Source organism: Electrophorus electricus, chromosome 14 (genome assembly GCF_041902795.1).
Source record: "Electrophorus electricus isolate QZ-2024a chromosome 14, ASM4190279v1, whole genome shotgun sequence".
NCBI lineage: Eukaryota > Metazoa > Chordata > Actinopteri > Gymnotiformes > Gymnotidae > Electrophorus > Electrophorus electricus.
The window spans coordinates 7,939,594-8,011,682 of record NC_137510.1 but is presented as its reverse complement, the minus strand read 5'-3'; positions in this window follow the sequence as shown (position 1 = coordinate 8,011,682).

Here is a 72,089-nt window from a genome sequence, read left to right as displayed (position 1 = left end):
TAGTTTCAGAGCAAGAAATATTGTTTTTAACCAAACTGAACAACTTACAATATCCTAAGAAAACACATATTTCAAGTGAAAAGAGTTTATACAGGGGAGAAACAAGGTGTTTGTTATATGACAATTTAAAGTAATTGCAACTCTGTTTGTAAACCTCTAAACACAAAGAAACAGGGCTTCTATGCATTGTAATCAGCTTAAACACTGTTTCAGGGCAAGAGATTGTGTTTTAGACTAAAAGGGAATGCATTATAAGAAGAATCTTTACTTTGAAACTCTGTTCTTTACCTTTTTCACACTATGAAACAGCTTTGTATTCACCTTAAACACTGTTTCAGGGCAAGAGATTGTGTTTTAGACTAAAAGGGAGTGCATTATAAGAAGAATCTTTACTTTGAAACTCTGTTCTTTACCTTTTTCACACTATGAAACAGCTTTGTATTCACCTTAAACACTGTTTCAGGGCAAGAGATTGTGTTTTAGACTAAAAGGGAGTGCATTATGAGAAGAATCTTTACTTTGAAACTCTGTTCTTTACCTTTTTCACACTATGAAACAGCTTTTTGTATTCACCTTAAACACTGTTTCAGGGCAAGAGATTGTGTTTTAGACTAAAAGGGAATGCATTATAAGAAGAATCTTTACTTTGAAACTCTGTTTACCATTTTCACACTATGAAACAGCTTTGTATTCACCTTAAACACTGTTTCAGGGCAAGAGATTGTGTTTTAGACTAAAAGGGAATGCATTATAAGAAGAATCTTTACTTTGAAACTCTGTTCTTTACCTTTTTCGCACTATGAAACAGCTTTGTATTCACCTTAAACACTGTTTCAGGGCAAGAGATTGTGTTTTAGACTAAAATGGAATGCATTATAAGAAGAATCTTTACTTTGAAACTCTGTTCTTTACCTTTTTCACACTATGAAACAGCTTTGTATTCACCTTAAACACTGTTTCAGGGCAAGAGATTGTGTTTTAGACTAAAAGGGAGTGCATTATGAGAAGAATCTTTACTTTGAAACTCTGTTCTTTACCTTTTTCACACTATGAAACAGCTTTTTGTATTCACCTTAAACACTGTTTCAGGGCAAGAGATTGTGTTTTAGACTAAAAGGGAATGCATTATAAGAAGAATCTTTACTTTGAAACTCTGTTTACCATTTTCACACTATGAAACAGCTTAGTATTCACCTTAAACACTGTTTCAGGGCAAGAGATTGTGTTTTAGACTAAAAGGGAATGCATTATAAGAAGAATCTTTACTTTGAAACTCTGTTCTTTACCTTTTTCGCACTATGAAACAGCTTTGTATTCACCTTAAACACTGTTTCAGGGCAAGAGATTGTGTTTTAGACTAAAATGGAATGCATTATAAGAAGAATCTTTACTTTGAAACTCTGTTCTTTACCTTTTTCACACTATGAAACAGCTTTGTATTCACCTTAAACACTGTTTCAGGGCAAGAGATTGTGTTTTAGACTAAAAGGGAGTGCATTATAAGAAGAATCTTTACTTTGAAACTCTGTTCTTTACCTTTTTCACACTATGAAACAGCTTTGTATTCACCTTAAACACTGTTTCAGGGCAAGAGATTGTGTTTTAGACTAAAAGGGAGTGCATTATAAGAAGAATCTTTACTTCGAAACTGTTCTTTACCTTTTTCACACTATGAAACAGCTTTGTATTCACCTTAAACACTGTTTCAGGGCAAGAGATTGTGTTTTAGACTAAAAGGGAGTGCATTATGAGAAGAATCTTTACTTTGAAACTCTGTTCTTTACCTTTTTCACACTATGAAACAGCTTTGTATTCACCTTAAACACTGTTTCAGGGCAAGAGATTGTGTTTTAGACTAAAAGGGAATGCATTATAAGAAGAATCTTTACTTTGAAACTCTGTTCTTTACCTTTTTCACACTATGAAACAGCTTTGTATTCACCTTAAACACTGTTTCAGGGCAAGAGATTGTGTTTTAGACTAAAAGGGAGTGCATTATAAGAAGAATCTTTACTTTGAAACTCTGTTCTTTACCTTTTTCACACTATGAAACAGCTTTGTATTCACCTTAAACACTGTTTCAGGGCAAGAGATTGTGTTTTAGACTAAAAGGGAGTGCATTATGAGAAGAATCTTTACTTTGAAACTCTGTTCTTTACCTTTTTCACACTATGAAACAGCTTTTTGTATTCACCTTAAACACTGTTTCAGGGCAAGAGATTGTGTTTTAGACTAAAAGGGAATGCATTATAAGAAGAATCTTTACTTTGAAACTCTGTTTACCATTTTCACACTATGAAACAGCTTTGTATTCACCTTAAACACTGTTTCAGGGCAAGAGATTGTGTTTTAGACTAAAAGGGAATGCATTATAAGAAGAATCTTTACTTTGAAACTCTGTTCTTTACCTTTTTCACACTATGAAACAGCTTTTTGTATTCACCTTAAACACTGTTTCAGGGCAAGAGATTGTGTTTTAGACTAAAATGGAATGCATTATAAGAAGAATCTTTACTTTGAAACTCTGTTCTTTACCTTTTTCACACTATGAAACAGCTTTGTATTCACCTTAAACACTGTTTCAGGGCAAGAGATTGTGTTTTAGACTAAAAGGGAGTGCATTATGAGAAGAATCTTTACTTTGAAACTCTGTTCTTTACCTTTTTCACACTATGAAACAGCTTTTTGTATTCACCTTAAACACTGTTTCAGGGCAAGAGATTGTGTTTTAGACTAAAAGGGAATGCATTATAAGAAGAATCTTTACTTTGAAACTCTGTTTACCATTTTCACACTATGAAACAGCTTTGTATTCACCTTAAACACTGTTTCAGGGCAAGAGATTGTGTTTTAGACTAAAAGGGAATGCATTATAAGAAGAATCTTTACTTTGAAACTCTGTTCTTTACCTTTTTCACACTATGAAACAGCTTTTTGTATTCACCTTAAACACTGTTTCAGGGCAAGAGATTGTGTTTTAGACTAAAATGGAATGCATTATAAGAAGAATCTTTACTTTGAAACTCTGTTCTTTACCTTTTTCACACTATGAAACAGCTTTGTATTCACCTTAAACACTGTTTCAGGGCAAGAGATTGTGTTTTAGACTAAAAGGGAGTGCATTATAAGAAGAATCTTTACTTTGAAACTCTGTTCTTTACCTTTTTCACACTATGAAACAGCTTTGTATTCACCTTAAACACTGTTTCAGGGCAAGAGATTGTGTTTTAGACTAAAAGGGAGTGCATTATGAGAAGAATCTTTACTTTGAAACTCTGTTCTTTACCTTTTTCACACTATGAAACAGCTTTGTATTCACCTTAAACACTGTTTCAGGGCAAGAGATTGTGTTTTAGACTAAAAGGGAATGCATTATAAGAAGAATCTTTACTTTGAAACTCTGTTCTTTACCTTTTTCACACTATAAAACAGCTTTGTATTCACCTTAAACACTGTTTCAGGGCAAGAGATTGTGTTTTAGACTAAAAGGGAGTGCATTATAAGAAGAATCTTTACTTTGAAACTCTGTTCTTTACCTTTTTCACACTATGAAACAGCTTTGTATTCACCTTAAACACTGTTTCAGGGCAAGAGATTGTGTTTTAGACTAAAAGGGAGTGCATTATGAGAAGAATCTTTACTTTGAAACTCTGTTCTTTACCTTTTTCACACTATGAAACAGCTTTGTATTCACCTTAAACACTGTTTCAGGGCAAGAGATTGTGTTTTAGACTAAAAGGGAATGCATTATAAGAAGAATCTTTACTTTGAAACTCTGTTCTTTACACTATGAAACAGCTTTGTATTCACCTTAAACACTGTTTCAGGGCAAGAGATTGTGTTTTAGACTAAAAGGGAATGCATTATAAGAAGAATCTTTACTTTGAAACTCTGTTCTTTACCTTTTTCACACTATGAAACAGCTTTGTATTCACCTTAAACACTGTTTCAGGGCAAGAGATTGTGTTTTAGACTAAAAGGGAGTGCATTATATGAAGAATCTTTACTTTGAATCTCTGTTCTTTACCTTTTTCACACTATGAAACAGCTTTGTATTCACCTTAAACACTGTTTCAGGGCAAGAGATTGTGTTTTAGACTAAAAGGGAATGCATTATAAGAAGAATCTTTACTTTGAAACTCTGTTCTTTACCTTTTTCGCACTATGAAACAGCTTTGTATTCACCTTAAACACTGTTTCAGGGCAAGAGATTGTGTTTTAGACTAAAAGGGAGTGCATTATAAGAAGAATCTTTACTTTGAAACTCTGTTCTTTACCTTTTTCACACTATGAAACAGCTTTGTATTCACCTTAAACACTGTTTAAGGGCAAGAGATTGTGTTTTAGACTAAAAGGGAGTGCATTATAAGAAGAATCTTTACTTTGAAACTCTGTTCTTTACCTTTTTCACACTATGAAACAGCTTTGTATTCACCTTAAACACTGTTTCAGGGCAAGAGATTGTGTTTTAGACTAAAAGGGAGTGCATTATGAGAAGAATCTTTACTTTGAAACTCTGTTCTTTACCTTTTTCACACTATGAAACAGCTTTTTGTATTCACCTTAAACACTGTTTCAGGGCAAGAGATTGTGTTTTAGACTAAAAGGGAATGCATTATAAGAAGAATCTTTACTTTGAAACTCTGTTTACCATTTTCACACTATGAAACAGCTTAGTATTCACCTTAAACACTGTTTCAGGGCAAGAGATTGTGTTTTAGACTAAAAGGGAATGCATTATAAGAAGAATCTTTACTTTGAAACTCTGTTCTTTACCTTTTTCGCACTATGAAACAGCTTTGTATTCACCTTAAACACTGTTTCAGGGCAAGAGATTGTGTTTTAGACTAAAATGGAATGCATTATAAGAAGAATCTTTACTTTGAAACTCTGTTCTTTACCTTTTTCACACTATGAAACAGCTTTGTATTCACCTTAAACACTGTTTCAGGGCAAGAGATTGTGTTTTAGACTAAAAGGGAGTGCATTATAAGAAGAATCTTTACTTTGAAACTCTGTTCTTTACCTTTTTCACACTATGAAACAGCTTTGTATTCACCTTAAACACTGTTTCAGGGCAAGAGATTGTGTTTTAGACTAAAAGGGAGTGCATTATAAGAAGAATCTTTACTTCGAAACTGTTCTTTACCTTTTTCACACTATGAAACAGCTTTGTATTCACCTTAAACACTGTTTCAGGGCAAGAGATTGTGTTTTAGACTAAAAGGGAGTGCATTATGAGAAGAATCTTTACTTTGAAACTCTGTTCTTTACCTTTTTCACACTATGAAACAGCTTTGTATTCACCTTAAACACTGTTTCAGGGCAAGAGATTGTGTTTTAGACTAAAAGGGAATGCATTATAAGAAGAATCTTTACTTTGAAACTCTGTTCTTTACCTTTTTCACACTATGAAACAGCTTTGTATTCACCTTAAACACTGTTTCAGGGCAAGAGATTGTGTTTTAGACTAAAAGGGAGTGCATTATAAGAAGAATCTTTACTTTGAAACTCTGTTCTTTACCTTTTTCACACTATGAAACAGCTTTGTATTCACCTTAAACACTGTTTCAGGGCAAGAGATTGTGTTTTAGACTAAAAGGGAGTGCATTATGAGAAGAATCTTTACTTTGAAACTCTGTTCTTTACCTTTTTCACACTATGAAACAGCTTTTTGTATTCACGTTAAACACTGTTTCAGGGCAAGAGATTGTGTTTTAGACTAAAAGGGAATGCATTATAAGAAGAATCTTTACTTTGAAACTCTGTTTACCATTTTCACACTATGAAACAGCTTTGTATTCACCTTAAACACTGTTTCAGGGCAAGAGATTGTGTTTTAGACTAAAAGGGAATGCATTATAAGAAGAATCTTTACTTTGAAACTCTGTTCTTTACCTTTTTCACACTATGAAACAGCTTTTTGTATTCACCTTAAACACTGTTTCAGGGCAAGAGATTGTGTTTTAGACTAAAATGGAATGCATTATAAGAAGAATCTTTACTTTGAAACTCTGTTCTTTACCTTTTTCACACTATGAAACAGCTTTGTATTCACCTTAAACACTGTTTCAGGGCAAGAGATTGTGTTTTAGACTAAAAGGGAGTGCATTATGAGAAGAATCTTTACTTTGAAACTCTGTTCTTTACCTTTTTCACACTATGAAACAGCTTTTTGTATTCACCTTAAACACTGTTTCAGGGCAAGAGATTGTGTTTTAGACTAAAAGGGAATGCATTATAAGAAGAATCTTTACTTTGAAACTCTGTTTACCATTTTCACACTATGAAACAGCTTTGTATTCACCTTAAACACTGTTTCAGGGCAAGAGATTGTGTTTTAGACTAAAAGGGAATGCATTATAAGAAGAATCTTTACTTTGAAACTCTGTTCTTTACCTTTTTCACACTATGAAACAGCTTTTTGTATTCACCTTAAACACTGTTTCAGGGCAAGAGATTGTGTTTTAGACTAAAATGGAATGCATTATAAGAAGAATCTTTACTTTGAAACTCTGTTCTTTACCTTTTTCACACTATGAAACAGCTTTGTATTCACCTTAAACACTGTTTCAGGGCAAGAGATTGTGTTTTAGACTAAAAGGGAGTGCATTATAAGAAGAATCTTTACTTTGAAACTCTGTTCTTTACCTTTTTCACACTATGAAACAGCTTTGTATTCACCTTAAACACTGTTTCAGGGCAAGAGATTGTGTTTTAGACTAAAAGGGAGTGCATTATGAGAAGAATCTTTACTTTGAAACTCTGTTCTTTACCTTTTTCACACTATGAAACAGCTTTGTATTCACCTTAAACACTGTTTCAGGGCAAGAGATTGTGTTTTAGACTAAAAGGGAATGCATTATAAGAAGAATCTTTACTTTGAAACTCTGTTCTTTACCTTTTTCACACTATAAAACAGCTTTGTATTCACCTTAAACACTGTTTCAGGGCAAGAGATTGTGTTTTAGACTAAAAGGGAGTGCATTATAAGAAGAATCTTTACTTTGAAACTCTGTTCTTTACCTTTTTCACACTATGAAACAGCTTTGTATTCACCTTAAACACTGTTTCAGGGCAAGAGATTGTGTTTTAGACTAAAAGGGAGTGCATTATGAGAAGAATCTTTACTTTGAAACTCTGTTCTTTACCTTTTTCACACTATGAAACAGCTTTGTATTCACCTTAAACACTGTTTCAGGGCAAGAGATTGTGTTTTAGACTAAAAGGGAATGCATTATAAGAAGAATCTTTACTTTGAAACTCTGTTCTTTACCTTTGTCACACTATGAAACAGCTTTGTATTCACCTTAAACACTGTTTCAGGGCAAGAGATTGTGTTTTAGACTAAAAGGGAATGCATTATAAGAAGAATCTTTACTTTGAAACTCTGTTTACCATTTTCACACTATGAAACAGCTTTGTATTCACCTTAAACACTGTTTCAGGGCAAGAGATTGTGTTTTAGACTAAAAGGGAATGCATTATAAGAAGAATCTTTACTTTGAAACTCTGTTCTTTACCTTTTTCACACTATGAAACAGCTTTGTATTCACCTTAAACACTGTTTCAGGGCAAGAGATTGTGTTTTAGACTAAAAGGGAGTGCATTATATGAAGAATCTTTACTTTGAATCTCTGTTCTTTACCTTTTTCACACTATGAAACAGCTTTGTATTCACCTTAAACACTGTTTCAGGGCAAGAGATTGTGTTTTAGACTAAAAGGGAATGCATTATAAGAAGAATCTTTACTTTGAAACTCTGTTCTTTACCTTTTTCGCACTATGAAACAGCTTTGTATTCACCTTAAACACTGTTTCAGGGCAAGAGATTGTGTTTTAGACTAAAAGGGAGTGCATTATAAGAAGAATCTTTACTTTGAAACTCTGTTCTTTACCTTTTTCACACTATGAAACAGCTTTGTATTCACCTTAAACACTGTTTAAGGGCAAGAGATTGTGTTTTAGACTAAAAGGGAGTGCATTATAAGAAGAATCTTTACTTTGAAACTCTGTTCTTTACCTTTTTCACACTATGAAACAGCTTTGTATTCACCGTTTCAGGGCAAGAGATTGTGTTTTAGACTAAAAGGGAATGCATTATAAGAAGAATCTTTACTTTGAAACTCTGTTCTTTACCTTTTTCACACTATGAAACAGCTTTGTATTCACCTTAAACACTGTTTCAGGGCAAGAGATTGTGTTTTAGACTAAAAGGGAATGCATTATAAGAAGAATCTTTACTTTGAAACTCTGTTTACCATTTTCACACTATGAAACAGCTTTGTATTCACCTTAAACACTGTTTCAGGGCAAGAGATTGTGTTTTAGACTAAAAGGGAGTGCATTATGAGAAGAATCTTTACTTTGAAACTCTGTTCTTTACCTTTTTCACACTATGAAACAGCTTTGTATTCACCTTAAACACTGTTTCAGGGCAAGAGATTGTGTTTTAGAGTAAAAGGGAATGCATTATAAGAAGAATCTTTACTTTGAAACTCTGTTCTTTACCTTTGTCACACTATGAAACAGCTTTGTATTCACCTTAAACACTGTTTCAGGGCAAGAGATTGTGTTTTAGACTAAAAGGGAATGCATTATAAGAAGAATCTTTACTTTGAAACTCTGTTCTTTACCTTTTTCACACTATGAAACAGCTGTGTATTCACCTTAAACACTGTTTCAGGGCAAGAGTTTGTGTTTTAGACTAAAAGGGAGTGCATTATAAGAAGAATCTTTACTTTGAAACTCTGTTTACCGTTTTCACACTACGAAACAGCTTTGTATTCAACTTAAACACTGTTTCAGAGCAAGACATCTTGTTTTTAACCAAATTGAATGACTTACAATGTGTTAAGAAAACACATATTTCAAGTGAAAAGAGTTTATACAGGGGAGAAATAAGGTGTTTATAATATGACCAATTAAAGTAATTGCAACTCTCTTTGTACACCTCTACCCACAAAGAAACAGGGCTTCTATGCATTGTAATCAGCTTATACACCGTTTCAGAGCAAGACATCTTGTTTTTAACCAAACTGAATAACTTACAATATCCTAAGAAAACACATATTTCAAGTGAAAAGAGTTTATCCAGGGGAGAACAAGTTGTTTTAACATGGTTCTAATGTGACCCTCGCAAGTAATTGCAACTCTGTTTTTACACCTCTAACCACAAGGAGGCAACGTTTCCACGCATTATAATTGGCTTATACATAGTTTCAGAGCAAGAAATATTGTTTTTAACCAAACTGAACAACTTACAATATCCTAAGAAAACACATATTTCAAGTGAAAAGAGTTTATACAGGGGAGAAACAAGGTGTTTGTTATATGACAATTTAAAGTAATTGCAACTCTGTTTGTAAACCTCTAAACACAAAGAAACAGGGCTTCTATGCATTGTAATCAGCTTAAACACTGTTTCAGGGCAAGAGATTGTGTTTTAGACTAAAAGGGAATGCATTATAAGAAGAATCTTTACTTTGAAACTCTGTTCTTTACCTTTTTCACACTATGAAACAGCTTTGTATTCACCTTAAACACTGTTTCAGGGCAAGAGATTGTGTTTTAGACTAAAAGGGAGTGCATTATAAGAAGAATCTTTACTTTGAAACTCTGTTCTTTACCTTTTTCACACTATGAAACAGCTTTGTATTCACCTTAAACACTGTTTCAGGGCAAGAGATTGTGTTTTAGACTAAAAGGGAGTGCATTATGAGAAGAATCTTTACTTTGAAACTCTGTTCTTTACCTTTTTCACACTATGAAACAGCTTTTTGTATTCACCTTAAACACTGTTTCAGGGCAAGAGATTGTGTTTTAGACTAAAAGGGAATGCATTATAAGAAGAATCTTTACTTTGAAACTCTGTTTACCATTTTCACACTATGAAACAGCTTTGTATTCACCTTAAACACTGTTTCAGGGCAAGAGATTGTGTTTTAGACTAAAAGGGAATGCATTATAAGAAGAATCTTTACTTTGAAACTCTGTTCTTTACCTTTTTCGCACTATGAAACAGCTTTGTATTCACCTTAAACACTGTTTCAGGGCAAGAGATTGTGTTTTAGACTAAAATGGAATGCATTATAAGAAGAATCTTTACTTTGAAACTCTGTTCTTTACCTTTTTCACACTATGAAACAGCTTTGTATTCACCTTAAACACTGTTTCAGGGCAAGAGATTGTGTTTTAGACTAAAAGGGAGTGCATTATAAGAAGAATCTTTACTTTGAAACTCTGTTCTTTACCTTTTTCACACTATGAAACAGCTTTGTATTCACCTTAAACACTGTTTCAGGGCAAGAGATTGTGTTTTAGACTAAAAGGGAGTGCATTATAAGAAGAATCTTTACTTTGAAACTCTGTTCTTTACCTTTTTCACACTATGAAACAGCTTTGTATTCACCTTAAACACTGTTTCAGGGCAAGAGATTGTGTTTTAGACTAAAAGGGAATGCATTATAAGAAGAATCTTTACTTTGAAACTCTGTTCTTTACCTTTTTCACACTATAAAACAGCTTTGTATTCACCTTAAACACTGTTTCAGGGCAAGAGATTGTGTTTTAGACTAAAAGGGAGTGCATTATAAGAAGAATCTTTACTTTGAAACTCTGTTCTTTACCTTTTTCACACTATGAAACAGCTTTGTATTCACCTTAAACACTGTTTCAGGGCAAGAGATTGTGTTTTAGACTAAAAGGGAGTGCATTATGAGAAGAATCTTTACTTTGAAACTCTGTTCTTTACCTTTTTCACACTATGAAACAGCTTTGTATTCACCTTAAACACTGTTTCAGGGCAAGAGATTGTGTTTTAGACTAAAAGGGAATGCATTATAAGAAGAATCTTTACTTTGAAACTCTGTTCTTTACCTTTTTCACACTATAAAACAGCTTTGTATTCACCTTAAACACTGTTTCAGGGCAAGAGATTGTGTTTTAGACTAAAAGGGAGTGCATTATAAGAAGAATCTTTACTTTGAAACTCTGTTCTTTACCTTTTTCACACTATGAAACAGCTTTGTATTCACCTTAAACACTGTTTCAGGGCAAGAGATTGTGTTTTAGACTAAAAGGGAATGCATTATAAGAAGAATCTTTACTTTGAAACTCTGTTCTTTACCTTTTTCGCACTATGAAACAGCTTTGTATTCACCTTAAACACTGTTTCAGGGCAAGAGATTGTGTTTTAGACTAAAAGGGAGTGCATTATAAGAAGAATCTTTACTTTGAAACTCTGTTCTTTACCTTTTTCACACTATGAAACAGCTTTGTATTCACCTTAAACACTGTTTCAGGGCAAGAGATTGTGTTTTAGACTAAAAGGGAGTGCATTATAAGAAGAATCTTTACTTTGAAACTCTGTTCTTTACCTTTTTCACACTATGAAACAGCTTTGTATTCACCTTAAACACTGTTTCAGGGCAAGAGATTGTGTTTTAGACTAAAAGGGAGTGCATTATGAGAAGAATCTTTACTTTGAAACTCTGTTCTTTACCTTTTTCACACTATGAAACAGCTTTGTATTCACCTTAAACACTGTTTCAGGGCAAGAGATTGTGTTTTAGACTAAAAGGGAATGCATTATAAGAAGAATCTTTACTTTGAAACTCTGTTCTTTACCTTTTTCACACTATAAAACAGCTTTGTATTCACCTTAAACACTGTTTCAGGGCAAGAGATTGTGTTTTAGACTAAAAGGGAGTGCATTATAAGAAGAATCTTTACTTTGAAACTCTGTTCTTTACCTTTTTCACACTATGAAACAGCTTTGTATTCACCTTAAACACTGTTTCAGGGCAAGAGATTGTGTTTTAGACTAAAAGGGAGTGCATTATGAGAAGAATCTTTACTTTGAAACTCTGTTCTTTACCTTTTTCACACTATGAAACAGCTTTGTATTCACCTTAAACACTGTTTCAGGGCAAGAGATTGTGTTTTAGACTAAAAGGGAATGCATTATAAGAAGAATCTTTACTTTGAAACTCTGTTCTTTACCTTTGTCACACTATGAAACAGCTTTGTATTCACCTTAAACACTGTTTCAGGGCAAGAGATTGTGTTTTAGACTAAAAGGGAATGCATTATAAGAAGAATCTTTACTTTGAAACTCTGTTTACCATTTTCACACTATGAAACAGCTTTGTATTCACCTTAAACACTGTTTCAGGGCAAGAGATTGTGTTTTAGACTAAAAGGGAATGCATTATAAGAAGAATCTTTACTTTGAAACTCTGTTCTTTACCTTTTTCACACTATGAAACAGCTTTGTATTCACCTTAAACACTGTTTCAGGGCAAGAGATTGTGTTTTAGACTAAAAGGGAGTGCATTATATGAAGAATCTTTACTTTGAATCTCTGTTCTTTACCTTTTTCACACTATGAAACAGCTTTGTATTCACCTTAAACACTGTTTCAGGGCAAGAGATTGTGTTTTAGACTAAAAGGGAATGCATTATAAGAAGAATCTTTACTTTGAAACTCTGTTCTTTACCTTTTTCACACTATGAAACAGCTTTGTATTCACCTTAAACACTGTTTCAGGGCAAGAGATTGTGTTTTAGACTAAAAGGGAATGCATTATAAGAAGAATCTTTACTTTGAAACTCTGTTTACCATTTTCACACTATGAAACAGCTTTGTATTCACCTTAAACACTGTTTCAGGGCAAGAGATTGTGTTTTAGACTAAAAGGGAATGCATTATAAGAAGAATCTTTACTTTGAAACTCTGTTCTTTACCTTTTTCACACTATGAAACAGCTTTGTATTCACCTTAAACACTGTTTCAGGGCAAGAGATTGTGTTTTAGACTAAAAGGGAATGCATTATAAGAAGAATCTTTACTTTGAAACTCTGTTTACCATTTTCACACTATGAAACAGCTTTGTATTCACCTTAAACACTGTTTCAGGGCAAGAGATTGTGTTTTAGACTAAAAGGGAGTGCATTATGAGAAGAATCTTTACTTTGAAACTCTGTTCTTTACCTTTTTCACACTATGAAACAGCTTTGTATTCACCTTAAACACTGTTTCAGGGCAAGAGATTGTGTTTTAGAGTAAAAGGGAATGCATTATAAGAAGAATCTTTACTTTGAAACTCTGTTCTTTACCTTTGTCACACTATGAAACAGCTTTGTATTCACCTTAAACACTGTTTCAGGGCAAGAGATTGTGTTTTAGACTAAAAGGGAATGCATTATAAGAAGAATCTTTACTTTGAAACTCTGTTCTTTACCTTTTTCACACTATGAAACAGCTGTGTATTCACCTTAAACACTGTTTCAGGGCAAGAGTTTGTGTTTTAGACTAAAAGGGAGTGCATTATAAGAAGAATCTTTACTTTGAAACTCTGTTTACCGTTTTCACACTACGAAACAGCTTTGTATTCAACTTAAACACTGTTTCAGAGCAAGACATCTTGTTTTTAACCAAATTGAATGACTTACAATGTGTTAAGAAAACACATATTTCAAGTGAAAAGAGTTTATACAGGGGAGAAATAAGGTGTTTATAATATGACCAATTAAAGTAATTGCAACTCTCTTTGTACACCTCTACCCACAAAGAAACAGGGCTTCTATGCATTGTAATCAGCTTATACACCGTTTCAGAGCAAGACATCTTGTTTTTAACCAAACTGAATAACTTACAATATCCTAAGAAAACACATATTTCAAGTGAAAAGAGTTTATCCAGGGGAGAACAAGTTGTTTTAACATGGTTCTAATGTGACCCTCGCAAGTAATTGCAACTCTGTTTTTACACCTCTAACCACAAGGAGGCAACGTTTCCACGCATTATAATTGGCTTATACATAGTTTCAGAGCAAGAAATATTGTTTTTAACCAAACTGAACAACTTACAATATCCTAAGAAAACACATATTTCAAGTGAAAAGAGTTTATACAGGGGAGAAACAAGGTGTTTGTTATATGACAATTTAAAGTAATTGCAACTCTGTTTGTAAACCTCTAAACACAAAGAAACAGGGCTTCTATGCATTGTAATCAGCTTAAACACTGTTTCAGGGCAAGAGATTGTGTTTTAGACTAAAAGGGAATGCATTATAAGAAGAATCTTTACTTTGAAACTCTGTTCTTTACCTTTTTCACACTATGAAACAGCTTTGTATTCACCTTAAACACTGTTTCAGGGCAAGAGATTGTGTTTTAGACTAAAAGGGAGTGCATTATAAGAAGAATCTTTACTTTGAAACTCTGTTCTTTACCTTTTTCACACTATGAAACAGCTTTGTATTCACCTTAAACACTGTTTCAGGGCAAGAGATTGTGTTTTAGACTAAAAGGGAGTGCATTATGAGAAGAATCTTTACTTTGAAACTCTGTTCTTTACCTTTTTCACACTATGAAACAGCTTTTTGTATTCACCTTAAACACTGTTTCAGGGCAAGAGATTGTGTTTTAGACTAAAAGGGAATGCATTATAAGAAGAATCTTTACTTTGAAACTCTGTTTACCATTTTCACACTATGAAACAGCTTTGTATTCACCTTAAACACTGTTTCAGGGCAAGAGATTGTGTTTTAGACTAAAAGGGAATGCATTATAAGAAGAATCTTTACTTTGAAACTCTGTTCTTTACCTTTTTCGCACTATGAAACAGCTTTGTATTCACCTTAAACACTGTTTCAGGGCAAGAGATTGTGTTTTAGACTAAAAGGGAATGCATTATAAGAAGAATCTTTACTTTGAAACTCTGTTTACCATTTTCACACTATGAAACAGCTTTGTATTCACCTTAAACACTGTTTCAGGGCAAGAGATTGTGTTTTAGACTAAAAGGGAATGCATTATAAGAAGAATCTTTACTTTGAAACTCTGTTCTTTACCTTTTTCGCACTATGAAACAGCTTTGTATTCACCTTAAACACTGTTTCAGGGCAAGAGATTGTGTTTTAGACTAAAATGGAATGCATTATAAGAAGAATCTTTACTTTGAAACTCTGTTCTTTACCTTTTTCACACTATGAAACAGCTTTGTATTCACCTTAAACACTGTTTCAGGGCAAGAGATTGTGTTTTAGACTAAAAGGGAGTGCATTATGAGAAGAATCTTTACTTTGAAACTCTGTTCTTTACCTTTTTCACACTATGAAACAGCTTTTTGTATTCACCTTAAACACTGTTTCAGGGCAAGAGATTGTGTTTTAGACTAAAAGGGAATGCATTATAAGAAGAATCTTTACTTTGAAACTCTGTTTACCATTTTCACACTATGAAACAGCTTAGTATTCACCTTAAACACTGTTTCAGGGCAAGAGATTGTGTTTTAGACTAAAAGGGAATGCATTATAAGAAGAATCTTTACTTTGAAACTCTGTTCTTTACCTTTTTCGCACTATGAAACAGCTTTGTATTCACCTTAAACACTGTTTCAGGGCAAGAGATTGTGTTTTAGACTAAAATGGAATGCATTATAAGAAGAATCTTTACTTTGAAACTCTGTTCTTTACCTTTTTCACACTATGAAACAGCTTTGTATTCACCTTAAACACTGTTTCAGGGCAAGAGATTGTGTTTTAGACTAAAAGGGAGTGCATTATAAGAAGAATCTTTACTTTGAAACTCTGTTCTTTACCTTTTTCACACTATGAAACAGCTTTGTATTCACCTTAAACACTGTTTCAGGGCAAGAGATTGTGTTTTAGACTAAAAGGGAGTGCATTATAAGAAGAATCTTTACTTCGAAACTCTGTTCTTTACCTTTTTCACACTATGAAACAGCTTTGTATTCACCTTAAACACTGTTTCAGGGCAAGAGATTGTGTTTTAGACTAAAAGGGAGTGCATTATAAGAAGAATCTTTACTTTGAAACTCTGTTCTTTACCTTTTTCACACTATGAAACAGCTTTGTATTCACCTTAAACACTGTTTCAGGGCAAGAGATTGTGTTTTAGACTAAAAGGGAGTGCATTATGAGAAGAATCTTTACTTTGAAACTCTGTTCTTTACCTTTTTCACACTATGAAACAGCTTTGTATTCACCTTAAACACTGTTTCAGGGCAAGAGATTGTGTTTTAGACTAAAAGGGAATGCATTATAAGAAGAATCTTTACTTTGAAACTCTGTTCTTTACCTTTTTCACACTATAAAACAGCTTTGTATTCACCTTAAACACTGTTTCAGGGCAAGAGATTGTGTTTTAGACTAAAAGGGAGTGCATTATAAGAAGAATCTTTACTTTGAAACTCTGTTCTTTACCTTTTTCACACTATGAAACAGCTTTGTATTCACCTTAAACACTGTTTCAGGGCAAGAGATTGTGTTTTAGACTAAAAGGGAGTGCATTATGAGAAGAATCTTTACTTTGAAACTCTGTTCTTTACCTTTTTCACACTATGAAACAGCTTTGTATTCACCTTAAACACTGTTTCAGGGCAAGAGATTGTGTTTTAGACTAAAAGGGAATGCATTATAAGAAGAATCTTTACTTTGAAACTCTGTTCTTTACCTTTGTCACACTATGAAACAGCTTTGTATTCACCTTAAACACTGTTTCAGGGCAAGAGATTGTGTTTTAGACTAAAAGGGAATGCATTATAAGAAGAATCTTTACTTTGAAACTCTGTTTACCATTTTCACACTATGAAACAGCTTTGTATTCACCTTAAACACTGTTTCAGGGCAAGAGATTGTGTTTTAGACTAAAAGGGAATGCATTATAAGAAGAATCTTTACTTTGAAACTCTGTTCTTTACCTTTTTCACACTATGAAACAGCTTTGTATTCACCTTAAACACTGTTTCAGGGCAAGAGATTGTGTTTTAGACTAAAAGGGAGTGCATTATATGAAGAATCTTTACTTTGAATCTCTGTTCTTTACCTTTTTCACACTATGAAACAGCTTTGTATTCACCTTAAACACTGTTTCAGGGCAAGAGATTGTGTTTTAGACTAAAAGGGAATGCATTATAAGAAGAATCTTTACTTTGAAACTCTGTTCTTTACCTTTTTCGCACTATGAAACAGCTTTGTATTCACCTTAAACACTGTTTCAGGGCAAGAGATTGTGTTTTAGACTAAAAGGGAGTGCATTATAAGAAGAATCTTTACTTTGAAACTCTGTTCTTTACCTTTTTCACACTATGAAACAGCTTTGTATTCACCTTAAACACTGTTTAAGGGCAAGAGATTGTGTTTTAGACTAAAAGGGAGTGCATTATAAGAAGAATCTTTACTTTGAAACTCTGTTCTTTACCTTTTTCACACTATGAAACAGCTTTGTATTCACCTTAAACACTGTTTCAGGGCAAGAGATTGTGTTTTAGAGTAAAAGGGAATGCATTATAAGAAGAATCTTTACTTTGAAACTCTGTTCTTTACCTTTTTCGCACAATGAAACAGCTTTGTATTCACCTTAAACACTGTTTCAGGGCAAGAGATTGTGTTTTAGACTAAAATGGAAAGCATTATAAGAAGAATCTTTACTTTGAAACTCTGTTCTTTACCTTTTTCACACTATGAAACAGCTTTGTATTCACCTTAAACACTGTTTCAGGGCAAGAGATTGTGTTTTAGACTAAAAGGGAATGCATTATAAGAAGAATCTTTACTTTGAAACTCTGTTCTTTACCTTTTTCACACTATGAAACAGCTTTGTATTCACCTTAAACACTGTTTCAGGGCAAGAGATTGTGTTTTAGACTAAAAGGGAGTGCATTATATGAAGAATCTTTACTTTGAATCTCTGTTCTTTACCTTTTTCACACTATGAAACAGCTTTGTATTCACCTTAAACACTGTTTCAGGGCAAGAGATTGTGTTTTAGACTAAAAGGGAATGCATTATAAGAAGAATCTTTACTTTGAAACTCTGTTCTTTACCTTTTTCGCACTATGAAACAGCTTTGTATTCACCTTAAACACTGTTTCAGGGCAAGAGATTGTGTTTTAGACTAAAAGGGAGTGCATTATATGAAGAATCTTTACTTTGAATCTCTGTTCTTTCCCTTTTTCACACTATGAAACAGCTTTGTATTCACCTTAAACACTGTTTCAGGGCAAGAGATTGTGTTTTAGACTAAAAGGGAGTGCATTATATGAAGAATCTTTACTTTGAATCTCTGTTCTTTACCTTTTTCACACTATGAAACAGCTTTGTATTCACCTTAAACACTGTTTCAGGGCAAGAGATTGTGTTTTAGACTAAAAGGGAGTGCATTATGAGAAGAATCTTTACTTTGAAACTCTGTTCTTTACCTTTTTCACACTATGAAACAGCTTTGTATTCACCTTAAACACTGTTTCAGGGCAAGAGATTGTGTTTTAGACTAAAAGGGAATGCATTATAAGAAGAATCTTTACTTTGAAACTCTGTTCTTTACCTTTTTCACACTATGAAACAGCTTTGTATTCACCTTAAACACTGTTTCAGGGCAAGAGATTGTGTTTTAGACTAAAAGGGAGTGCATTATAAGAAGAATCTTTACTTTGAAACTCTGTTCTTTACCTTTTTCACACTATGAAACAGCTTTGTATTCACCTTAAACACTGTTTCAGGGCAAGAGATTGTGTTTTAGACTAAAAGGGAGTGCATTATGAGAAGAATCTTTACTTTGAAACTCTGTTCTTTACCTTTTTCACACTATGAAACAGCTTTTTGTATTCACCTTAAACACTGTTTCAGGGCAAGAGATTGTGTTTTAGACTAAAAGGGAATGCATTATAAGAAGAATCTTTACTTTGAAACTCTGTTTACCATTTTCACACTATGAAACAGCTTTGTATTCACCTTAAACACTGTTTCAGGGCAAGAGATTGTGTTTTAGACTAAAAGGGAATGCATTATAAGAAGAATCTTTACTTTGAAACTCTGTTCTTTACCTTTTTCACACTATGAAACAGCTTTTTGTATTCACCTTAAACACTGTTTCAGGGCAAGAGATTGTGTTTTAGACTAAAATGGAATGCATTATAAGAAGAATCTTTACTTTGAAACTCTGTTCTTTACCTTTTTCACACTATGAAACAGCTTTGTATTCACCTTAAACACTGTTTCAGGGCAAGAGATTGTGTTTTAGACTAAAAGGGAGTGCATTATGAGAAGAATCTTTACTTTGAAACTCTGTTCTTTACCTTTTTCACACTATGAAACAGCTTTTTGTATTCACCTTAAACACTGTTTCAGGGCAAGAGATTGTGTTTTAGACTAAAAGGGAATGCATTATAAGAAGAATCTTTACTTTGAAACTCTGTTTACCATTTTCACACTATGAAACAGCTTTGTATTCACCTTAAACACTGTTTCAGGGCAAGAGATTGTGTTTTAGACTAAAAGGGAATGCATTATAAGAAGAATCTTTACTTTGAAACTCTGTTCTTTACCTTTTTCACACTATGAAACAGCTTTTTGTATTCACCTTAAACACTGTTTCAGGGCAAGAGATTGTGTTTTAGACTAAAATGGAATGCATTATAAGAAGAATCTTTACTTTGAAACTCTGTTCTTTACCTTTTTCACACTATGAAACAGCTTTGTATTCACCTTAAACACTGTTTCAGGGCAAGAGATTGTGTTTTAGACTAAAAGGGAGTGCATTATAAGAAGAATCTTTACTTTGAAACTCTGTTCTTTACCTTTTTCACACTATGAAACAGCTTTGTATTCACCTTAAACACTGTTTCAGGGCAAGAGATTGTGTTTTAGACTAAAAGGGAGTGCATTATGAGAAGAATCTTTACTTTGAAATTCTGTTCTTTACCTTTTTCACACTATGAAACAGCTTTGTATTCACCTTAAACACTGTTTCAGGGCAAGAGATTGTGTTTTAGACTAAAAGGGAATGCATTATAAGAAGAATCTTTACTTTGAAACTCTGTTCTTTACCTTTTTCACACTATAAAACAGCTTTGTATTCACCTTAAACACTGTTTCAGGGCAAGAGATTGTGTTTTAGACTAAAAGGGAGTGCATTATAAGAAGAATCTTTACTTTGAAACTCTGTTCTTTACCTTTTTCACACTATGAAACAGCTTTGTATTCACCTTAAACACTGTTTCAGGGCAAGAGATTGTGTTTTAGACTAAAAGGGAGTGCATTATGAGAAGAATCTTTACTTTGAAACTCTGTTCTTTACCTTTTTCACACTATGAAACAGCTTTGTATTCACCTTAAACACTGTTTCAGGGCAAGAGATTGTGTTTTAGACTAAAAGGGAATGCATTATAAGAAGAATCTTTACTTTGAAACTCTGTTCTTTACCTTTGTCACACTATGAAACAGCTTTGTATTCACCTTAAACACTGTTTCAGGGCAAGAGATTGTGTTTTAGACTAAAAGGGAATGCATTATAAGAAGAATCTTTACTTTGAAACTCTGTTTACCATTTTCACACTATGAAACAGCTTTGTATTCACCTTAAACACTGTTTCAGGGCAAGAGATTGTGTTTTAGACTAAAAGGGAATGCATTATAAGAAGAATCTTTACTTTGAAACTCTGTTCTTTACCTTTTTCACACTATGAAACAGCTTTGTATTCACCTTAAACACTGTTTCAGGGCAAGAGATTGTGTTTTAGACTAAAAGGGAGTGCATTATATGAAGAATCTTTACTTTGAATCTCTGTTCTTTACCTTTTTCACACTATGAAACAGCTTTGTATTCACCTTAAACACTGTTTCAGGGCAAGAGATTGTGTTTTAGACTAAAAGGGAATGCATTATAAGAAGAATCTTTACTTTGAAACTCTGTTCTTTACCTTTTTCGCACTATGAAACAGCTTTGTATTCACCTTAAACACTGTTTCAGGGCAAGAGATTGTGTTTTAGACTAAAAGGGAGTGCATTATAAGAAGAATCTTTACTTTGAAACTCTGTTCTTTACCTTTTTCACACTATGAAACAGCTTTGTATTCACCTTAAACACTGTTTAAGGGCAAGAGATTGTGTTTTAGACTAAAAGGGAGTGCATTATAAGAAGAATCTTTACTTTGAAACTCTGTTCTTTACCTTTTTCACACTATGAAACAGCTTTGTATTCACCTTAAACACTGTTTCAGGGCAAGAGATTGTGTTTTAGACTAAAATGGAATGCATTATAAGAAGAATCTTTACTTTGAAACTCTGTTCTTTACCTTTTTCACACTATGAAACAGCTTTGTATTCACCTTAAACACTGTTTCAGGGCAAGAGATTGTGTTTTAGACTAAAAGGGAGTGCATTATAAGAAGAATCTTTACTTTGAAACTCTGTTCTTTACCTTTTTCACACTATGAAACAGCTTTGTATTCACCTTAAACACTGTTTCAGGGCAAGAGATTGTGTTTTAGACTAAAAGGGAGTGCATTATGAGAAGAATCTTTACTTTGAAACTCTGTTCTTTACCTTTTTCACACTATGAAACAGCTTTGTATTCACCTTAAACACTGTTTCAGGGCAAGAGATTGTGTTTTAGACTAAAAGGGAATGCATTATAAGAAGAATCTTTACTTTGAAACTCTGTTCTTTACCTTTTTCACACTATAAAACAGCTTTGTATTCACCTTAAACACTGTTTCAGGGCAAGAGATTGTGTTTTAGACTAAAAGGGAGTGCATTATAAGAAGAATCTTTACTTTGAAACTCTGTTCTTTACCTTTTTCACACTATGAAACAGCTTTGTATTCACCTTAAACACTGTTTCAGGGCAAGAGATTGTGTTTTAGACTAAAAGGGAGTGCATTATGAGAAGAATCTTTACTTTGAAACTCTGTTCTTTACCTTTTTCACACTATGAAACAGCTTTGTATTCACCTTAAACACTGTTTCAGGGCAAGAGATTGTGTTTTAGACTAAAAGGGAATGCATTATAAGAAGAATCTTTACTTTGAAACTCTGTTCTTTACCTTTGTCACACTATGAAACAGCTTTGTATTCACCTTAAACACTGTTTCAGGGCAAGAGATTGTGTTTTAGACTAAAAGGGAATGCATTATAAGAAGAATCTTTACTTTGAAACTCTGTTTACCATTTTCACACTATGAAACAGCTTTGTATTCACCTTAAACACTGTTTCAGGGCAAGAGATTGTGTTTTAGACTAAAAGGGAATGCATTATAAGAAGAATCTTTACTTTGAAACTCTGTTCTTTACCTTTTTCACACTATGAAACAGCTTTGTATTCACCTTAAACACTGTTTCAGGGCAAGAGATTGTGTTTTAGACTAAAAGGGAGTGCATTATATGAAGAATCTTTACTTTGAATCTCTGTTCTTTACCTTTTTCACACTATGAAACAGCTTTGTATTCACCTTAAACACTGTTTCAGGGCAAGAGATTGTGTTTTAGACTAAAAGGGAATGCATTATAAGAAGAATCTTTACTTTGAAACTCTGTTCTTTACCTTTTTCGCACTATGAAACAGCTTTGTATTCACCTTAAACACTGTTTCAGGGCAAGAGATTGTGTTTTAGACTAAAAGGGAGTGCATTATAAGAAGAATCTTTACTTTGAAACTCTGTTCTTTACCTTTTTCACACTATGAAACAGCTTTGTATTCACCTTAAACACTGTTTAAGGGCAAGAGATTGTGTTTTAGACTAAAAGGGAGTGCATTATAAGAAGAATCTTTACTTTGAAACTCTGTTCTTTACCTTTTTCACACTATGAAACAGCTTTGTATTCACCGTTTCAGGGCAAGAGATTGTGTTTTAGACTAAAAGGGAATGCATTATAAGAAGAATCTTTACTTTGAAACTCTGTTCTTTACCTTTTTCACACTATGAAACAGCTTTGTATTCACCTTAAACACTGTTTCAGGGCAAGAGATTGTGTTTTAGACTAAAAGGGAATGCATTATAAGAAGAATCTTTACTTTGAAACTCTGTTTACCATTTTCACACTATGAAACAGCTTTGTATTCACCTTAAACACTGTTTCAGGGCAAGAGATTGTGTTTTAGACTAAAAGGGAGTGCATTATGAGAAGAATCTTTACTTTGAAACTCTGTTCTTTACCTTTTTCACACTATGAAACAGCTTTGTATTCACCTTAAACACTGTTTCAGGGCAAGAGATTGTGTTTTAGAGTAAAAGGGAATGCATTATAAGAAGAATCTTTACTTTGAAACTCTGTTCTTTACCTTTGTCACACTATGAAACAGCTTTGTATTCACCTTAAACACTGTTTCAGGGCAAGAGATTGTGTTTTAGACTAAAAGGGAATGCATTATAAGAAGAATCTTTACTTTGAAACTCTGTTCTTTACCTTTTTCACACTATGAAACAGCTGTGTATTCACCTTAAACACTGTTTCAGGGCAAGAGTTTGTGTTTTAGACTAAAAGGGAGTGCATTATAAGAAGAATCTTTACTTTGAAACTCTGTTTACCGTTTTCACACTACGAAACAGCTTTGTATTCAACTTAAACACTGTTTCAGAGCAAGACATCTTGTTTTTAACCAAATTGAATGACTTACAATGTGTTAAGAAAACACATATTTCAAGTGAAAAGAGTTTATACAGGGGAGAAATAAGGTGTTTATAATATGACCAATTAAAGTAATTGCAACTCTCTTTGTACACCTCTACCCACAAAGAAACAGGGCTTCTATGCATTGTAATCAGCTTATACACCGTTTCAGAGCAAGACATCTTGTTTTTAACCAAACTGAATAACTTACAATATCCTAAGAAAACACATATTTCAAGTGAAAAGAGTTTATCCAGGGGAGAACAAGTTGTTTTAACATGGTTCTAATGTGACCCTCGCAAGTAATTGCAACTCTGTTTTTACACCTCTAACCACAAGGAGGCAACGTTTCCACGCATTATAATTGGCTTATACATAGTTTCAGAGCAAGAAATATTGTTTTTAACCAAACTGAACAACTTACAATATCCTAAGAAAACACATATTTCAAGTGAAAAGAGTTTATACAGGGGAGAAACAAGGTGTTTGTTATATGACAATTTAAAGTAATTGCAACTCTGTTTGTAAACCTCTAAACACAAAGAAACAGGGCTTCTATGCATTGTAATCAGCTTAAACACTGTTTCAGGGCAAGAGATTGTGTTTTAGACTAAAAGGGAATGCATTATAAGAAGAATCTTTACTTTGAAACTCTGTTCTTTACCTTTTTCACACTATGAAACAGCTTTGTATTCACCTTAAACACTGTTTCAGGGCAAGAGATTGTGTTTTAGACTAAAAGGGAGTGCATTATAAGAAGAATCTTTACTTTGAAACTCTGTTCTTTACCTTTTTCACACTATGAAACAGCTTTGTATTCACCTTAAACACTGTTTCAGGGCAAGAGATTGTGTTTTAGACTAAAAGGGAGTGCATTATGAGAAGAATCTTTACTTTGAAACTCTGTTCTTTACCTTTTTCACACTATGAAACAGCTTTTTGTATTCACCTTAAACACTGTTTCAGGGCAAGAGATTGTGTTTTAGACTAAAAGGGAATGCATTATAAGAAGAATCTTTACTTTGAAACTCTGTTTACCATTTTCACACTATGAAACAGCTTTGTATTCACCTTAAACACTGTTTCAGGGCAAGAGATTGTGTTTTAGACTAAAAGGGAATGCATTATAAGAAGAATCTTTACTTTGAAACTCTGTTCTTTACCTTTTTCGCACTATGAAACAGCTTTGTATTCACCTTAAACACTGTTTCAGGGCAAGAGATTGTGTTTTAGACTAAAAGGGAATGCATTATAAGAAGAATCTTTACTTTGAAACTCTGTTTACCATTTTCACACTATGAAACAGCTTTGTATTCACCTTAAACACTGTTTCAGGGCAAGAGATTGTGTTTTAGACTAAAAGGGAATGCATTATAAGAAGAATCTTTACTTTGAAACTCTGTTCTTTACCTTTTTCGCACTATGAAACAGCTTTGTATTCACCTTAAACACTGTTTCAGGGCAAGAGATTGTGTTTTAGACTAAAATGGAATGCATTATAAGAAGAATCTTTACTTTGAAACTCTGTTCTTTACCTTTTTCACACTATGAAACAGCTTTGTATTCACCTTAAACACTGTTTCAGGGCAAGAGATTGTGTTTTAGACTAAAAGGGAGTGCATTATGAGAAGAATCTTTACTTTGAAACTCTGTTCTTTACCTTTTTCACACTATGAAACAGCTTTTTGTATTCACCTTAAACACTGTTTCAGGGCAAGAGATTGTGTTTTAGACTAAAAGGGAATGCATTATAAGAAGAATCTTTACTTTGAAACTCTGTTTACCATTTTCACACTATGAAACAGCTTAGTATTCACCTTAAACACTGTTTCAGGGCAAGAGATTGTGTTTTAGACTAAAAGGGAATGCATTATAAGAAGAATCTTTACTTTGAAACTCTGTTCTTTACCTTTTTCGCACTATGAAACAGCTTTGTATTCACCTTAAACACTGTTTCAGGGCAAGAGATTGTGTTTTAGACTAAAATGGAATGCATTATAAGAAGAATCTTTACTTTGAAACTCTGTTCTTTACCTTTTTCACACTATGAAACAGCTTTGTATTCACCTTAAACACTGTTTCAGGGCAAGAGATTGTGTTTTAGACTAAAAGGGAGTGCATTATAAGAAGAATCTTTACTTTGAAACTCTGTTCTTTACCTTTTTCACACTATGAAACAGCTTTGTATTCACCTTAAACACTGTTTCAGGGCAAGAGATTGTGTTTTAGACTAAAAGGGAGTGCATTATAAGAAGAATCTTTACTTCGAAACTCTGTTCTTTACCTTTTTCACACTATGAAACAGCTTTGTATTCACCTTAAACACTGTTTCAGGGCAAGAGATTGTGTTTTAGACTAAAAGGGAGTGCATTATAAGAAGAATCTTTACTTTGAAACTCTGTTCTTTACCTTTTTCACACTATGAAACAGCTTTGTATTCACCTTAAACACTGTTTCAGGGCAAGAGATTGTGTTTTAGACTAAAAGGGAGTGCATTATGAGAAGAATCTTTACTTTGAAACTCTGTTCTTTACCTTTTTCACACTATGAAACAGCTTTGTATTCACCTTAAACACTGTTTCAGGGCAAGAGATTGTGTTTTAGACTAAAAGGGAGTGCATTATGAGAAGAATCTTTACTTTGAAACTCTGTTCTTTACCTTTTTCACACTATGAAACAGCTTTTTGTATTCACCTTAAACACTGTTTCAGGGCAAGAGATTGTGTTTTAGACTAAAAGGGAATGCATTATAAGAAGAATCTTTACTTTGAAACTCTGTTTACCATTTTCACACTATGAAACAGCTTTGTATTCACCTTAAACACTGTTTCAGGGCAAGAGATTGTGTTTTAGACTAAAAGGGAATGCATTATAAGAAGAATCTTTACTTTGAAACTCTGTTCTTTACCTTTTTCGCACTATGAAACAGCTTTGTATTCACCTTAAACACTGTTTCAGGGCAAGAGATTGTGTTTTAGACTAAAATGGAATGCATTATAAGAAGAATCTTTACTTTGAAACTCTGTTCTTTACCTTTTTCACACTATGAAACAGCTTTGTATTCACCTTAAACACTGTTTCAGGGCAAGAGATTGTGTTTTAGACTAAAAGGGAGTGCATTATAAGAAGAATCTTTACTTTGAAACTCTGTTCTTTACCTTTTTCACACTATGAAACAGCTTTGTATTCACCTTAAACACTGTTTCAGGGCAAGAGATTGTGTTTTAGACTAAAAGGGAGTGCATTATAAGAAGAATCTTTACTTTGAAACTCTGTTCTTTACCTTTTTCACACTATGAAACAGCTTTGTATTCACCTTAAACACTGTTTCAGGGCAAGAGATTGTGTTTTAGACTAAAAGGGAGTGCATTATGAGAAGAATCTTTACTTTGAAACTCTGTTCTTTACCTTTTTCACACTATGAAACAGCTTTGTATTCACCTTAAACACTGTTTCAGGGCAAGAGATTGTGTTTTAGACTAAAAGGGAATGCATTATAAGAAGAATCTTTACTTTGAAACTCTGTTCTTTACCTTTTTCACACTATAAAACAGCTTTGTATTCACCTTAAACACTGTTTCAGGGCAAGAGATTGTGTTTTAGACTAAAAGGGAGTGCATTATAAGAAGAATCTTTACTTTGAAACTCTGTTCTTTACCTTTTTCACACTATGAAACAGCTTTGTATTCACCTTAAACACTGTTTCAGGGCAAGAGATTGTGTTTTAGACTAAAAGGGAGTGCATTATGAGAAGAATCTTTACTTTGAAACTCTGTTCTTTACCTTTTTCACACTATGAAACAGCTTTGTATTCACCTTAAACACTGTTTCAGGGCAAGAGATTGTGTTTTAGACTAAAAGGGAATGCATTATAAGAAGAATCTTTACTTTGAAACTCTGTTCTTTACCTTTTTCACACTATAAAACAGCTTTGTATTCACCTTAAACACTGTTTCAGGGCAAGAGATTGTGTTTTAGACTAAAAGGGAGTGCATTATAAGAAGAATCTTTACTTTGAAACTCTGTTCTTTACCTTTTTCACACTATGAAACAGCTTTGTATTCACCTTAAACACTGTTTCAGGGCAAGAGATTGTGTTTTAGACTAAAAGGGAGTGCATTATGAGAAGAATCTTTACTTTGAAACTCTGTTCTTTACCTTTTTCACACTATGAAACAGCTTTGTATTCACCTTAAACACTGTTTCAGGGCAAGAGATTGTGTTTTAGACTAAAAGGGAATGCATTATAAGAAGAATCTTTACTTTGAAACTCTGTTCTTTACCTTTGTCACACTATGAAACAGCTTTGTATTCACCTTAAACACTGTTTCAGGGCAAGAGATTGTGTTTTAGACTAAAAGGGAATGCATTATAAGAAGAATCTTTACTTTGAAACTCTGTTTACCATTTTCACACTATGAAACAGCTTTGTATTCACCTTAAACACTGTTTCAGGGCAAGAGATTGTGTTTTAGACTAAAAGGGAATGCATTATAAGAAGAATCTTTACTTTGAAACTCTGTTTACCATTTTCACACTATGAAACAGCTTTGTATTCACCTTAAACACTGTTTCAGGGCAAGAGATTGTGTTTTAGACTAAAAGGGAGTGCATTATGAGAAGAATCTTTACTTTGAAACTCTGTTCTTTACCTTTTTCACACTATGAAACAGCTTTGTATTCACCTTAAACACTGTTTCAGGGCAAGAGATTGTGTTTTAGAGTAAAAGGGAATGCATTATAAGAAGAATCTTTACTTTGAAACTCTGTTCTTTACCTTTGTCACACTATGAAACAGCTTTGTATTCACCTTAAACACTGTTTCAGGGCAAGAGATTGTGTTTTAGACTAAAAGGGAATGCATTATAAGAAGAATCTTTACTTTGAAACTCTGTTCTTTACCTTTTTCACACTATGAAACAGCTGTGTATTCACCTTAAACACTGTTTCAGGGCAAGAGTTTGTGTTTTAGACTAAAAGGGAGTGCATTATGAGAAGAATCTTTACTTTGAAACTCTGTTCTTTACCTTTTTCACACTATGAAACAGCTTTTTGTATTCACCTTAAACACTGTTTCAGGGCAAGAGATTGTGTTTTAGACTAAAAGGGAATGCATTATAAGAAGAATCTTTACTTTGAAACTCTGTTTACCATTTTCACACTATGAAACAGCTTTGTATTCACCTTAAACACTGTTTCAGGGCAAGAGATTGTGTTTTAGACTAAAAGGGAATGCATTATAAGAAGAATCTTTACTTTGAAACTCTGTTCTTTACCTTTTTCGCACTATGAAACAGCTTTGTATTCACCTTAAACACTGTTTCAGGGCAAGAGATTGTGTTTTAGACTAAAATGGAATGCATTATAAGAAGAATCTTTACTTTGAAACTCTGTTCTTTACCTTTTTCACACTATGAAACAGCTTTGTATTCACCTTAAACACTGTTTCAGGGCAAGAGATTGTGTTTTAGACTAAAAGGGAGTGCATTATGAGAAGAATCTTTACTTTGAAACTCTGTTCTTTACCTTTTTCACACTATGAAACAGCTTTTTGTATTCACCTTAAACACTGTTTCAGGGCAAGAGATTGTGTTTTAGACTAAAAGGGAATGCATTATAAGAAGAATCTTTACTTTGAAACTCTGTTTACCATTTTCACACTATGAAACAGCTTAGTATTCACCTTAAACACTGTTTCAGGGCAAGAGATTGTGTTTTAGACTAAAAGGGAATGCATTATAAGAAGAATCTTTACTTTGAAACTCTGTTCTTTACCTTTTTCGCACTATGAAACAGCTTTGTATTCACCTTAAACACTGTTTCAGGGCAAGAGATTGTGTTTTAGACTAAAATGGAATGCATTATAAGAAGAATCTTTACTTTGAAACTCTGTTCTTTACCTTTTTCACACTATGAAACAGCTTTGTATTCACCTTAAACACTGTTTCAGGGCAAGAGATTGTGTTTTAGACTAAAAGGGAGTGCATTATAAGAAGAATCTTTACTTTGAAACTCTGTTCTTTACATTTTTCACACTATGAAACAGCTTTGTATTCACCTTAAACACTGTTTCAGGGCAAGAGATTGTGTTTTAGACTAAAAGGGAGTGCATTATAAGAAGAATCTTTACTTCGAAACTCTGTTCTTTACCTTTTTCACACTATGAAACAGCTTTGTATTCACCTTAAACACTGTTTCAGGGCAAGAGATTGTGTTTTAGACTAAAAGGGAGTGCATTATGAGAAGAATCTTTACTTCGAAACTCTGTTCTTTACCTTTTTCACACTATGAAACAGCTTTGTATTCACCTTAAACACTGTTTCAGGGCAAGAGATTGTGTTTTAGACTAAAAGGGAATGCATTATAAGAAGAATCTTTACTTTGAAACTCTGTTCTTTACCTTTTTCACACTATGAAACAGCTTTGTATTCACCTTAAACACTGTTTCAGGGCAAGAGATTGTGTTTTAGACTAAAAGGGAGTGCATTATAAGAAGAATCTTTACTTTGAAACTCTGTTCTTTACCTTTTTCACACTATGAAACAGCTTTGTATTCACCTTAAACACTGTTTCAGGGCAAGAGATTGTGTTTTAGACTAAAAGGGAGTGCATTATGAGAAGAATCTTTACTTTGAAACTCTGTTCTTTACCTTTTTCACACTATGAAACAGCTTTTTGTATTCACCTTAAACACTGTTTCAGGGCAAGAGATTGTGTTTTAGACTAAAAGGGAATGCATTATAAGAAGAATCTTTACTTTGAAACTCTGTTTACCATTTTCACACTATGAAACAGCTTTGTATTCACCTTAAACACTGTTTCAGGGCAAGAGATTGTGTTTTAGACTAAAAGGGAATGCATTATAAGAAGAATCTTTACTTTGAAACTCTGTTCTTTACCTTTTTCACACTATGAAACAGCTTTTTGTATTCACCTTAAACACTGTTTCAGGGCAAGAGATTGTGTTTTAGACTAAAATGGAATGCATTATAAGAAGAATCTTTACTTTGAAACTCTGTTCTTTACCTTTTTCACACTATGAAACAGCTTTGTATTCACCTTAAACACTGTTTCAGGGCAAGAGATTGTGTTTTAGACTAAAAGGGAGTGCATTATGAGAAGAATCTTTACTTTGAAACTCTGTTCTTTACCTTTTTCACACTATGAAACAGCTTTTTGTATTCACCGTGATCACTGTTTCAGGGCAAGAGATTGTGTTTTAGACTAAAAGGGAATGCATTATAAGAAGAATCTTTACTTTGAAACTCTGTTCTTTACCTTTTTCACACTATGAAACAGCTTTGTATTCACCTTAAACACTGTTTCAGGGCAAGAGATTGTGTTTTAGACTAAAAGGGAGTGCATTATAAGAAGAATCTTTACTTTGAAACTCTGTTCTTTACCTTTTTCACACTATGAAACAGCTTTGTATTCACCTTAAACACTGTTTCAGGGCAAGAGATTGTGTTTTAGACTAAAAGGGAGTGCATTATGAGAAGAATCTTTACTTTGAAACTCTGTTCTTTACCTTTTTCACACTATGAAACAGCTTTTTGTATTCACCTTAAACACTGTTTCAGGGCAAGAGATTGTGTTTTAGACTAAAAGGGAATGCATTATAAGAAGAATCTTTACTTTGAAACTCTGTTTACCATTTTCACACTATGAAACAGCTTAGTATTCACCTTAAACACTGTTTCAGGGCAAGAGATTGTGTTTTAGACTAAAAGGGAATGCATTATAAGAAGAATCTTTACTTTGAAACTCTGTTCTTTACCTTTTTCGCACTATGAAACAGCTTTGTATTCACCTTAAACACTGTTTCAGGGCAAGAGATTGTGTTTTAGACTAAAATGGAATGCATTATAAGAAGAATCTTTACTTTGAAACTCTGTTCTTTACCTTTGTCACACTATGAAACAGCTTTGTATTCACCTTAAACACTGTTTCAGGGCAAGAGATTGTGTTTTAGACTAAAAGGGAATGCATTATAAGAAGAATCTTTACTTTGAAACTCTGTTCTTTACCTTTTTCACACTATGAAACAGCTGTGTATTCACCTTAAACACTGTTTCAGGGCAAGAGTTTGTGTTTTAGACTAAAAGGGAGTGCATTATAAGAAGAATCTTTACTTTGAAACTCTGTTTACCGTTTTCACACTACGAAACAGCTTTGTATTCAACTTAAACACTGTTTCAGAGCAAGACATCTTGTTTTTAACCAAATTGAATGACTTACAATGTGTTAAGAAAACACATATTTCAAGTGAAAAGAGTTTATACAGGGGAGAAATAAGGTGTTTATAATATGACCAATTAAAGTAATTGCAACTCTCTTTGTACACCTCTACCCACAAAGAAACAGGGCTTCTATGCATTGTAATCAGCTTATACACCGTTTCAGAGCAAGACATCTTGTTTTTAACCAAACTGAATAACTTACAATATCCTAAGAAAACACATATTTCAAGTGAAAAGAGTTTATCCAGGGGAGAACAAGTTGTTTTAACATGGTTCTAATGTGACCCTCGCAAGTAATTGCAACTCTGTTTTTACACCTCTAACCACAAGGAGGCAACGTTTCCACGCATTATAATTGGCTTATACATAGTTTCAGAGCAAGAAATATTGTTTTTAACCAAACTGAACAACTTACAATATCCTAAGAAAACACATATTTCAAGTGAAAAGAGTTTATACAGGGGAGAAACAAGGTGTTTGTTATATGACAATTTAAAGTAATTGCAACTCTGTTTGTAAACCTCTAAACACAAAGAAACAGGGCTTCTATGCATTGTAATCAGCTTAAACACTGTTTCAGGGCAAGAGATTGTGTTTTAGACTAAAAGGGAATGCATTATAAGAAGAATCTTTACTTTGAAACTCTGTTCTTTACCTTTTTCACACTATGAAACAGCTTTGTATTCACCTTAAACACTGTTTCAGGGCAAGAGATTGTGTTTTAGACTAAAAGGGAGTGCATTATAAGAAGAATCTTTACTTTGAAACTCTGTTCTTTACCTTTTTCACACTATGAAACAGCTTTGTATTCACCTTAAACACTGTTTCAGGGCAAGAGATTGTGTTTTAGACTAAAAGGGAGTGCATTATGAGAAGAATCTTTACTTTGAAACTCTGTTCTTTACCTTTTTCACACTATGAAACAGCTTTTTGTATTCACCTTAAACACTGTTTCAGGGCAAGAGATTGTGTTTTAGACTAAAAGGGAATGCATTATAAGAAGAATCTTTACTTTGAAACTCTGTTTACCATTTTCACACTATGAAACAGCTTTGTATTCACCTTAAACACTGTTTCAGGGCAAGAGATTGTGTTTTAGACTAAAAGGGAATGCATTATAAGAAGAATCTTTACTTTGAAACTCTGTTCTTTACCTTTTTCGCACTATGAAACAGCTTTGTATTCACCTTAAACACTGTTTCAGGGCAAGAGATTGTGTTTTAGACTAAAATGGAATGCATTATAAGAAGAATCTTTACTTTGAAACTCTGTTCTTTACCTTTTTCACACTATGAAACAGCTTTGTATTCACCTTAAACACTGTTTCAGGGCAAGAGATTGTGTTTTAGACTAAAAGGGAGTGCATTATAAGAAGAATCTTTACTTTGAAACTCTGTTCTTTACCTTTTTCACACTATGAAACAGCTTTGTATTCACCTTAAACACTGTTTCAGGGCAAGAGATTGTGTTTTAGACTAAAAGGGAGTGCATTATAAGAAGAATCTTTACTTTGAAACTCTGTTCTTTACCTTTTTCACACTATGAAACAGCTTTGTATTCACCTTAAACACTGTTTCAGGGCAAGAGATTGTGTTTTAGACTAAAAGGGAGTGCATTATGAGAAGAATCTTTACTTTGAAACTCTGTTCTTTACCTTTTTCACACTATGAAACAGCTTTGTATTCACCTTAAACACTGTTTCAGGGCAAGAGATTGTGTTTTAGACTAAAAGGGAATGCATTATAAGAAGAATCTTTACTTTGAAACTCTGTTCTTTACCTTTTTCACACTATAAAACAGCTTTGTATTCACCTTAAACACTGTTTCAGGGCAAGAGATTGTGTTTTAGACTAAAAGGGAGTGCATTATAAGAAGAATCTTTACTTTGAAACTCTGTTCTTTACCTTTTTCACACTATGAAACAGCTTTGTATTCACCTTAAACACTGTTTCAGGGCAAGAGATTGTGTTTTAGACTAAAAGGGAGTGCATTATGAGAAGAATCTTTACTTTGAAACTCTGTTCTTTACCTTTTTCACACTATGAAACAGCTTTGTATTCACCTTAAACACTGTTTCAGGGCAAGAGATTGTGTTTTAGACTAAAAGGGAATGCATTATAAGAAGAATCTTTACTTTGAAACTCTGTTCTTTACCTTTTTCACACTATAAAACAGCTTTGTATTCACCTTAAACACTGTTTCAGGGCAAGAGATTGTGTTTTAGACTAAAAGGGAGTGCATTATAAGAAGAATCTTTACTTTGAAACTGTTCTTTACCTTTTTCACACTATGAAACAGCTTTGTATTCACCTTAAACACTGTTTCAGGGCAAGAGATTGTGTTTTAGACTAAAAGGGAGTGCATTATGAGAAGAATCTTTACTTTGAAACTCTGTTCTTTACCTTTTTCACACTATGAAACAGCTTTGTATTCACCTTAAACACTGTTTCAGGGCAAGAGATTGTGTTTTAGACTAAAAGGGAATGCATTATAAGAAGAATCTTTACTTTGAAACTCTGTTCTTTACCTTTGTCACACTATGAAACAGCTTTGTATTCACCTTAAACACTGTTTCAGGGCAAGAGATTGTGTTTTAGACTAAAAGGGAATGCATTATAAGAAGAATCTTTACTTTGAAACTCTGTTTACCATTTTCACACTATGAAACAGCTTTGTATTCACCTTAAACACTGTTTCAGGGCAAGAGATTGTGTTTTAGACTAAAAGGGAATGCATTATAAGAAGAATCTTTACTTTGAAACTCTGTTTACCATTTTCACACTATGAAACAGCTTTGTATTCACCTTAAACACTGTTTCAGGGCAAGAGATTGTGTTTTAGACTAAAAGGGAGTGCATTATGAGAAGAATCTTTACTTTGAAACTCTGTTCTTTACCTTTTTCACACTATGAAACAGCTTTGTATTCACCTTAAACACTGTTTCAGGGCAAGAGATTGTGTTTTAGAGTAAAAGGGAATGCATTATAAGAAGAATCTTTACTTTGAAACTCTGTTCTTTACCTTTGTCACACTATGAAACAGCTTTGTATTCACCTTAAACACTGTTTCAGGGCAAGAGATTGTGTTTTAGACTAAAAGGGAATGCATTATAAGAAGAATCTTTACTTTGAAACTCTGTTCTTTACCTTTTTCACACTATGAAACAGCTGTGTATTCACCTTAAACACTGTTTCAGGGCAAGAGTTTGTGTTTTAGACTAAAAGGGAGTGCATTATGAGAAGAATCTTTACTTTGAAACTCTGTTCTTTACCTTTTTCACACTATGAAACAGCTTTTTGTATTCACCTTAAACACTGTTTCAGGGCAAGAGATTGTGTTTTAGACTAAAAGGGAATGCATTATAAGAAGAATCTTTACTTTGAAACTCTGTTTACCATTTTCACACTATGAAACAGCTTTGTATTCACCTTAAACACTGTTTCAGGGCAAGAGATTGTGTTTTAGACTAAAAGGGAATGCATTATAAGAAGAATCTTTACTTTGAAACTCTGTTCTTTACCTTTTTCGCACTATGAAACAGCTTTGTATTCACCTTAAACACTGTTTCAGGGCAAGAGATTGTGTTTTAGACTAAAATGGAATGCATTATAAGAAGAATCTTTACTTTGAAACTCTGTTCTTTACCTTTTTCACACTATGAAACAGCTTTGTATTCACCTTAAACACTGTTTCAGGGCAAGAGATTGTGTTTTAGACTAAAAGGGAGTGCATTATGAGAAGAATCTTTACTTTGAAACTCTGTTCTTTACCTTTTTCACACTATGAAACAGCTTTTTGTATTCACCTTAAACACTGTTTCAGGGCAAGAGATTGTGTTTTAGACTAAAAGGGAATGCATTATAAGAAGAATCTTTACTTTGAAACTCTGTTTACCATTTTCACACTATGAAACAGCTTAGTATTCACCTTAAACACTGTTTCAGGGCAAGAGATTGTGTTTTAGACTAAAAGGGAATGCATTATAAGAAGAATCTTTACTTTGAAACTCTGTTCTTTACCTTTTTCGCACTATGAAACAGCTTTGTATTCACCTTAAACACTGTTTCAGGGCAAGAGATTGTGTTTTAGACTAAAATGGAATGCATTATAAGAAGAATCTTTACTTTGAAACTCTGTTCTTTACCTTTTTCACACTATGAAACAGCTTTGTATTCACCTTAAACACTGTTTCAGGGCAAGAGATTGTGTTTTAGACTAAAAGGGAGTGCATTATAAGAAGAATCTTTACTTTGAAACTCTGTTCTTTACCTTTTTCACACTATGAAACAGCTTTGTATTCACCTTAAACACTGTTTCAGGGCAAGAGATTGTGTTTTAGACTAAAAGGGAGTGCATTATAAGAAGAATCTTTACTTCGAAACTCTGTTCTTTACCTTTTTCACACTATGAAACAGCTTTGTATTCACCTTAAACACTGTTTCAGGGCAAGAGATTGTGTTTTAGACTAAAAGGGAGTGCATTATGAGAAGAATCTTTACTTTGAAACTCTGTTCTTTACCTTTTTCACACTATGAAACAGCTTTGTATTCACCTTAAACACTGTTTCAGGGCAAGAGATTGTGTTTTAGACTAAAAGGGAATGCATTATAAGAAGAATCTTTACTTTGAAACTGTTCTTTACCTTTTTCACACTATGAAACAGCTTTGTATTCACCTTAAACACTGTTTCAGGGCAAGAGATTGTGTTTTAGACTAAAAGGGAGTGCATTATAAGAAGAATCTTTACTTTGAAACTCTGTTCTTTACCTTTTTCACACTATGAAACAGCTGTGTATTCACCTTAAACACTGTTTCAGGGCAAGAGTTTGTGTTTTAGACTAAAAGGGAGTGCATTATGAGAAGAATCTTTACTTTGAAACTCTGTTCTTTACCTTTTTCACACTATGAAACAGCTTTTTGTATTCACCTTAAACACTGTTTCAGGGCAAGAGATTGTGTTTTAGACTAAAAGGGAATGCATTATAAGAAGAATCTTTACTTTGAAACTCTGTTTACCATTTTCACACTATGAAACAGCTTTGTATTCACCTTAAACACTGTTTCAGGGCAAGAGATTGTGTTTTAGACTAAAAGGGAATGCATTATAAGAAGAATCTTTACTTTGAAACTCTGTTCTTTACCTTTTTCGCACTATGAAACAGCTTTGTATTCACCTTAAACACTGTTTCAGGGCAAGAGATTGTGTTTTAGACTAAAATGGAATGCATTATAAGAAGAATCTTTACTTTGAAACTCTGTTCTTTACCTTTTTCACACTATGAAACAGCTTTGTATTCACCTTAAACACTGTTTCAGGGCAAGAGATTGTGTTTTAGACTAAAAGGGAGTGCATTATGAGAAGAATCTTTACTTTGAAACTCTGTTCTTTACCTTTTTCACACTATGAAACAGCTTTTTGTATTCACCTTAAACACTGTTTCAGGGCAAGAGATTGTGTTTTAGACTAAAAGGGAATGCATTATAAGAAGAATCTTTACTTTGAAACTCTGTTTACCATTTTCACACTATGAAACAGCTTAGTATTCACCTTAAACACTGTTTCAGGGCAAGAGATTGTGTTTTAGACTAAAAGGGAATGCATTATAAGAAGAATCTTTACTTTGAAACTCTGTTCTTTACCTTTTTCGCACTATGAAACAGCTTTGTATTCACCTTAAACACTGTTTCAGGGCAAGAGATTGTGTTTTAGACTAAAATGGAATGCATTATAAGAAGAATCTTTACTTTGAAACTCTGTTCTTTACCTTTTTCACACTATGAAACAGCTTTGTATTCACCTTAAACACTGTTTCAGGGCAAGAGATTGTGTTTTAGACTAAAAGGGAGTGCATTATAAGAAGAATCTTTACTTTGAAACTCTGTTCTTTACCTTTTTCACACTATGAAACAGCTTTGTATTCACCTTAAACACTGTTTCAGGGCAAGAGATTGTGTTTTAGACTAAAAGGGAGTGCATTATAAGAAGAATCTTTACTTCGAAACTCTGTTCTTTACCTTTTTCACACTATGAAACAGCTTTGTATTCACCTTAAACACTGTTTCAGGGCAAGAGATTGTGTTTTAGACTAAAAGGGAGTGCATTATGAGAAGAATCTTTACTTTGAAACTCTGTTCTTTACCTTTTTCACACTATGAAACAGCTTTGTATTCACCTTAAACACTGTTTCAGGGCAAGAGATTGTGTTTTAGACTAAAAGGGAATGCATTATAAGAAGAATCTTTACTTTGAAACTGTTCTTTACCTTTTTCACACTATGAAACAGCTTTGTATTCACCTTAAACACTGTTTCAGGGCAAGAGATTGTGTTTTAGACTAAAAGGGAGTGCATTATAAGAAGAATCTTTACTTTGAAACTCTGTTCTTTACCTTTTTCACACTATGAAACAGCTTTGTATTCACCTTAAACACTGTTTCAGGGCAAGAGATTGTGTTTTAGACTAAAAGGGAGTGCATTATGAGAAGAATCTTTACTTTGAAACTCTGTTCTTTACCTTTTTCACACTATGAAACAGCTTTTTGTATTCACCTTAAACACTGTTTCAGGGCAAGAGATTGTGTTTTAGACTAAAAGGGAATGCATTATAAGAAGAATCTTTACTTTGAAACTCTGTTTACCATTTTCACACTATGAAACAGCTTTGTATTCACCTTAAACACTGTTTCAGGGCAAGAGATTGTGTTTTAGACTAAAAGGGAATGCATTATAAGAAGAATCTTTACTTTGAAACTCTGTTCTTTACCTTTTTCACACTATGAAACAGCTTTTTGTATTCACCTTAAACACTGTTTCAGGGCAAGAGATTGTGTTTTAGACTAAAATGGAATGCATTATAAGAAGAATCTTTACTTTGAAACTCTGTTCTTTACCTTTTTCACACTATGAAACAGCTTTGTATTCACCTTAAACACTGTTTCAGGGCAAGAGATTGTGTTTTAGATTAAAAGGGAGTGCATTATGAGAAGAATCTTTACTTTGAAACTCTGTTCTTTACCTTTTTCACACTATGAAACAGCTTTTTGTATTCACCTTAAACACTGTTTCAGGGCAAGAGATTGTGTTTTAGACTAAAAGGGAATGCATTATAAGAAGAATCTTTACTTTGAAACTCTGTTCTTTACCTTTTTCACACTATGAAACAGCTTTGTATTCACCTTAAACACTGTTTCAGGGCAAGAGATTGTGTTTTAGACTAAAAGGGAGTGCATTATAAGAAGAATCTTTACTTTGAAACTCTGTTCTTTACCTTTTTCACACTATGAAACAGCTTTGTATTCACCTTAAACACTGTTTCAGGGCAAGAGATTGTGTTTTAGACTAAAAGGGAGTGCATTATGAGAAGAATCTTTACTTTGAAACTCTGTTCTTTACCTTTTTCACACTATGAAACAGCTTTTTGTATTCACCTTAAACACTGTTTCAGGGCAAGAGATTGTGTTTTAGACTAAAAGGGAATGCATTATAAGAAGAATCTTTACTTTGAAACTCTGTTTACCATTTTCACACTATGAAACAGCTTTGTATTCACCTTAAACACTGTTTCAGGGCAAGAGATTGTGTTTTAGACTAAAAGGGAATGCATTATAAGAAGAATCTTTACTTTGAAACTCTGTTCTTTACCTTTTTCGCACTATGAAACAGCTTTGTATTCACCTTAAACACTGTTTCAGGGCAAGAGATTGTGTTTTAGACTAAAATGGAATGCATTATAAGAAGAATCTTTACTTTGAAACTCTGTTCTTTACCTTTTTCACACTATGAAACAGCTTTGTATTCACCTTAAACACTGTTTCAGGGCAAGAGATTGTGTTTTAGACTAAAAGGGAGTGCATTATGAGAAGAATCTTTACTTTGAAACTCTGTTCTTTACCTTTTTCACACTATGAAACAGCTTTTTGTATTCACCTTAAACACTGTTTCAGGGCAAGAGATTGTGTTTTAGACTAAAAGGGAATGCATTATAAGAAGAATCTTTACTTTGAAACTCTGTTTACCATTTTCACACTATGAAACAGCTTAGTATTCACCTTAAACACTGTTTCAGGGCAAGAGATTGTGTTTTAGACTAAAAGGGAATGCATTATAAGAAGAATCTTTACTTTGAAACTCTGTTCTTTACCTTTTTCGCACTATGAAACAGCTTTGTATTCACCTTAAACACTGTTTCAGGGCAAGAGATTGTGTTTTAGACTAAAATGGAATGCATTATAAGAAGAATCTTTACTTTGAAACTCTGTTCTTTACCTTTTTCACACTATGAAACAGCTTTGTATTCACCTTAAACACTGTTTCAGGGCAAGAGATTGTGTTTTAGACTAAAAGGGAGTGCATTATAAGAAGAATCTTTACTTTGAAACTCTGTTCTTTACCTTTTTCACACTATGAAACAGCTTTGTATTCACCTTAAACACTGTTTCAGGGCAAGAGATTGTGTTTTAGACTAAAAGGGAGTGCATTATAAGAAGAATCTTTACTTCGAAACTCTGTTCTTTACCTTTTTCACACTATGAAACAGCTTTGTATTCACCTTAAACACTGTTTCAGGGCAAGAGATTGTGTTTTAGACTAAAAGGGAGTGCATTATGAGAAGAATCTTTACTTTGAAACTCTGTTCTTTACCTTTTTCACACTATGAAACAGCTTTGTATTCACCTTAAACACTGTTTCAGGGCAAGAGATTGTGTTTTAGACTAAAAGGGAGTGCATTATAAGAAGAATCTTTACTTTGAAACTCTGTTCTTTACCTTTTTCACACTATGAAACAGCTTTGTATTCACCTTAAACACTGTTTCAGGGCAAGAGATTGTGTTTTAGACTAAAAGGGAGTGCATTATATGAAGAATCTTTACTTTGAATCTCTGTTCTTTACCTTTTTCGCACTATGAAACAGCTTTGTATTCACCTTAAACAACGTTTCAGGGCAAGAGATTGTGTTTTAGACTAAAAGGGAATGCATTATAAGAAGAATCTTTACTTTGAAACTCTGTTCTTTACCTTTTTCGCACTATGAAACAGCTTTGTATTCACCTTAAACACTGTTTCAGGGCAAGAGATTGTGTTTTAGACTAAAAGGGAGTGCATTATATGAAGAATCTTTACTTTGAATCTCTGTTCTTTACCTTTTTCACACTATGAAACAGCTTTGTATTCACCTTAAACACTGTTTCAGGGCAAGAGATTGTGTTTTAGACTAAAAGGGAATGCATTATAAGAAGAATCTTTACTTTGAAACTCTGTTCTTTACCTTTTTCGCACTATGAAACAGCTTTGTATTCACCTTAAACACTGTTTCAGGGCAAGAGATTGTGTTTTAGACTAAAAGGGAGTGCATTATAAGAAGAATCTTTACTTTGAAACTCTGTTCTTTACCTTTTTCACACTATGAAACAGCTTTGTATTCACCTTAAACACTGTTTAAGGGCAAGAGATTGTGTTTTAGACTAAAAGGGAGTGCATTATAAGAAGAATCTTTACTTTGAAACTCTGTTCTTTACCTTTTTCACACTATGAAACAGCTTTGTATTCACCTTAAACACTGTTTCAGGGCAAGAGATTGTGTTTTAGACTAAAATGGAATGCATTATAAGAAGAATCTTTACTTTGAAACTCTGTTCTTTACCTTTTTCACACTATGAAACAGCTTTGTATTCACCTTAAACACTGTTTCAGGGCAAGAGATTGTGTTTTAGACTAAAAGGGAGTGCATTATAAGAAGAATCTTTACTTTGAAACTCTGTTCTTTACCTTTTTCACACTATGAAACAGCTTTGTATTCACCTTAAACACTGTTTCAGGGCAAGAGATTGTGTTTTAGACTAAAAGGGAGTGCATTATAAGAAGAATCTTTACTTCGAAACTCTGTTCTTTACCTTTTTCACACTATGAAACAGCTTTGTATTCACCTTAAACACTGTTTCAGGGCAAGAGATTGTGTTTTAGACTAAAAGGGAGTGCATTATGAGAAGAATCTTTACTTTGAAACTCTGTTCTTTACCTTTTTCACACTATGAAACAGCTTTGTATTCACCTTAAACACTGTTTCAGGGCAAGAGATTGTGTTTTAGACTAAAAGGGAATGCATTATAAGAAGAATCTTTACTTTGAAACTCTGTTCTTTACCTTTTTCACACTATGAAACAGCTTTGTATTCACCTTAAACACTGTTTCAGGGCAAGAGATTGTGTTTTAGACTAAAAGGGAGTGCATTATAAGAAGAATCTTTACTTTGAAACTCTGTTCTTTACCTTTTTCACACTATGAAACAGCTTTGTATTCACCTTAAACACTGTTTCAGGGCAAGAGATTGTGTTTTAGACTAAAAGGGAGTGCATTATATGAAGAATCTTTACTTTGAATCTCTGTTCTTTACCTTTTTCACACTATGAAACAGCTTTGTATTCACCTTAAACACTGTTTCAGGGCAAGAGATTGTGTTTTAGACTAAAAGGGAGTGCATTATAAGAAGAATCTTTACTTTGAAACTCTGTTCTTTACCTTTTTCACACTATGAAACAGCTTTTTGTATTCACCTTAAACACTGTTTCAGGGCAAGAGATTGTGTTTTAGACTAAAAGGGAATGCATTATAAGAAGAATCTTTACTTTGAAACTCTGTTTACCATTTTCACACTATGAAACAGCTTAGTATTCACCTTAAACACTGTTTCAGGGCAAGAGATTGTGTTTTAGACTAAAAGGGAATGCATTATAAGAAGAATCTTTACTTTGAAACTCTGTTCTTTACCTTTTTCGCACTATGAAACAGCTTTGTATTCACCTTAAACACTGTTTCAGGGCAAGAGATTGTGTTTTAGACTAAAATGGAATGCATTATAAGAAGAATCTTTACTTTGAAACTCTGTTCTTTACCTTTTTCACACTATGAAACAGCTTTGTATTCACCTTAAACACTGTTTCAGGGCAAGAGATTGTGTTTTAGACTAAAAGGGAGTGCATTATAAGAAGAATCTTTACTTTGAAACTCTGTTCTTTACCTTTTTCACACTATGAAACAGCTTTGTATTCACCTTAAACACTGTTTCAGGGCAAGAGATTGTGTTTTAGACTAAAAGGGAGTGCATTATAAGAAGAATCTTTACTTCGAAACTCTGTTCTTTACCTTTTTCACACTATGAAACAGCTTTGTATTCACCTTAAACACTGTTTCAGGGCAAGAGATTGTGTTTTAGACTAAAAGGGAGTGCATTATGAGAAGAATCTTTACTTTGAAACTCTGTTCTTTACCTTTTTCACACTATGAAACAGCTTTGTATTCACCTTAAACACTGTTTCAGGGCAAGAGATTGTGTTTTAGACTAAAAGGGAGTGCATTATAAGAAGAATCTTTACTTTGAAACTCTGTTCTTTACCTTTTTCACACTATGAAACAGCTTTGTATTCACCTTAAACACTGTTTCAGGGCAAGAGATTGTGTTTTAGACTAAAAGGGAGTGCATTATATGAAGAATCTTTACTTTGAATCTCTGTTCTTTACCTTTTTCGCACTATGAAACAGCTTTGTATTCACCTTAAACAACGTTTCAGGGCAAGAGATTGTGTTTTAGACTAAAAGGGAATGCATTATAAGAAGAATCTTTACTTTGAAACTCTGTTCTTTACCTTTTTCGCACTATGAAACAGCTTTGTATTCACCTTAAACACTGTTTCAGGGCAAGAGATTGTGTTTTAGACTAAAAGGGAGTGCATTATATGAAGAATCTTTACTTTGAATCTCTGTTCTTTACCTTTTTCACACTATGAAACAGCTTTGTATTCACCTTAAACACTGTTTCAGGGCAAGAGATTGTGTTTTAGACTAAAAGGGAATGCATTATAAGAAGAATCTTTACTTTGAAACTCTGTTCTTTACCTTTTTCGCACTATGAAACAGCTTTGTATTCACCTTAAACACTGTTTCAGGGCAAGAGATTGTGTTTTAGACTAAAAGGGAGTGCATTATAAGAAGAATCTTTACTTTGAAACTCTGTTCTTTACCTTTTTCACACTATGAAACAGCTTTGTATTCACCTTAAACACTGTTTAAGGGCAAGAGATTGTGTTTTAGACTAAAAGGGAGTGCATTATAAGAAGAATCTTTACTTTGAAACTCTGTTCTTTACCTTTTTCACACTATGAAACAGCTTTGTATTCACCTTAAACACTGTTTCAGGGCAAGAGATTGTGTTTTAGACTAAAATGGAATGCATTATAAGAAGAATCTTTACTTTGAAACTCTGTTCTTTACCTTTTTCACACTATGAAACAGCTTTGTATTCACCTTAAACACTGTTTCAGGGCAAGAGATTGTGTTTTAGACTAAAAGGGAGTGCATTATAAGAAGAATCTTTACTTTGAAACTCTGTTCTTTACCTTTTTCACACTATGAAACAGCTTTGTATTCACCTTAAACACTGTTTCAGGGCAAGAGATTGTGTTTTAGACTAAAAGGGAGTGCATTATAAGAAGAATCTTTACTTCGAAACTCTGTTCTTTACCTTTTTCACACTATGAAACAGCTTTGTATTCACCTTAAACACTGTTTCAGGGCAAGAGATTGTGTTTTAGACTAAAAGGGAGTGCATTATGAGAAGAATCTTTACTTTGAAACTCTGTTCTTTACCTTTTTCACACTATGAAACAGCTTTGTATTCACCTTAAACACTGTTTCAGGGCAAGAGATTGTGTTTTAGACTAAAAGGGAATGCATTATAAGAAGAATCTTTACTTTGAAACTCTGTTCTTTACCTTTTTCACACTATGAAACAGCTTTGTATTCACCTTAAACACTGTTTCAGGGCAAGAGATTGTGTTTTAGACTAAAAGGGAGTGCATTATAAGAAGAATCTTTACTTTGAAACTCTGTTCTTTACCTTTTTCACACTATGAAACAGCTTTGTATTCACCTTAAACACTGTTTCAGGGCAAGAGATTGTGTTTTAGACTAAAAGGGAGTGCATTATATGAAGAATCTTTACTTTGAATCTCTGTTCTTTACCTTTTTCACACTATGAAACAGCTTTGTATTCACCTTAAACACTGTTTCAGGGCAAGAGATTGTGTTTTAGACTAAAAGGGAATGCATTATAAGAAGAATCTTTACTTTGAAACTCTGTTCTTTACCTTTTTCGCACTATGAAACAGCTTTGTATTCACCTTAAACACTGTTTCAGGGCAAGAGATTGTGTTTTAGACTAAAAGGGAGTGCATTATATGAAGAATCTTTACTTTGAATCTCTGTTCTTTACCTTTTTCACACTATGAAACAGCTTTGTATTCACCTTAAACACTGTTTCAGGGCAAGAGATTGTGTTTTAGACTAAAAGGGAATGCATTATAAGAAGAATCTTTACTTTGAAACTCTGTTCTTTACCTTTTTCGCACTATGAAACAGCTTTGTATTCACCTTAAACACTGTTTCAGGGCAAGAGATTGTGTTTTAGACTAAAAGGGAGTGCATTATAAGAAGAATCTTTACTTTGAAACTCTGTTCTTTACCTTTTTCACACTATGAAACAGCTTTGTATTCACCTTAAACACTGTTTAAGGGCAAGAGATTGTGTTTTAGACTAAAAGGGAGTGCATTATAAGAAGAATCTTTACTTTGAAACTCTGTTCTTTACCTTTTTCACACTATGAAACAGCTTTGTATTCACCGTTTCAGGGCAAGAGATTGTGTTTTAGACTAAAAGGGAATGCATTATAAGAAGAATCTTTACTTTGAAACTCTGTTCTTTACCTTTTTCACACTATGAAACAGCTTTGTATTCACCTTAAACACTGTTTCAGGGCAAGAGATTGTGTTTTAGACTAAAAGGGAATGCATTATAAGAAGAATCTTTACTTTGAAACTCTGTTTACCATTTTCACACTATGAAACAGCTTTGTATTCACCTTAAACACTGTTTCAGGGCAAGAGATTGTGTTTTAGACTAAAAGGGAGTGCATTATGAGAAGAATCTTTACTTTGAAACTCTGTTCTTTACCTTTTTCACACTATGAAACAGCTTTGTATTCACCTTAAACACTGTTTCAGGGCAAGAGATTGTGTTTTAGAGTAAAAGGGAATGCATTATAAGAAGAATCTTTACTTTGAAACTCTGTTCTTTACCTTTTTCACACTATGAAACAGCTGTGTATTCACCTTAAACACTGTTTCAGGGCAAGAGTTTGTGTTTTAGACTAAAAGGGAGTGCATTATAAGAAGAATCTTTACTTTGAAACTCTGTTTACCGTTTTCACACTACGAAACAGCTTTGTATTCAACTTAAACACTGTTTCAGAGCAAGACATCTTGTTTTTAACCAAATTGAATGACTTACAATGTGTTAAGAAAACACATATTTCAAGTGAAAAGAGTTTATACAGGGGAGAAATAAGGTGTTTATAATATGACCAATTAAAGTAATTGCAACTCTCTTTGTACACCTCTACCCACAAAGAAACAGGGCTTCTATGCATTGTAATCAGCTTATACACCGTTTCAGAGCAAGACATCTTGTTTTTAACCAAACTGAATAACTTACAATATCCTAAGAAAACACATATTTCAAGTGAAAAGAGTTTATCCAGGGGAGAACAAGTTGTTTTAACATGGTTCTAATGTGACCCTCGCAAGTAATTGCAACTCTGTTTTTACACCTCTAACCACAAGGAGGCAACGTTTCCACGCATTATAATTGGCTTATACATAGTTTCAGAGCAAGAAATATTGTTTTTAACCAAACTGAACAACTTACAATATCCTAAGAAAACACATATTTCAAGTGAAAAGAGTTTATACAGGGGAGAAACAAGGTGTTTGTTATATGACAATTTAAAGTAATTGCAACTCTGTTTGTAAACCTCTAAACACAAAGAAACAGGGCTTCTATGCATTGTAATCAGCTTAAACACTGTTTCAGGGCAAGAGATTGTGTTTTAGACTAAAAGGGAATGCATTATAAGAAGAATCTTTACTTTGAAACTCTGTTCTTTACCTTTTTCACACTATGAAACAGCTTTGTATTCACCTTAAACACTGTTTCAGGGCAAGAGATTGTGTTTTAGACTAAAAGGGAGTGCATTATAAGAAGAATCTTTACTTTGAAACTCTGTTCTTTACCTTTTTCACACTATGAAACAGCTTTGTATTCACCTTAAACACTGTTTCAGGGCAAGAGATTGTGTTTTAGACTAAAAGGGAGTGCATTATGAGAAGAATCTTTACTTTGAAACTCTGTTCTTTACCTTTTTCACACTATGAAACAGCTTTTTGTATTCACCTTAAACACTGTTTCAGGGCAAGAGATTGTGTTTTAGACTAAAAGGGAATGCATTATAAGAAGAATCTTTACTTTGAAACTCTGTTTACCATTTTCACACTATGAAACAGCTTTGTATTCACCTTAAACACTGTTTCAGGGCAAGAGATTGTGTTTTAGACTAAAAGGGAATGCATTATAAGAAGAATCTTTACTTTGAAACTCTGTTCTTTACCTTTTTCGCACTATGAAACAGCTTTGTATTCACCTTAAACACTGTTTCAGGGCAAGAGATTGTGTTTTAGACTAAAATGGAATGCATTATAAGAAGAATCTTTACTTTGAAACTCTGTTCTTTACCTTTTTCACACTATGAAACAGCTTTGTATTCACCTTAAACACTGTTTCAGGGCAAGAGATTGTGTTTTAGACTAAAAGGGAGTGCATTATGAGAAGAATCTTTACTTTGAAACTCTGTTCTTTACCTTTTTCACACTATTAAACAGCTTTTTGTATTCACCTTAAACACTGTTTCAGGGCAAGAGATTGTGTTTTAGACTAAAAGGGAATGCATTATAAGAAGAATCTTTACTTTGAAACTCTGTTTACCATTTTCACACTATGAAACAGCTTAGTATTCACCTTAAACACTGTTTCAGGGCAAGAGATTGTGTTTTAGACTAAAAGGGAATGCATTATAAGAAGAATCTTTACTTTGAAACTCTGTTCTTTACCTTTTTCGCACTATGAAACAGCTTTGTATTCACCTTAAACACTGTTTCAGGGCAAGAGATTGTGTTTTAGACTAAAATGGAATGCATTATAAGAAGAATCTTTACTTTGAAACTCTGTTCTTTACCTTTTTCACACTATGAAACAGCTTTGTATTCACCTTAAACACTGTTTCAGGGCAAGAGATTGTGTTTTAGACTAAAAGGGAGTGCATTATAAGAAGAATCTTTACTTTGAAACTCTGTTCTTTACCTTTTTCACACTATGAAACAGCTTTGTATTCACCTTAAACACTGTTTCAGGGCAAGAGATTGTGTTTTAGACTAAAAGGGAGTGCATTATAAGAAGAATCTTTACTTCGAAACTCTGTTCTTTACCTTTTTCACACTATGAAACAGCTTTGTATTCACCTTAAACACTGTTTCAGGGCAAGAGATTGTGTTTTAGACTAAAAGGGAGTGCATTATGAGAAGAATCTTTACTTTGAAACTCTGTTCTTTACCTTTTTCACACTATGAAACAGCTTTGTATTCACCTTAAACACTGTTTCAGGGCAAGAGATTGTGTTTTAGACTAAAAGGGAATGCATTATAAGAAGAATCTTTACTTTGAAACTCTGTTCTTTACCTTTTTCACACTATGAAACAGCTTTGTATTCACCTTAAACACTGTTTCAGGGCAAGAGATTGTGTTTTAGACTAAAAGGGAGTGCATTATAAGAAGAATCTTTACTTTGAAACTCTGTTCTTTACCTTTTTCACACTATGAAACAGCTTTGTATTCACCTTAAACACTGTTTCAGGGCAAGAGATTGTGTTTTAGACTAAAAGGGAGTGCATTATGAGAAGAATCTTTACTTTGAAACTCTGTTCTTTACCTTTTTCACACTATGAAACAGCTTTTTGTATTCACCTTAAACACTGTTTCAGGGCAAGAGATTGTGTTTTAGACTAAAAGGGAATGCATTATAAGAAGAATCTTTACTTTGAAACTCTGTTTACCATTTTCACACTATGAAACAGCTTTGTATTCACCTTAAACACTGTTTCAGGGCAAGAGATTGTGTTTTAGACTAAAAGGGAATGCATTATAAGAAGAATCTTTACTTTGAAACTCTGTTCTTTACCTTTTTCACACTATGAAACAGCTTTTTGTATTCACCTTAAACACTGTTTCAGGGCAAGAGATTGTGTTTTAGACTAAAAGGGAATGCATTATAAGAAGAATCTTTACTTTGAAACTCTGTTCTTTACCTTTTTCGCACTATGAAACAGCTTTGTATTCACCTTAAACACTGTTTCAGGGCAAGAGATTGTGTTTTAGACTAAAAGGGAGTGCATTATAAGAAGAATCTTTACTTTGAAACTCTGTTCTTTACCTTTTTCACACTATGAAACAGCTTTGTATTCACCTTAAACACTGTTTAAGGGCAAGAGATTGTGTTTTAGACTAAAAGGGAGTGCATTATAAGAAGAATCTTTACTTTGAAACTCTGTTCTTTACCTTTTTCACACTATGAAACAGCTTTGTATTCACCGTTTCAGGGCAAGAGATTGTGTTTTAGACTAAAAGGGAATGCATTATAAGAAGAATCTTTACTTTGAAACTCTGTTCTTTACCTTTTTCACACTATGAAACAGCTTTGTATTCACCTTAAACACTGTTTCAGGGCAAGAGATTGTGTTTTAGACTAAAAGGGAATGCATTATAAGAAGAATCTTTACTTTGAAACTCTGTTTACCATTTTCACACTATGAAACAGCTTTGTATTCACCTTAAACACTGTTTCAGGGCAAGAGATTGTGTTTTAGACTAAAAGGGAGTGCATTATGAGAAGAATCTTTACTTTGAAACTCTGTTCTTTACCTTTTTCACACTATGAAACAGCTTTGTATTCACCTTAAACACTGTTTCAGGGCAAGAGATTGTGTTTTAGAGTAAAAGGGAATGCATTATAAGAAGAATCTTTACTTTGAAACTCTGTTCTTTACCTTTTTCACACTATGAAACAGCTGTGTATTCACCTTAAACACTGTTTCAGGGCAAGAGTTTGTGTTTTAGACTAAAAGGGAGTGCATTATAAGAAGAATCTTTACTTTGAAACTCTGTTTACCGTTTTCACACTACGAAACAGCTTTGTATTCAACTTAAACACTGTTTCAGAGCAAGACATCTTGTTTTTAACCAAATTGAATGACTTACAATGTGTTAAGAAAACACATATTTCAAGTGAAAAGAGTTTATACAGGGGAGAAATAAGGTGTTTATAATATGACCAATTAAAGTAATTGCAACTCTCTTTGTACACCTCTACCCACAAAGAAACAGGGCTTCTATGCATTGTAATCAGCTTATACACCGTTTCAGAGCAAGACATCTTGTTTTTAACCAAACTGAATAACTTACAATATCCTAAGAAAACACATATTTCAAGTGAAAAGAGTTTATCCAGGGGAGAACAAGTTGTTTTAACATGGTTCTAATGTGACCCTCGCAAGTAATTGCAACTCTGTTTTTACACCTCTAACCACAAGGAGGCAACGTTTCCACGCATTATAATTGGCTTATACATAGTTTCAGAGCAAGAAATATTGTTTTTAACCAAACTGAACAACTTACAATATCCTAAGAAAACACATATTTCAAGTGAAAAGAGTTTATACAGGGGAGAAACAAGGTGTTTGTTATATGACAATTTAAAGTAATTGCAACTCTGTTTGTAAACCTCTAAACACAAAGAAACAGGGCTTCTATGCATTGTAATCAGCTTAAACACTGTTTCAGGGCAAGAGATTGTGTTTTAGACTAAAAGGGAATGCATTATAAGAAGAATCTTTACTTTGAAACTCTGTTCTTTACCTTTTTCACACTATGAAACAGCTTTGTATTCACCTTAAACACTGTTTCAGGGCAAGAGATTGTGTTTTAGACTAAAAGGGAGTGCATTATAAGAAGAATCTTTACTTTGAAACTCTGTTCTTTACCTTTTTCACACTATGAAACAGCTTTGTATTCACCTTAAACACTGTTTCAGGGCAAGAGATTGTGTTTTAGACTAAAAGGGAGTGCATTATGAGAAGAATCTTTACTTTGAAACTCTGTTCTTTACCTTTTTCACACTATGAAACAGCTTTTTGTATTCACCTTAAACACTGTTTCAGGGCAAGAGATTGTGTTTTAGACTAAAAGGGAATGCATTATAAGAAGAATCTTTACTTTGAAACTCTGTTTACCATTTTCACACTATGAAACAGCTTTGTATTCACCTTAAACACTGTTTCAGGGCAAGAGATTGTGTTTTAGACTAAAAGGGAATGCATTATAAGAAGAATCTTTACTTTGAAACTCTGTTCTTTACCTTTTTCGCACTATGAAACAGCTTTGTATTCACCTTAAACACTGTTTCAGGGCAAGAGATTGTGTTTTAGACTAAAATGGAATGCATTATAAGAAGAATCTTTACTTTGAAACTCTGTTCTTTACCTTTTTCACACTATGAAACAGCTTTGTATTCACCTTAAACACTGTTTCAGGGCAAGAGATTGTGTTTTAGACTAAAAGGGAGTGCATTATGAGAAGAATCTTTACTTTGAAACTCTGTTCTTTACCTTTTTCACACTATTAAACAGCTTTTTGTATTCACCTTAAACACTGTTTCAGGGCAAGAGATTGTGTTTTAGACTAAAAGGGAATGCATTATAAGAAGAATCTTTACTTTGAAACTCTGTTTACCATTTTCACACTATGAAACAGCTTAGTATTCACCTTAAACACTGTTTCAGGGCAAGAGATTGTGTTTTAGACTAAAAGGGAATGCATTATAAGAAGAATCTTTACTTTGAAACTCTGTTCTTTACCTTTTTCGCACTATGAAACAGCTTTGTATTCACCTTAAACACTGTTTCAGGGCAAGAGATTGTGTTTTAGACTAAAATGGAATGCATTATAAGAAGAATCTTTACTTTGAAACTCTGTTCTTTACCTTTTTCACACTATGAAACAGCTTTGTATTCACCTTAAACACTGTTTCAGGGCAAGAGATTGTGTTTTAGACTAAAAGGGAGTGCATTATAAGAAGAATCTTTACTTTGAAACTCTGTTCTTTACCTTTTTCACACTATGAAACAGCTTTGTATTCACCTTAAACACTGTTTCAGGGCAAGAGATTGTGTTTTAGACTAAAAGGGAGTGCATTATAAGAAGAATCTTTACTTCGAAACTCTGTTCTTTACCTTTTTCACACTATGAAACAGCTTTGTATTCACCTTAAACACTGTTTCAGGGCAAGAGATTGTGTTTTAGACTAAAAGGGAGTGCATTATGAGAAGAATCTTTACTTTGAAACTCTGTTCTTTACCTTTTTCACACTATGAAACAGCTTTGTATTCACCTTAAACACTGTTTCAGGGCAAGAGATTGTGTTTTAGACTAAAAGGGAATGCATTATAAGAAGAATCTTTACTTTGAAACTCTGTTCTTTACCTTTTTCACACTATGAAACAGCTTTGTATTCACCTTAAACACTGTTTCAGGGCAAGAGATTGTGTTTTAGACTAAAAGGGAGTGCATTATAAGAAGAATCTTTACTTTGAAACTCTGTTCTTTACCTTTTTCACACTATGAAACAGCTTTGTATTCACCTTAAACACTGTTTCAGGGCAAGAGATTGTGTTTTAGACTAAAAGGGAGTGCATTATGAGAAGAATCTTTACTTTGAAACTCTGTTCTTTACCTTTTTCACACTATGAAACAGCTTTTTGTATTCACCTTAAACACTGTTTCAGGGCAAGAGATTGTGTTTTAGACTAAAAGGGAATGCATTATAAGAAGAATCTTTACTTTGAAACTCTGTTTACCATTTTCACACTATGAAACAGCTTTGTATTCACCTTAAACACTGTTTCAGGGCAAGAGATTGTGTTTTAGACTAAAAGGGAATGCATTATAAGAAGAATCTTTACTTTGAAACTCTGTTCTTTACCTTTTTCACACTATGAAACAGCTTTTTGTATTCACCTTAAACACTGTTTCAGGGCAAGAGATTGTGTTTTAGACTAAAATGGAATGCATTATAAGAAGAATCTTTACTTTGAAACTCTGTTCTTTACCTTTTTCACACTATGAAACAGCTTTGTATTCACCTTAAACACTGTTTCAGGGCAAGAGATTGTGTTTTAGACTAAAAGGGAGTGCATTATGAGAAGAATCTTTACTTTGAAACTCTGTTCTTTACCTTTTTCACACTATGAAACAGCTTTTTGTATTCACCTTAAACACTGTTTCAGGGCAAGAGATTGTGTTTTAGACTAAAAGGGAATGCATTATAAGAAGAATCTTTACTTTGAAACTCTGTTTACCATTTTCACACTATGAAACAGCTTTGTATTCACCTTAAACACTGTTTCAGGGCAAGAGATTGTGTTTTAGACTAAAAGGGAATGCATTATAAGAAGAATCTTTACTTTGAAACTCTGTTCTTTACCTTTTTCACACTATGAAACAGCTTTTTGTATTCACCTTAAACACTGTTTCAGGGCAAGAGATTGTGTTTTAGACTAAAATGGAATGCATTATAAGAAGAATCTTTACTTTGAAACTCTGTTCTTTACCTTTTTCACACTATGAAACAGCTTTGTATTCACCTTAAACACTGTTTCAGGGCAAGAGATTGTGTTTTAGACTAAAAGGGAGTGCATTATAAGAAGAATCTTTACTTTGAAACTCTGTTCTTTACCTTTTTCACACTATGAAACAGCTTTGTATTCACCTTAAACACTGTTTCAGGGCAAGAGATTGTGTTTTAGACTAAAAGGGAGTGCATTATGAGAAGAATCTTTACTTTGAAACTCTGTTCTTTACCTTTTTCACACTATGAAACAGCTTTGTATTCACCTTAAACACTGTTTCAGGGCAAGAGATTGTGTTTTAGACTAAAAGGGAATGCATTATAAGAAGAATCTTTACTTTGAAACTCTGTTCTTTACCTTTTTCACACTATAAAACAGCTTTGTATTCACCTTAAACACTGTTTCAGGGCAAGAGATTGTGTTTTAGACTAAAAGGGAGTGCATTATAAGAAGAATCTTTACTTTGAAACTCTGTTCTTTACCTTTTTCACACTATGAAACAGCTTTGTATTCACCTTAAACACTGTTTCAGGGCAAGAGATTGTGTTTTAGACTAAAAGGGAGTGCATTATGAGAAGAATCTTTACTTTGAAACTCTGTTCTTTACCTTTTTCACACTATGAAACAGCTTTGTATTCACCTTAAACACTGTTTCAGGGCAAGAGATTGTGTTTTAGACTAAAAGGGAATGCATTATAAGAAGAATCTTTACTTTGAAACTCTGTTCTTTACCTTTGTCACACTATGAAACAGCTTTGTATTCACCTTAAACACTGTTTCAGGGCAAGAGATTGTGTTTTAGACTAAAAGGGAATGCATTATAAGAAGAATCTTTACTTTGAAACTCTGTTTACCATTTTCACACTATGAAACAGCTTTGTATTCACCTTAAACACTGTTTCAGGGCAAGAGATTGTGTTTTAGACTAAAAGGGAATGCATTATAAGAAGAATCTTTACTTTGAAACTCTGTTCTTTACCTTTTTCACACTATGAAACAGCTTTGTATTCACCTTAAACACTGTTTCAGGGCAAGAGATTGTGTTTTAGACTAAAAGGGAGTGCATTATATGAAGAATCTTTACTTTGAATCTCTGTTCTTTACCTTTTTCACACTATGAAACAGCTTTGTATTCACCTTAAACACTGTTTCAGGGCAAGAGATTGTGTTTTAGACTAAAAGGGAATGCATTATAAGAAGAATCTTTACTTTGAAACTGTTCTTTACCTTTTTCGCACTATGAAACAGCTTTGTATTCACCTTAAACACTGTTTCAGGGCAAGAGATTGTGTTTTAGACTAAAAGGGAGTGCATTATAAGAAGAATCTTTACTTTGAAACTCTGTTCTTTACCTTTTTCACACTATGAAACAGCTTTGTATTCACCTTAAACACTGTTTCAGGGCAAGAGATTGTGTTTTAGACTAAAAGGGAGTGCATTATAAGAAGAATCTTTACTTTGAAACTCTGTTCTTTACCTTTTTCACACTATGAAACAGCTTTGTATTCACCGTTTCAGGGCAAGAGATTGTGTTTTAGACTAAAAGGGAATGCATTATAAGAAGAATCTTTACTTTGAAACTCTGTTCTTTACCTTTTTCACACTATGAAACAGCTTTGTATTCACCTTAAACACTGTTTCAGGGCAAGAGATTGTGTTTTAGACTAAAAGGGAATGCATTATAAGAAGAATCTTTACTTTGAAACTCTGTTTACCATTTTCACACTATGAAACAGCTTTGTATTCACCTTAAACACTGTTTCAGGGCAAGAGATTGTGTTTTAGACTAAAAGGGAGTGCATTATGAGAAGAATCTTTACTTTGAAACTCTGTTCTTTACCTTTTTCACACTATGAAACAGCTTTGTATTCACCTTAAACACTGTTTCAGGGCAAGAGATTGTGTTTTAGAGTAAAAGGGAATGCATTATAAGAAGAATCTTTACTTTGAAACTCTGTTCTTTACCTTTTTCACACTATGAAACAGCTGTGTATTCACCTTAAACACTGTTTCAGGGCAAGAGTTTGTGTTTTAGACTAAAAGGGAGTGCATTATAAGAAGAATCTTTACTTTGAAACTCTGTTTACCGTTTTCACACTACGAAACAGCTTTGTATTCAACTTAAACACTGTTTCAGAGCAAGACATCTTGTTTTTAACCAAATTGAATGACTTACAATGTGTTAAGAAAACACATATTTCAAGTGAAAAGAGTTTATACAGGGGAGAAATAAGGTGTTTATAATATGACCAATTAAAGTAATTGCAACTCTCTTTGTACACCTCTACCCACAAAGAAACAGGGCTTCTATGCATTGTAATCAGCTTATACACCGTTTCAGAGCAAGACATCTTGTTTTTAACCAAACTGAATAACTTACAATATCCTAAGAAAACACATATTTCAAGTGAAAAGAGTTTATCCAGGGGAGAACAAGTTGTTTTAACATGGTTCTAATGTGACCCTCGCAAGTAATTGCAACTCTGTTTTTACACCTCTAACCACAAGGAGGCAACGTTTCCACGCATTATAATTGGCTTATACATAGTTTCAGAGCAAGAAATATTGTTTTTAACCAAACTGAACAACTTACAATATCCTAAGAAAACACATATTTCAAGTGAAAAGAGTTTATACAGGGGAGAAACAAGGTGTTTGTTATATGACAATTTAAAGTAATTGCAACTCTGTTTGTAAACCTCTAAACACAAAGAAACAGGGCTTCTATGCATTGTAATCAGCTTAAACACTGTTTCAGGGCAAGAGATTGTGTTTTAGACTAAAAGGGAATGCATTATAAGAAGAATCTTTACTTTGAAACTCTGTTCTTTACCTTTTTCACACTATGAAACAGCTTTGTATTCACCTTAAACACTGTTTCAGGGCAAGAGATTGTGTTTTAGACTAAAAGGGAGTGCATTATAAGAAGAATCTTTACTTTGAAACTCTGTTCTTTACCTTTTTCACACTATGAAACAGCTTTGTATTCACCTTAAACACTGTTTCAGGGCAAGAGATTGTGTTTTAGACTAAAAGGGAGTGCATTATGAGAAGAATCTTTACTTTGAAACTCTGTTCTTTACCTTTTTCACACTATGAAACAGCTTTTTGTATTCACCTTAAACACTGTTTCAGGGCAAGAGATTGTGTTTTAGACTAAAAGGGAATGCATTATAAGAAGAATCTTTACTTTGAAACTCTGTTTACCATTTTCACACTATGAAACAGCTTTGTATTCACCTTAAACACTGTTTCAGGGCAAGAGATTGTGTTTTAGACTAAAAGGGAATGCATTATAAGAAGAATCTTTACTTTGAAACTCTGTTCTTTACCTTTTTCACACTATGAAACAGCTTTGTATTCACCTTAAACACTGTTTCAGGGCAAGAGATTGTGTTTTAGACTAAAAGGGAGTGCATTATGAGAAGAATCTTTACTTTGAAACTCTGTTCTTTACCTTTTTCACACTATGAAACAGCTTTTTGTATTCACCTTAAACACTGTTTCAGGGCAAGAGATTGTGTTTTAGACTAAAAGGGAATGCATTATAAGAAGAATCTTTACTTTGAAACTCTGTTTACCATTTTCACACTATGAAACAGCTTTGTATTCACCTTAAACACTGTTTCAGGGCAAGAGATTGTGTTTTAGACTAAAAGGGAATGCATTATAAGAAGAATCTTTACTTTGAAACTCTGTTCTTTACCTTTTTCGCACTATGAAACAGCTTTGTATTCACCTTAAACACTGTTTCAGGGCAAGAGATTGTGTTTTAGAGTAAAATGGAATGCATTATAAGAAGAATCTTTACTTTGAAACTCTGTTCTTTACCTTTTTCACACTATGAAACAGCTTTGTATTCACCTTAAACACTGTTTCAGGGCAAGAGATTGTGTTTTAGACTAAAAGGGAGTGCATTATGAGAAGAATCTTTACTTTGAAACTCTGTTCTTTACCTTTTTCACACTATTAAACAGCTTTTTGTATTCACCTTAAACACTGTTTCAGGGCAAGAGATTGTGTTTTAGACTAAAAGGGAATGCATTATAAGAAGAATCTTTACTTTGAAACTCTGTTTACCATTTTCACACTATGAAACAGCTTAGTATTCACCTTAAACACTGTTTCAGGGCAAGAGATTGTGTTTTAGACTAAAAGGGAATGCATTATAAGAAGAATCTTTACTTTGAAACTCTGTTCTTTACCTTTTTCGCACTATGAAACAGCTTTGTATTCACCTTAAACACTGTTTCAGGGCAAGAGATTGTGTTTTAGACTAAAATGGAATGCATTATAAGAAGAATCTTTACTTTGAAACTCTGTTCTTTACCTTTTTCACACTATGAAACAGATTTGTATTCACCGTTTCAGGGCAAGAGATTGTGTTTTAGACTAAAAGGGAATGCATTATAAGAAGAATCTTTACTTTGAAACTCTGTTCTTTACCTTTTTCACACTATGAAACAGCTTTGTATTCACCTTAAACACTGTTTCAGGGCAAGAGATTGTGTTTTAGACTAAAAGGGAATGCATTATAAGAAGAATCTTTACTTTGAAACTCTGTTTACCATTTTCACACTATGAAACAGCTTTGTATTCACCTTAAACACTGTTTCAGGGCAAGAGATTGTGTTTTAGACTAAAAGGGAGTGCATTATGAGAAGAATCTTTACTTTGAAACTCTGTTCTTTACCTTTTTCACACTATGAAACAGCTTTGTATTCACCTTAAACACTGTTTCAGGGCAAGAGATTGTGTTTTAGACTAAAAGGGAGTGCATTATGAGAAGAATCTTTACTTTGAAACTCTGTTCTTTACCTTTTTCACACTTTTAAACAGCTTTTTGTATTCACCTTAAACACTGTTTCAGGGCAAGAGATTGTGTTTTAGACTAAAAGGGAATGCATTATAAGAAGAATCTTTACTTTGAAACTCTGTTTACCATTTTCACACTATGAAACAGCTTAGTATTCACCTTAAACACTGTTTCAGGGCAAGAGATTGTGTTTTAGACTAAAAGGGAATGCATTATAAGAAGAATCTTTACTTTGAAACTCTGTTCTTTACCTTTTTCGCACTATGAAACAGCTTTGTATTCACCTTAAACACTGTTTCAGGGCAAGAGATTGTGTTTTAGACTAAAATGGAATGCATTATAAGAAGAATCTTTACTTTGAAACTCTGTTCTTTACCTTTTTCACACTATGAAACAGCTTTGTATTCACCTTAAACACTGTTTCAGGGCAAGAGATTGTGTTTTAGACTAAAAGGGAGTGCATTATAAGAAGAATCTTTACTTTGAAACTCTGTTCTTTACCTTTTTCACACTATGAAACAGCTTTGTATTCACCTTAAACACTGTTTCAGGGCAAGAGATTGTGTTTTAGACTAAAAGGGAGTGCATTATAAGAAGAATCTTTACTTCGAAACTCTGTTCTTTACCTTTTTCACACTATGAAACAGCTTTGTATTCACCTTAAACACTGTTTCAGGGCAAGAGATTGTGTTTTAGACTAAAAGGGAGTGCATTATGAGAAGAATCTTTACTTTGAAACTCTGTTCTTTACCTTTTTCACACTATGAAACAGCTTTGTATTCACCTTAAACACTGTTTCAGGGCAAGAGATTGTGTTTTAGACTAAAAGGGAATGCATTATAAGAAGAATCTTTACTTTGAAACTCTGTTCTTTACCTTTTTCACACTATGAAACAGCTTTGTATTCACCTTAAACACTGTTTCAGGGCAAGAGATTGTGTTTTAGACTAAAAGGGAGTGCATTATAAGAAGAATCTTTACTTTGAAACTCTGTTCTTTACCTTTTTCACACTATGAAACAGCTTTGTATTCACCTTAAACACTGTTTCAGGGCAAGAGATTGTGTTTTAGACTAAAAGGGAGTGCATTATGAGAAGAATCTTTACTTTGAAACTCTGTTCTTTACCTTTTTCACACTATGAAACAGCTTTTTGTATTCACCTTAAACACTGTTTCAGGGCAAGAGATTGTGTTTTAGACTAAAAGGGAATGCATTATAAGAAGAATCTTTACTTTGAAACTCTGTTTACCATTTTCACACTATGAAACAGCTTTGTATTCACCTTAAACACTGTTTCAGGGCAAGAGATTGTGTTTTAGACTAAAAGGGAATGCATTATAAGAAGAATCTTTACTTTGAAACTCTGTTCTTTACCTTTTTCACACTATGAAACAGCTTTTTGTATTCACCTTAAACACTGTTTCAGGGCAAGAGATTGTGTTTTAGACTAAAATGGAATGCATTATAAGAAGAATCTTTACTTTGAAACTCTGTTCTTTACCTTTTTCACACTATGAAACAGCTTTGTATTCACCTTAAACACTGTTTCAGGGCAAGAGATTGTGTTTTAGACTAAAAGGGAGTGCATTATGAGAAGAATCTTTACTTTGAAACTCTGTTCTTTACCTTTTTCACACTATGAAACAGCTTTTTGTATTCACCTTAAACACTGTTTCAGGGCAAGAGATTGTGTTTTAGACTAAAAGGGAATGCATTATAAGAAGAATCTTTACTTTGAAACTCTGTTTACCATTTTCACACTATGAAACAGCTTTGTATTCACCTTAAACACTGTTTCAGGGCAAGAGATTGTGTTTTAGACTAAAAGGGAATGCATTATAAGAAGAATCTTTACTTTGAAACTCTGTTCTTTACCTTTTTCACACTATGAAACAGCTTTTTGTATTCACCTTAAACACTGTTTCAGGGCAAGAGATTGTGTTTTAGACTAAAATGGAATGCATTATAAGAAGAATCTTTACTTTGAAACTCTGTTCTTTACCTTTTTCACACTATGAAACAGCTTTGTATTCACCTTAAACACTGTTTCAGGGCAAGAGATTGTGTTTTAGACTAAAAGGGAGTGCATTATAAGAAGAATCTTTACTTTGAAACTCTGTTCTTTACCTTTTTCACACTATGAAACAGCTTTGTATTCACCTTAAACACTGTTTCAGGGCAAGAGATTGTGTTTTAGACTAAAAGGGAGTGCATTATGAGAAGAATCTTTACTTTGAAACTCTGTTCTTTACCTTTTTCACACTATGAAACAGCTTTGTATTCACCTTAAACACTGTTTCAGGGCAAGAGATTGTGTTTTAGACTAAAAGGGAATGCATTATAAGAAGAATCTTTACTTTGAAACTCTGTTCTTTACCTTTTTCACACTATAAAACAGCTTTGTATTCACCTTAAACACTGTTTCAGGGCAAGAGATTGTGTTTTAGACTAAAAGGGAGTGCATTATAAGAAGAATCTTTACTTTGAAACTCTGTTCTTTACCTTTTTCACACTATGAAACAGCTTTGTATTCACCTTAAACACTGTTTCAGGGCAAGAGATTGTGTTTTAGACTAAAAGAGAGTGCATTATGAGAAGAATCTTTACTTTGAAACTCTGTTCTTTACCTTTTTCACACTATGAAACAGCTTTGTATTCACCTTAAACACTGTTTCAGGGCAAGAGATTGTGTTTTAGACTAAAAGGGAATGCATTATAAGAAGAATCTTTACTTTGAAACTCTGTTCTTTACCTTTGTCACACTATGAAACAGCTTTGTATTCACCTTAAACACTGTTTCAGGGCAAGAGATTGTGTTTTAGACTAAAAGGGAATGCATTATAAGAAGAATCTTTACTTTGAAACTCTGTTCTTTACCTTTTTCACACTATGAAACAGCTTTGTATTCACCTTAAACACTGTTTCAGGGCAAGAGATTGTGTTTTAGACTAAAAGGGAGTGCATTATATGAAGAATCTTTACTTTGAATCTCTGTTCTTTACCTTTTTCACACTATGAAACAGCTTTGTATTCACCTTAAACACTGTTTCAGGGCAAGAGATTGTGTTTTAGACTAAAAGGGAATGCATTATAAGAAGAATCTTTACTTTGAAACTGTTCTTTACCTTTTTCGCACTATGAAACAGCTTTGTATTCACCTTAAACACTGTTTCAGGGCAAGAGATTGTGTTTTAGACTAAAAGGGAGTGCATTATAAGAAGAATCTTTACTTTGAAACTCTGTTCTTTACCTTTTTCACACTATGAAACAGCTTTGTATTCACCTTAAACACTGTTTCAGGGCAAGAGATTGTGTTTTAGACTAAAAGGGAGTGCATTATAAGAAGAATCTTTACTTTGAAACTCTGTTCTTTACCTTTTTCACACTATGAAACAGCTTTGTATTCACCGTTTCAGGGCAAGAGATTGTGTTTTAGACTAAAAGGGAATGCATTATAAGAAGAATCTTTACTTTGAAACTCTGTTCTTTACCTTTTTCACACTATGAAACAGCTTTGTATTCACCTTAAACACTGTTTCAGGGCAAGAGATTGTGTTTTAGACTAAAAGGGAATGCATTATAAGAAGAATCTTTACTTTGAAACTCTGTTTACCATTTTCACACTATGAAACAGCTTTGTATTCACCTTAAACACTGTTTCAGGGCAAGAGATTGTGTTTTAGACTAAAAGGGAGTGCATTATGAGAAGAATCTTTACTTTGAAACTCTGTTCTTTACCTTTTTCACACTATGAAACAGCTTTGTATTCACCTTAAACACTGTTTCAGGGCAAGAGATTGTGTTTTAGAGTAAAAGGGAATGCATTATAAGAAGAATCTTTACTTTGAAACTCTGTTCTTTACCTTTTTCACACTATGAAACAGCTGTGTATTCACCTTAAACACTGTTTCAGGGCAAGAGTTTGTGTTTTAGACTAAAAGGGAGTGCATTATAAGAAGAATCTTTACTTTGAAACTCTGTTTACCGTTTTCACACTACGAAACAGCTTTGTATTCAACTTAAACACTGTTTCAGAGCAAGACATCTTGTTTTTAACCAAATTGAATGACTTACAATGTGTTAAGAAAACACATATTTCAAGTGAAAAGAGTTTATACAGGGGAGAAATAAGGTGTTTATAATATGACCAATTAAAGTAATTGCAACTCTCTTTGTACACCTCTACCCACAAAGAAACAGGGCTTCTATGCATTGTAATCAGCTTATACACCGTTTCAGAGCAAGACATCTTGTTTTTAACCAAACTGAATAACTTACAATATCCTAAGAAAACACATATTTCAAGTGAAAAGAGTTTATCCAGGGGAGAACAAGTTGTTTTAACATGGTTCTAATGTGACCCTCGCAAGTAATTGCAACTCTGTTTTTACACCTCTAACCACAAGGAGGCAACGTTTCCACGCATTATAATTGGCTTATACATAGTTTCAGAGCAAGAAATATTGTTTTTAACCAAACTGAACAACTTACAATATCCTAAGAAAACACATATTTCAAGTGAAAAGAGTTTATACAGGGGAGAAACAAGGTGTTTGTTATATGACAATTTAAAGTAATTGCAACTCTGTTTGTAAACCTCTAAACACAAAGAAACAGGGCTTCTATGCATTGTAATCAGCTTAAACACTGTTTCAGGGCAAGAGATTGTGTTTTAGACTAAAAGGGAATGCATTATAAGAAGAATCTTTACTTTGAAACTCTGTTCTTTACCTTTTTCACACTATGAAACAGCTTTGTATTCACCTTAAACACTGTTTCAGGGCAAGAGATTGTGTTTTAGACTAAAAGGGAGTGCATTATAAGAAGAATCTTTACTTTGAAACTCTGTTCTTTACCTTTTTCACACTATGAAACAGCTTTGTATTCACCTTAAACACTGTTTCAGGGCAAGAGATTGTGTTTTAGACTAAAAGGGAGTGCATTATGAGAAGAATCTTTACTTTGAAACTCTGTTCTTTACCTTTTTCACACTATGAAACAGCTTTTTGTATTCACCTTAAACACTGTTTCAGGGCAAGAGATTGTGTTTTAGACTAAAAGGGAATGCATTATAAGAAGAATCTTTACTTTGAAACTCTGTTTACCATTTTCACACTATGAAACAGCTTTGTATTCACCTTAAACACTGTTTCAGGGCAAGAGATTGTGTTTTAGACTAAAAGGGAATGCATTATAAGAAGAATCTTTACTTTGAAACTCTGTTCTTTACCTTTTTCGCACTATGAAACAGCTTTGTATTCACCTTAAACACTGTTTCAGGGCAAGAGATTGTGTTTTAGACTAAAATGGAATGCATTATAAGAAGAATCTTTACTTTGAAACTCTGTTCTTTACCTTTTTCACACTATGAAACAGCTTTGTATTCACCTTAAACACTGTTTCAGGGCAAGAGATTGTGTTTTAGACTAAAAGGGAGTGCATTATAAGAAGAATCTTTACTTTGAAACTCTGTTCTTTACCTTTTTCACACTATGAAACAGCTTTGTATTCACCTTAAACACTGTTTCAGGGCAAGAGATTGTGTTTTAGACTAAAAGGGAGTGCATTATAAGAAGAATCTTTACTTTGAAACTGTTCTTTACCTTTTTCACACTATGAAACAGCTTTGTATTCACCTTAAACACTGTTTCAGGGCAAGAGATTCTGTTTTAGACTAAAAGGGAATGCATTATAAGAAGAATCTTTACTTTGAAACTCTGTTTACCGTTTTCACACTATGAAACAGCTTTGTATTCAACTTAAACACTGTTTCAGAGCAAGACATCTTGTTTTTAACCAAATTGAATGACTTACAATGTGTTAAGAAAACACATATTTCAAGTGAAAAGAGTTTATACAGGGGAGAAATAAGGTGTTTATAATATGACCAATTAAAGTAATTGCAACTCTCTTTGTACACCTCTACCCACAAAGAAACAGGGCTTCTATGCATTGTAATCAGCTTATACACCGTTTCAGAGCAAGACATCTTGTTTTTAACCAAACTGAATAACTTACAATATCCTAAGAAAACACATATTTCAAGTGAAAAGAGTTTATCCAGGGGAGAACAAGTTTTTTTAACATGGTTCTAATGTGACCCTCGCAAGTAATTGCAACTCTGTTTTTACACCTCTAACCACAAGGAGGCAACGTTTCCACGCATTATAATTGGCTTATACATAGTTTCAGAGCAAGAAATATTGTTTTTAACCAAACTGAACAACTTACAATATCCTAAGAAAACACATATTTCAAGTGAAAAGACTTTATACAGGGGAGAAACAAGGTGTTTGTTATATGACAATTTAAAGTAATTGCAACTCTGTTTGTAAACCTCTAAACACAAAGAAACAGGGCTTCTATGCATTGTAATCAGCTTAAACACTGTTTCAGGGCAAGAGATTGTGTTTTAGACTAAAATGGAATGCATTATAAGAAGAATCTTTACTTTGAAACTCTGTTCTTTACCTTTTTCACACTATGAAACAGCTTTGTATTCACCTTAAACACTGTTTCAGGGCAAGAGATTGTGTTTTAGACTAAAAGGGAGTGCATTATAAGAAGAATCTTTACTTTGAAACTCTGTTCTTTACCTTTTTCACACTATGAAACAGCTTTGTATTCACCTTAAACACTGTTTCAGGGCAAGAGATTGTGTTTTAGACTAAAAGGGAGTGCATTATAAGAAGAATCTTTACTTTGAAACTCTGTTCTTTACCTTTTTCACACTATGAAACAGCTTTGTATTCACCTTAAACACTGTTTCAGGGCAAGAGATTGTGTTTTAGACTAAAATGGAATGCATTATAAGAAGAATCTTTACTTTGAAACTCTGTTCTTTACCTTTTTCACACTATGAAACAGCTTTGTATTCACCTTAAACACTGTTTCAGGGCAAGAGATTGTGTTTTAGACTAAAAGGGAGTGCATTATAAGAAGAATCTTTACTTTGAAACTCTGTTCTTTACCTTTTTCACACTATGAAACAGCTTTGTATTCACCGTTTCAGGGCAAGAGATTGTGTTTTAGACTAAAAGGGAATGCATTATAAGAAGAATCTTTACTTTGAAACTCTGTTCTTTACCTTTTTCACACTATGAAACAGCTTTGTATTCACCTTAAACACTGTTTCAGGGCAAGAGATTGTGTTTTAGACTAAAAGGGAATGCATTATAAGAAGAATCTTTACTTTGAAACTCTGTTTACCATTTTCACACTATGAAACAGCTTTGTATTCACCTTAAACACTGTTTCAGGGCAAGAGATTGTGTTTTAGACTAAAAGGGAGTGCATTATGAGAAGAATCTTTACTTTGAAACTCTGTTCTTTACCTTTTTCACACTATGAAACAGCTTTGTATTCACCTTAAACACTGTTTCAGGGCAAGAGATTGTGTTTTAGAGTAAAAGGGAATGCATTATAAGAAGAATCTTTACTTTGAAACTCTGTTCTTTACCTTTGTCACACTATGAAACAGCTTTGTATTCACCTTAAACACTGTTTCAGGGCAAGAGATTGTGTTTTAGACTAAAAGGGAATGCATTATAAGAAGAATCTTTACTTTGAAACTCTGTTCTTTACCTTTTTCACACTATGAAACAGCTGTGTATTCACCTTAAACACTGTTTCAGGGCAAGAGATTGTGTTTTAGACTAAAAGGGAGTGCATTATAAGAAGAATCTTTACTTTGAAACTCTGTTCTTTACCTTTTTCACACTACGAAACAGCTTTGTATTCAACTTAAACACTGTTTCAGAGCAAGACATCTTGTTTTTAACCAAATTGAATGACTTACAATGTGTTAAGAAAACACATATTTCAAGTGAAAAGAGTTTATACAGGGGAGAAATAAGGTGTTTATAATATGACCAATTAAAGTAATTGCAACTCTCTTTGTACACCTCTACCCACAAAGAAACAGGGCTTCTATGCATTGTAATCAGCTTATACACCGTTTCAGAGCAAGACATCTTGTTTTTAACCAAACTGAATAACTTACAATATCCTAAGAAAACACATATTTCAAGTGAAAAGAGTTTATCCAGGGGAGAACAAGTTTTTTTAACATGGTTCTAATGTGACCCTCGCAAGTAATTGCAACTCTGTTTTTACACCTCTAACCACAAGGAGGCAACGTTTCCACGCATTATAATTGGCTTATACATAGTTTCAGAGCAAGAAATATTGTTTTTAACCAAACTGAACAACTTACAATATCCTAAGAAAACACATATTTCAAGTGAAAAGACTTTATACAGGGGAGAAACAAGGTGTTTGTTATATGACAATTTAAAGTAATTGCAACTCTGTTTGTAAACCTCTAAACACAAAGAAACAGGGCTTCTATGCATTGTAATCAGCTTAAACACTGTTTCAGGGCAAGAGATTGTGTTTTAGACTAAAATGGAATGCATTATAAGAAGAATCTTTACTTTGAAACTCTGTTCTTTACCTTTTTCACACTATGAAACAGCTTTGTATTCACCTTAAACACTGTTTCAGGGCAAGAGATTGTGTTTTAGACTAAAAGGGAGTGCATTATAAGAAGAATCTTTACTTTGAAACTCTGTTCTTTACCTTTTTCACACTATGAAACAGCTTTGTATTCACCTTAAACACTGTTTCAGGGCAAGAGATTGTGTTTTAGACTAAAAGGGAGTGCATTATAAGAAGAATCTTTACTTTGAAACTCTGTTCTTTACCTTTTTCACACTATGAAACAGCTTTGTATTCACCTTAAACACTGTTTCAGGGCAAGAGATTGTGTTTTAGACTAAAAGGGAGTGCATTATAAGAAGAATCTTTACTTTGAAACTGTTCTTTACCTTTTTCACACTATGAAACAGCTTTGTATTCACCTTAAACACTGTTTCAGGGCAAGAGATTGTGTTTTAGACTAAAATGGAATGCATTATAAGAAGAATCTTTACTTTGAAACTCTGTTCTTTACCTTTTTCACACTATGAAACAGCTTTGTATTCACCTTAAACACTGTTTCAGGGCAAGAGATTGTGTTTTAGACTAAAAGGGAGTGCATTATAAGAAGAATCTTTACTTTGAAACTCTGTTCTTTACCTTTTTCACACTATGAAACAGCTTTGTATTCACCTTAAACACTGTTTCAGGGCAAGAGATTGTGTTTTAGACTAAAAGGGAGTGCATTATAAGAAGAATCTTTACTTTGAAACTCTGTTCTTTACCTTTTTCACACTATGAAACAGCTTTGTATTCACCTTAAACACTGTTTCAGGGCAAGAGATTGTGTTTTAGACTAAAAGGGAGTGCATTATAAGAAGAATCTTTACTTTGAAACTGTTCTTTACCTTTTTCACACTATGAAACAGCTTTGTATTCACCTTAAACACTGTTTCAGGGCAAGAGATTGTGTTTTAGACTAAAAGGGAATGCATTATAAGAAGAATCTTTACTTTGAAACTCTGTTTACCGTTTTCACACTATGAAACAGCTTTGTATTCAACTTAAACACTGTTTCAGAGCAAGACATCTTGTTTTTAACCAAATTGAATGACTTACAATGTGTTAAGAAAACACATATTTCAAGTGAAAAGAGTTTATACAGGGGAGAAACAAGGTGTTTGTTATATGACAATTTAAAGTAATTGCAACTCTCTTTGTACACCTCTAACCACAAAGAAACAGGGCTTCTATGCATTGTAATCAGCTTATACACCATTTCAGAGCAAGACATCTTGTTTTTAACCAAACTGAATAACTTACAATATCCTAAGAAAACACATATTTCAAGTGAAAAGAGTTTATCCAGGGGAGAACAAGTTGTTTTAACATGGTTCTAATGTGACCCTTGCAAGTAATTGCAACTCTGTTTTTACACCTCTAACCACAAGGAGGCAACGTTTCCACGCATTATAATTGGCTTATACATAGTTTCAGAGCAAGAAATAATGTTTTTAACCAAACTGAACAACTTACAATATCCTAAGAAAACACATATTTCAAGTGAAAAGAGTTTATACAGGGGAGAAACAAGGTGTTTGTTATATGACAATTTAAAGTAATTGCAACTCTGTTTGTAAACCTCTAAACACAAAGAAACAGGGCTTCTATGCATTGTAATCAGCTTAAACACTGTTTCAGGGCAAGAGATTCTGTTTTAGACTAAAATGGAATGCATTATAAGAAGAATCTTTACTTTGAAACTCTGTTTACCGTTTTCACACTACGAAACAGCTTTGTATTCAACTTAAACACTGTTTCAGAGCAAGACATCTTGTTTTTAACCAAATTGAATGACTTACAATGTGTTAAGAAAACACATATTTCAAGTGAAAAGAGTTTATACAGGGGAGAAATAAGGTGTTTATAATATGACCAATTAAAGTAATTGCAACTCTCTTTGTACACCTCTACCCACAAAGAAACAGGGCTTCTATGCATTGTAATCAGCTTATACACCGTTTCAGAGCAAGACATCTTGTTTTTAACCAAACTGAATAACTTACAATATCCTAAGAAAACACATATTTCAAGTGAAAAGAGTTTATCCAGGGGAGAACAAGTTGTTTTAACATGGTTCTAATGTGACCCTCGCAAGTAATTGCAACTCTGTTTTTACACCTCTAACCACAAGGAGGCAACGTTTCCACGCATTATAATTGGCTTATACATAGTTTCAGAGCAAGAAATATTGTTTTTAACCAAACTGAACAACTTACAATATCCTAAGAAAACACATATTTCAAGTGAAAAGAGTTTATACAGGGGAGAAACAAGGTGTTTGTTATATGACAATTTAAAGTAATTGCAACTCTGTTTATAAACCTCTAAACACAAAGAAACAGGGCTTCTATGCATTGTAATCAGCTTAAACACTGTTTCAGGGCAAGAGATTGTGTTTTAGACTAAAATGGAATGCATTATAAGAAGAATCTTTACTTGGAAACTCTGTTCTTTACCTTTTTCACACTATGAAACAGCTTTGTATTCACCTTAAACACTGTTTCAGGGCAAGAGATTGTGTTTTAGACTAAAAGGGAGTGCATTATAAGAAGAATCTTTACTTTGAAACTCTGTTTACCGTTTTCACACTACGAAACAGCTTTGTATTCAACTTAAACACTGTTTCAGAGCAAGACATCTTGTTTTTAACCAAATTGAATGACTTACAATGTGTTAAGAAAACACATATTTCAAGTGAAAAGAGTTTATACAGGGGAGAAATAAGGTGTTTATAATATGACCAATTAAAGTAATTGCAACTCTCTTTGTACACCTCTAACCACAAAGAAACAGGGCTTCTATGCATTGTAATCAGCTTATACACCGTTTCAGAGCAAGACATCTTGTTTTTAACCAAACTGAATAACTTACAATATCCTAAGAAAACACATATTTCAAGTGAAAAGAGTTTATCCAGGGGAGAACAAGTTGTTTTAACATGGTTCTAATGTGACCCTTGCAAGTAATTGCAACTCTGTTTTTACACCTCTAACCACAAGGAGGCAACGTTTCCACGCATTATAATTGGCTTATACATAGTTTCAGAGCAAGAAATATTGTTTTTAACCAAACTGAACAACTTACAATATCCTAAGAAAACACATATTTCAAGTGAAAAGAGTTTATACAGGGGAGAAACAAGGTGTTTGTTATATGACAATTTAAAGTAATTGCAACTCTGTTTGTAAACCTCTAAACACAAAGAAACAGGGCTTCTATGCATTGTAATCAGCTTAAACACTGTTTCAGGGCAAGAGATTGTGTTTTAGACTAAAATGGAATGCATTATAAGAAGAATCTTTACTTTGAAACTCTGTTCTTTACCTTTTTCACACTATGAAACAGCTTTGTATTCACCTTAAACACTGTTTCAGGGCAAGAGATTGTGTTTTAGACTAAAAGGGAGTGCATTATAAGAAGAATCTTTACTTTGAAACTCTGTTCTTTACCTTTTTCACACTATGAAACAGCTTTGTATTCACCTTAAACACTGTTTCAGGGCAAGAGATTGTGTTTTAGACTAAAAGGGAGTGCATTATAAGAAGAATCTTTACTTTGAAACTCTGTTCTTTACCTTTTTCACACTATGAAACAGCTTTGTATTCACCTTAAACACTGTTTCAGGGCAAGAGATTGTGTTTTAGACTAAAAGGGAGTGCATTATGAGAAGAATCTTTACTTTGAAACTCTGTTCTTTACCTTTTTCACACTATGAAACAGCTTTTTGTATTCACCTTAAACACTGTTTCAGGGCAAGAGATTGTGTTTTAGACTAAAAGGGAATGCATTATAAGAAGAATCTTTACTTTGAAACTCTGTTTACCATTTTCACACTATGAAACAGCTTTGTATTCACCTTAAACACTGTTTCAGGGCAAGAGATTGTGTTTTAGACTAAAAGGGAATGCATTATAAGAAGAATCTTTACTTTGAAACTCTGTTCTTTACCTTTTTCGCACTATGAAACAGCTTTGTATTCACCTTAAACACTGTTTCAGGGCAAGAGATTGTGTTTTAGACTAAAATGGAATGCATTATAAGAAGAATCTTTACTTTGAAACTCTGTTCTTTACCTTTTTCACACTATGAAACAGCTTTGTATTCACCTTAAACACTGTTTCAGGGCAAGAGATTGTGTTTTAGACTAAAAGGGAGTGCATTATAAGAAGAATCTTTACTTTGAAACTCTGTTCTTTACCTTTTTCACACTATGAAACAGCTTTGTATTCACCTTAAACACTGTTTCAGGGCAAGAGATTGTGTTTTAGACTAAAAGGGAGTGCATTATGAGAAGAATCTTTACTTTGAAACTCTGTTCTTTACCTTTTTCACACTATGAAACAGCTTTGTATTCACCTTAAACACTGTTTCAGGGCAAGAGATTGTGTTTTAGACTAAAAGGGAATGCATTATAAGAAGAATCTTTACTTTGAAACTCTGTTCTTTACCTTTGTCACACTATGAAACAGCTTTGTATTCACCTTAAACACTGTTTCAGGGCAAGAGATTGTGTTTTAGACTAAAAGGGAATGCATTATAAGAAGAATCTTTACTTTGAAACTCTGTTTACCATTTTCACACTATGAAACAGCTTTGTATTCACCTTAAACACTGTTTCAGGGCAAGAGATTGTGTTTTAGACTAAAAGGGAATGCATTATAAGAAGAATCTTTACTTTGAAACTCTGTTCTTTACCTTTTTCGCACTATGAAACAGCTTTGTATTCACCTTAAACACTGTTTCAGGGCAAGAGATTGTGTTTTAGACTAAAAGGGAGTGCATTATAAGAAGAATCTTTACTTTGAAACTCTGTTCTTTACCTTTTTCACACTATGAAACAGCTTTGTATTCACCGTTTCAGGGCAAGAGATTGTGTTTTAGACTAAAAGGGAATGCATTATAAGAAGAATCTTTACTTTGAAACTCTGTTCTTTACCTTTTTCACACTATGAAACAGCTTTGTATTCACCTTAAACACTGTTTCAGGGCAAGAGATTGTGTTTTAGACTAAAAGGGAATGCATTATAAGAAGAATCTTTACTTTGAAACTCTGTTTACCATTTTCACACTATGAAACAGCTTTGTATTCACCTTAAACACTGTTTCAGGGCAAGAGATTGTGTTTTAGACTAAAAGGGAGTGCATTATGAGAAGAATCTTTACTTTGAAACTCTGTTCTTTACCTTTTTCACACTATGAAACAGCTTTGTATTCACCTTAAACACTGTTTCAGGGCAAGAGATTGTGTTTTAGAGTAAAAGGGAATGCATTATAAGAAGAATCTTTACTTTGAAACTCTGTTCTTTACCTTTGTCACACTATGAAACAGCTTTGTATTCACCTTAAACACTGTTTCAGGGCAAGAGATTGTGTTTTAGACTAAAAGGGAATGCATTATAAGAAGAATCTTTACTTTGAAACTCTGTTCTTTACCTTTTTCACACTATGAAACAGCTGTGTATTCACCTTAAACACTGTTTCAGGGCAAGAGATTGTGTTTTAGACTAAAAGGGAGTG